Source organism: Empidonax traillii, unplaced genomic scaffold, assembly GCF_003031625.1.
Source record: "Empidonax traillii isolate 1590-97213 ecotype Southwest subspecies unplaced genomic scaffold, ASM303162v1 scaffold111:size2041728, whole genome shotgun sequence".
Classification (NCBI taxonomy): Eukaryota; Metazoa; Chordata; class Aves; order Passeriformes; family Tyrannidae; genus Empidonax; species Empidonax traillii.
In genome coordinates this window covers 1,588,545-1,655,909 of record NW_020955304.1, presented here as the reverse complement: position 1 = coordinate 1,655,909, position 67,365 = coordinate 1,588,545, and the positions used below count along the sequence as shown (strand labels likewise).

The following is a 67,365-nucleotide window of genomic DNA, read 5'->3' as shown; positions in this document are numbered from 1 at the left end:
CTGCTGGCTACAAGTTCCTGAGGCCTGTCTAGCATTGATGTACACGTTGTAGCCACACCGATGACATATTCTTGGAGGCTGAAATGGCAGGAGAATTGTTCCTGGAACAGACAGACAGTTTAAAGCAGCAAGTGAGCAGGCCCAGGTGTTGTGTATTTGTGTCAAGTGGTTGGACTGCTGGTAGAAATGCTCTTTCAAGTGTTAAAAAGAGAAGCTGCTCTTGAAGGAGGGAGCAGATGTTTTACCTGTTTGGGGTTTTTTTAAGCAGATGTTTTACCTGTTGTTTGTTTTTTTTTTTTTTTTTAAGGGTTCTATGATTTAACTAAGTAATTACAAGGCAGTAAATACCAGGCATGTAGTAGGTACATACTTTTATATCATAGAATCACAGAATGGTTTGGGTTGGAAGGGACATTAAAGCCCATCCAGTTCCACCCCCTGCCATGGGCAGGGACACCTTCCACCAGCCCAGGTTGATCCAAGCCCCGTCCAACCTGGCCTTGGACACTTCCAGGGCTGGGGCAGCCACAGCTTCTCTGGGCAACCTGTGCCAGGGCCTGCCCACCCTCACAGGGAACAATTTCCCCCCAATATCCCATCTAACCCTGCCCTCTGGCAGTTTGAAGCCATTCCACCTTGTGCTGTCACTACATATCCTTGTAGTCCATCTTTTTTGTAGGCTCCCTTCAAGTTACCTCTTGAACTGGTTGAAATGATCATCAAGTTATTTTTAGATGTCTGTCATTATGTGTTTTTAACCTGACAGCATCTCATCCTGCAGAGCTGAGCTGGGCAGGTCCTGGGCAATGCACCCGACTCACCTGCCCAGCTCAGGTGTGCAGCTCAGTGGAACTGGCAGAGCATCATCACAGTCACCTTCCCCCTGCACCTCGAGCAAAAAGAGCAGTCAGCACAAAATGCACTAAATCCAATATTTTCCTTCCGTTTTCCAGGTTCCATCTTTCTTTCTCACTTGTCCTGCTTTGTACCTCTTTGCTGACCACGTTTACTTGAAGAGCACAGCTGGGCTATAGATTGAGAATCTCAGTGGGTAGGTAAGTGCTGCTGATTATTTTATTTGAACCACTCCTGTGATTTGTCGAGTCCTAGAATCTTCCAAAATGAATTCAATACTGTTCTGAAAAAAATTATTTTCAAAGTCATTACTTTCTGAGCCTCTGAACTGGTGCCAGAGCTGGCTGTTAGGGGCAGCAATAGCAGAAGATCAGAAATACTGAGATGTTGAACAGAGCAGGAGCCTGTAAATGCAGGTCTGGAAAGGGAGGAGTAATACAGATAAATTCTTAGTTAGTTTTAATGTCATTTGTTTGTCTGATCTTATCTACCTGGGGCACTGAAAATGGATTGCAAATGCAAAAGTGCTGATCTGTTTCAAGGTTTAATATCAGGAACTCACCATAAATAATCCGAGCAGTACAGATGTACTGTGTCAGTACAGATGGCTGTGAGAGGTATTTAAAGCCATGGAGGATGTGAGATTTGGGATTTCTCCACATGCTGTCTCCTCCTTAGAAGAAAATGGTCAATTTACAGTGATAACTACACCAAGACTCTGTCCAGGAAAAGTAAATTTATGAACTGGCTACATAAAACTTCAGTTTCTCTCTGACAGGAAATGGCTCCAAGATTCACAGCAAAATCCTCTGCTGGTTTGGGAGCCTGAGTTTAAAATAAATAAATCCATTAACATCTGTAATTGCTTGCAGGAAAGGCTGACCCATGGAAGTGTGTAACCAGCATTCCTCAGCCTCTCCTGGCTGCAGCCAAGCTGTTTGAGAAAACAATTTTGTGTGTGTTTTCCCCGCTTTTTGAGTCTTTCTGTGCCCGGAGCTTCACCGGAGAAACTGAAGCACAGCTGCTGCCATTCCAAGTGAAACACTCCAGTCTAGGCTTGAAAGAAGGAGGTTTTGGGAGCAAAACAAACCCTCTGGTCAAATAGCCAGAACCATCATGGACTCAGGACTAGGAAGAAGAGGACAATCAAAATGTCCAAGAATAGAGCTCTAGTTTTAATGTTGCCTGGGAGTTGATGGCATTTCCATCTGGACATTGTCCCCAGTGCTGTTCCAAGTAATCCCTGCCTAGTGCTGCTGTTCTTGCTGTAGCTGAAAAGAATAAGACACTCATTTAAAAATACCATTTGTTTCGTCTGATTACCTTGTGTGTGTGACAGCAGTGTGTGAAACATGGTGAGTGCCATGGTTTACTGAGTACTTAAGGGAAGAATCCAGTATGGGCAGAAGAGCTAATCCCCAGTGAGCAGCTGAGGAGGTAAAAAGAGGAAAAGTTTGAGAAAATTGTTCTCTGACTTGTCCTTCTGATATTCCAGAAGCTCCATTTATTTACTTCTCAAAGTGAGGTTGGACTCTCCTCTCTGGAACTGCAGTGTCTCAAAGCAGAGTTTTACACTCCAGAATCACTGCCTGAGCCGAAAAAGGGTAGTTTTTTTTCCCCTCCTCTGCTGCTTTCACTGGTCTTGTGTTACATAAATATAAGTAGGAATGTCTCAAATCCCGAGGACAAAAGGAAAGCCTCAAATCCTGAGCTCCAGAACAAAAGCTTATCCTGTATCAGATATCTGCTTTAAAAGCTTTCCTCTCCTTTGCTGATGTGGCTTGGGCATGTTTGCAGTACAATCACAGGGGCAGCGTTTGGGGTTGATATGTGCTTTTTGTGATCTTACTGTTTCGTACAAATTCCCTTCATCTTCAAAGTTCTGTCCCACACTGCATCTGCACATACCATCCTGCATAACCACCTGGTTTTGTTTCTTTATTTAAGGGCTTTAATAAGTGTCTTTCTGAGGGTCTGCAGCAAATCACGGGGATCCTGTGCCCGCTCTGCACACACCAAGGTGCCCAACTCACATCTGGAGTGCTCTAAAGAACAGCTTGTGAGGGAAGGTGAAGTCTTTGGAGGGAGAACGTGCTCTACTCAATGGCTGTGAATTAAGTGTGGAAGAATGAACTGCCACAAGTGCCCACTCTGCCTGGTGACCTCGTTGGATTCTGGAGAAAGGACATCCCCCGAGGTGCTGGAAGGGCTGATGCAAACCTGAACTGATCCTGCCCTGCACTCCTCACAGTGTCCTTAGGCCACGGTGTCACTGGGAGCTGCCAACCAATGGATGAGCAGGACAGTGATTTTAAAGAGTTGTGGGCAAATATTTTGAGTGGGGCGAAGAAAAAGGCTGGGGATGCTGAAACGGCCAAGAGGGCTCAGAACAGGTCAAAGAGAACCACGGCCCGGAGCAAATTAAAGAGAGGCAGAGCTGCTGCTCAGAGCCAAACCCACCATCACTCACCAGCAGTGAAGGAGACACACCTGCCTCGAGATTCGGGTCCACAGGAACAAACACTGGTGCCCAGAGAAGAGGGTGATGATGCTGCAGCCTGTAGTGGTGAGACTGCACAAGGGGATGGAAGGAGAAGCCCTTTCCCTGCCAGCCAGCTGAGCACAGAGGCCACTGAGTGTAGCCAGAGGCCTCTGACAGGTGAGTGAACCAAAATAGCTCAGTTTGGACTGAAAAGACTCTCTGATTCAGTAGAGGTCTTGAGAAGTCCAGCTGGAGGAGACACACAGCAGCACTGAGGGAACAGGTTTGCACCTTGTCTTTCCACCTGTATTTACCTACTTATCTCGGGGTTTAGCCTAGCAGTGTGCTCTGTGCTGCAGGCAGATGTCCCTCAGTAAGGTGAAGCCTTGGTACAAAGTGATGTGTTGGGCAGTCATTATTCACTGGTTTTTACAGTGTCAGGATTGAGGTAAACACCCTAAAATCTTCTCAAATCAAGCTTAGAATATATTGAAGTGCTTTTTTTGCTCAGTGCATCGTGGTATGGTGAAATACACGGCCACTGGATGTTGTCAAGGGCAAAAATATGAATCAGTTGAGGGGCATTGGATTAATACATGAAGGATTGATCCTTCAGTAGTTATTAAACATGATGGCCAGAATGCAGTCACCACTGCAGGAAGTCCTTAAACTGATAAATTAGGTCAGGAACTGTGCGCTGGGAGCACTGGGGAGAGTGGGGCCATGGGACTGCCTTCCTTGTTCTCACCAGTAACCTTCAGGCAAGGTCTTCCTTAATATTCCTCCCTCTGAAAGGGATATAGAGGTATCCAAACTCCACTGTAGCACAGGAGCCTGATGATGTTACTGTGGTTATCAAGTATAAAGTCAGTAAATTGTTCACTTCTTCTCTAAGAATGGCTGTTGCAGAACCAGACCTGCCCCAGGCTGCTATCAGGGAAGGGCTTCCCAGCAGCTCTCAGCGTGTGTTTAAAACTGACTGGTAAAACTGGTGTTTTCTCCCCCTCCAGTAAATACCCCGAGTGGCTGTTCCCAGACTACACTGCCCTTCCTTCCTGCCACCCCGCCAGGAACCTGCTCCTCACCCCCCTCCAAGGCGCAGCTGCTGGCGGGGCCCAAGCTGCGGGTGGCGGAGCTGGTGGTGGAGAGAATGCAGCAGTTCAAGAGGGTGGCACCTGAGCAGCTGAAACTCAGCACAGATGGGAGCGTGCCAAGGGCTGCAGCCAGTGGGGATTTCCCTGATGGAAGCCAGGAGCAGAACCCTCCAGAGGATGGTGCGTTTCTCCTCTTAGCTCTGCTGCGTGTGGAATGAGTGCCTGGTGAGAGTGGTTTCATGAGGAGCAGCCTTGCATTCCTGGGCTTTGTTCCTTGCTGGCCTAGCAGCTTGGGGTGCAGCACTGAATAAATCACTCCAGATCCCTGAGAGGACTTTGTTGTTAAAGGACTGTCCATGCTTTTCTCCCCAGATCTACTTTAAGGCTGAATTAACCTCACGTAGATTCTGGAGGGATCTTCTTAGAAACAGGCTGAAATTCCAACAGGATCAGTGAATTTGGTCATCCTTCCCTTGGGACAGTGTTAGGCAGCTGTTAGGTAAATGTGGCTCCTAGGTAGCCCCATCTTTGGGCACTCTGCAAGGTGATATGTTCTATGCAGGTAAATTGAATTCACAGCAGTTTTACTCTGGGTAGCTCTTCATAGATCAAATCCTTCTTGCTTCTGTATGGACATGAAAGTCTGCTGTTTATACATTTGATGTGTAAGATTCCATGTTCCCCCCAGAACCTTAGCCCAAACTGCCCCTTCCTTGGCTCTGACCCTGCGAGCAAATCGCCCCTCCTGCCCCTGGGCCGGTGCAGTCCTGGAGTGTTTGAAGGGTGCAGGTTGTACCTTCCCTCGTGAGAGGTCAGGTGTGAAGATGAAAGGGAAAGATTGCAATTCATCTCTATGTGTAAACTAATGATCATGAGTATAATGGCTCCCCACCTTTCAGACAGGATTCTTGGCTTTCTCTCTTAGACCATCTCTCCCTCCTTTGCCAGATACCCACCAGCTCCCATCCGTGGAACATGACGGTGCTCTGGCTTTGGCTCTTCAGCAGGAAAGCAAAGAGGAAGCCCTGGCAAGCCTGGAGGATGCAGGGTTGTTTTTTTGCCAGATCTGCCAGAAAGATCTCTCAGCCATGAACTCGATGCGACGGGAGCAGCACGTCAACAGGTGAGACACCAGCATGAGGTGTCCTTTCCACGTGCAGTCCCCCCCACACTCCTCACTCAGCTCAACCATGAAAGAACACAGGAGCTGGGATTCTGTGTAGTGGCCTTGCCCTTTATGGCCTGAATTAACAAGTCCTTTTGATCTGAAAGCAGGGACTTGACTGTGTTGCCCTGCAGGGCTTCTGTATCAGCCAGGCCAGTGCTACTTCCATCAGCAGCGTGGCAGAGGAGCTGCCATTGTAAATGAACTTGGGGATCTTAAAGCTCTTTTCCAACCCTAATAATTCTATTAATGAGGACCCCCTAATGCAGATTTTGAGACCTACCAATTTCAGTAACAAAGTCATGTTTGCTCCATTTTGCTGAAATTTGTCTAAGGACATCTGGTATGTCACTGTGTATCTGAGCTGTTTGCTGAGGGAAAGGTGATCCTATTCAGAGAGGTGACTAAATTGAAATTACTGCCCTTAATTTTACATTTTTTTTTGATAGCAGTCTTCATCACAACAGGTGAAGCTGTAGATGGACAGGTGTACTGGCAAACCAGTAACCAGCAGTGCTAGTACCTCAGATGAGCGGTCTCTAAGCACAGCCCTGTGTGTGTCATTACCTAATCAGGGAATGACTTCTGTAACAGGTCCTGCAGACCCTGGATTTCACACCCTGAATGTCTTTGGAGAGGAGAGAAAAAGAACATGTACAATTTTTACACAGTTCTGACCTACAGAAATTATTAGATGTTGATCATGCAGCACCCTGGAGTGTGGTGTTAATTCAGCTGCTCCCTTCTCTGTTGAGGGGGGTTTGTAAGTTAGCTGGAATGTTAGAATGAGTGCAGAGAGGAATTAGGTGATGGACACACAGTGGAATGTGTTGCCCAGAGAGGTTGTGGACTCCTTATTCCTAGAGGTGTTCAAGAACAGGCTGGACAGGGCTTGGAGCAACCTGATCTAGTGGAAGGTGATCCTGCCCATGACAGGGGGTGGAACTGGATGATCTTTAAGGTCCCTTCTAACCCAAACCAGTCTGGGGATCTGTGATTCTGAGGTTATTACTTGCACTGGCCTTTAAGCAATATGTTTTTAATATGCCTGGGAGGCCATAATAATGTGACTGTTACATGTCATGTTCATCACAGAGGTGACTCTTGTTTCTTTAGGGGATGTTTCTGGCTGTTACACATGACTGTGCTTCCTTTAATATGGTTTAAATCTTAGTGTGGACAGCTTTAAAGTCTCCATAGGTAAGCTTTGCCATGGTCTCACAGGTGTCTGGATGAGATGGAGGCAGCACAGACGTCATCCTCCAGCAAACCAGTGGTCCCTGAATGTCCCATCTGTGGGAAGCAGTTCCAAACCCCACAGAGCAGAGTCAGTCACCTGAAACGCTGTGCTGTGGAGATGGATGTTCCTCCTAATCTGCTTCTTCAGGCAGTGCAGTTGCAGGTGTCCACGCTTGGTGATGCACCTCTCCAGTGTCCCAGGTAAGCTGGTAGAAATAAAAAGTGCTGGTTACTTCCTTTGGCCTGGGATGAACAGTAAATGCCAGGCTGACTCACATGCTGGGTGAGCCCTGAGCCCGAAGAAGCCCAAAGAAGGTCACCCAGCACCAAGTGAGGAGGATGTGGTGGTCAGCTGGGAGAAATCATCTTTCTTTCCCTCAGAGGAAGTCAGGTGGTGGATGACTTTAAAAGCCAGCAGGCAGGAGCAAAATGGGGAGTAAATGACCTTGCACTGGTTTGTCAGAATTATTTGTGCTCCGTGAGGCAATTACTCAGCAGAGCTGAACGGTGTGTTTGAGCTGATTGAGCCAACCACAGGGTACAAGTGTGCAGGCTCTCCTGAGATCTGCGGTGCCTCTGCCTCAGCTCCTTGGCTCGTGGCTGTCCTGGGAATGTGCTTTCACCCCGAGCCAGAGAGGAAGCAGACGTGATGTTTTGGAATGTGAATGTGTGTTTTGGTATGAGAGCTGCATCTGCTCACTGGGATCTGAGCAGAATCTTCAGAGTGCAGCAAGTGGGGCCTGCATAGAGGGGCTTGTAAGTGCCTTTTGCCTGTTCCCTGTGGAAGAAGAGGAGTGGGGAAGCATTTTCTAGGGATCTTGGTTTTGTCCTGCTTCAACTTGTTTATTCCCCTTTAGTACAAAGAACCATTCCAGGTAGAGATAGCAATGTTACATCAGTGCTGTGGCCTTGTGCTTGCCTTTCCAAAATAATACTTTCTGTAAATTACTCTTAAGTTGCGTGAATGACGAGAAATCCTTTGCTCTCTGCTAGGAAAGAAAGTACTGAATGGTTTTTATTATGCTTGATATGGGAATCTCTCTGAGCAAGCAGAGCAGCTGGTCTGGAGTGTTTCTTGTCTCTGATCCAGTCACATTAACTGGAGCTTCCTGCTGCATTCTTGGATTTCAGCAATCAGCCGAGCAGGGCAAAGCGAAAAGGCTCCTCCAACGAGGACTCAAAGAAAACACAGAAGAGGGCCAAAACGGAGCCAAAGGATGAAGACTTGCAGGTTGCCATGGCAATGTCACGCTCCCTGTTGGAGCAGGAAAAGCAGGAGCAAGCAAAATCGGTTACAAATGTGAAACCAGTGGCTGCTTTCCCAATCAAATGGAAGCCGGGATCAGGTATGTGTCACAGTGAGTTAGTGTCAGAGGCTGTGCTGTTGCAGGAGTAACTGGCACAGCCTGCTCTCCACCAAAACCTTCCTGTTGGGCAAGGGAGGGATGACAGCCCTGCTTCTGTTTTACTGAAGCTGTCAGAGCTTCCACAACGTGCAGCGTCCACACGCAGTCATCAATGGCAGCAGGGTGTCCGTGGGTTTCAGTGAAATCCCTGGGGAATTTTTTTCTATTCCTCCTGCTGCAACCTGGATTAATGCAGTTTTTTCAGCGTTCCCTCTTATCTCTGTGTCCCTTCTGCAGTGGACATGTGTGTACACTGCATTTTGTTGAGCGTGTGCCTCACTGTGTCAGCATGCAGAAGGGTTTAGCAAGGCAGAGAAATGGCAGGGGAGAGCACTGAAAGCTGCAGAGAGGGGAGATTTCATGACCCTGCTCAGGTCTCCTCCTGCCAACAAGTACTCCCAGTTGGATTTGGGGTTGGCTATTAATAAGACACAGGAGTTCCAAATGGAAGCTGCTCAGCATTTGTGTGAGCTGTGGTTTGATATCCATGAACAGAACACAGGAAAAGGAGTCCTTCATGGATTTGTTGGTGGTTTCCCCTCCCTTTTTTATGCAGGACTGCCATACAGGCAACATTCCATGGGTCTGGGAGGTGGACTGCATGGCTACCAAAGGCTTCCATAAGGATCAGATTTTGCAGAGATGTGAAAGCCTTCAACAGAGCAGTGTGAGGGGGGAGTGGGTCACTCTTCTCCACAGTTCATTTCTCCTGTAAGGCTGATGTGTGGCTTCAAACCTGCAGAAATCTTGCTGTGTTCAGCCTTTTGGTGATCCCTGAGTATGTTGTCTCCCCTGCCCTGCGTGTTCAGCTGTTTGTTTACTTGGGTTCCTCTTGTTTCTAAAGAGAAGAAGCGGCGTAGGAGAGGTCCGGCGGCCCCTCCGCCGCCGCTGCTGCTGCAGGACCCGGAGAAGGCCCGCAGGAGGATCCAGGAGCGGCTGGCTATGCTTCTTGCAGAAGAGGTGGAATTCCCTCCCACCCCCCAGCTTCCCATCAGCAAGATTTTGGAGGGTGATTCTGGGAAAGCAGCCTGGCTCTTGCCGTTGTCCAAAGCCAAGGAGTGCTTTTTATGGAAGATCAGCGCTCTGACAGGACCCTGTGACCCCGAATCCTTCTACACCGCTGCGCTGAGCCCTCCAATCGTGCCTTGGAAGCCCGTGCAGGTGGGATGCTCTGTTCTCCTTGCTTTGATATGTGTCTGCCCTAGTTCACTTGCCCTCTATCCCTGCTGTTTCCTCATTTGGAATTTAAACAAGTGATCCCTGCTCTGCACACTCACTGCTCGTGCCCTGTTCTCCCCTGGTTTTACAGGGTTTTGGGATCTTGAACTTTCGTTTCTCCCTTTTGGGGAGGAGACCAAGGCTCACTTTACCACACTATTCCTTGAGCTTCCAGAAAATAAAACTGATGGGAACAGAGAGTACTGAGTAAAGGGACGCCATCCTGCTCACTGTGCCACTAGTTTGTCCCTTTTTACAGCAGCCTGACTTTTATTTTCCTTCTTGGCCCTTTTCTCTGGTCAATTCTAGTGTGAGCTTTGCCTCTGTGTTGCACTAAGCGAGGATCTGGGTGAAAATATTGAACTGAAGACTGATATTTTCTAGCACAGAGAGGTGTGAGTGCCTGGAGTTGTAAAGCAAAGCAGTTGCACTGCAGGCTCTCCTTGTGCATCCCACTGCCTCTTGGTGCGTGGGAGCTTTGATCCAGCTTTCAGTTCCAGTGTTTCATTCTGGGTTCACCTGGATCTGCCCCTTTCAGTGCTCTGTATTTTTATAAAAAGTGCCCACAGAAACAGACAAAGCTCTTTTAATCTCTCCAAGAAGAAGGATATCACTTCCCTTCCTTCCTTCCTTCTTCCCTTGAATTATTTGGTGCTTCTGTTCAAAAACTACTGTGCATAAATAGGTGTTTTGTTTAATACTTCTTCCCTAGTCAAAGCCCAGTGTTTCTCTGGATTGTTGCAGGTTGGAGCTGGAGTGGGTGGAGGGACTTCATTCTATGAAGAGCTTTGACCTTCGTTCAAGCCAAAAACTGCCACAGAAGTTTAAAAATAAAAAGTAGGAAGGTCTTTAAAATCATGGCAAGAGTGTGTTTTCCCTCTGATTCTTTCCATTCACAGAAATGGCTAAACCATTTTTACTTAAAAATAAACAAACTCTTTTTATTGGGAAACAGAGTCCAAACCTGGAAAATATCTGCTCCACGGTGAAAGTTTGATTTAGTTACATGTAACTGCAAAAGCATTTCAGAACTCAGAACAGAAGCACCTGGAGAGCTCCAGCTGTGACTGTTGCAGGCACTCCAGCTGTAATGAAATATTTAGATGTTGGACTGGGAGCATTTCCTCCATCCTTTCTCTCTGCCTGGCAGTTGCCTGCAAAGAGAAACCAACCTCCTGGAGAAACCAACTTTTCTGTTGTAGTTTTCTTTCTCCTGTTCAGAGCTGTCTTATCTCTGGAGAGTCCTTCATAAAACTGCAGAGAGCTGTTCCTCAGAAGCCCCTGTACCTGGGGAATGCTCTGTGATCCTTCACAGATGTTTCAAAAGTAAGAAGTAGAGACCGTACTCCGAGCTCTGCAGATACATAAAACAAGACCTAATTTATTGGTGTCTCTTTTTTTTTTCCCTCCTCTCTCAATCAGAATGATAAGCCAGAGAACCTTGTGCCATCGGTGGGATCTCGTCAGCCAGAAGCATCCCAGCAGATTCAGCCTCCCCTCAGTTCTCAGGAACTCACTTGCACAGAAATTGGAGGCCAAACTTCTGAAGAATCCAAGCCAGGCCCCAAAGGAGATGGGCAGTTTTTATCTCCCAGCCAGAAGGATGGTCAGACTCTGCAGGACCTGGTAGAGTTGGCCAGGGAAGGGCTTACCCTTACTCAGTGGAACCTTGATGTTGGCCACGTCCAGGCAGCAGAGCAGCCAGGTGAGTTCTGACAGCCTTGTGAGCCCTGTCCTTGTTTCCCTCAGCCTCACAGAGCCAGACTGACACTGGGCTAAGTCAGAGAGCCATGACATCACCCACAGGCTGATGGTGTTGATCCAAGAGGTGTTTTTGTGGGGGCACGTTTTCCTACAATAAGCTTTAGTTGTAATCAACCTGACATTTCTGAAATGATTCATAAATTCCAGCATTTAAGAGAACTCCTGGACATCAGGTGCTAAATTTTATTTTTAAATTCCCTTAAAGATAACAAGTATTTTCTGCCAGGAGGGAGTCTGGATGTGTTCAACAGCTGGAACAAAATCCTCATCCCCTGCTTATCTTGGGCCTACAAGAGAACTGGAGAGGGACTTTGTGCAAGGGCATGCAGTGACAGGACAAGGAGAGCTGGCTTCAAACTGAAGGAGGGTGTATTTAGATTAGATACGGGGAAGAAATTCTTCCCAGTGAGGGTGGTGAGGCCCTGGCACGGGTTGCCCAGAGAAGCTGTGGCTGCCCCATCCCTGGAAATGTCCAAGGCCAGGCTGGAAAGGGCTTGGAGCAACCTGGGCTGGTGGAAGGTGTCCCTGCCCATGGCAGGGGGTGGAATGAGATGGGCTTTAAGATCCCTTCCAGCTCTGATTCCATGATTCTATCTGGACAGCCTTTCTGTTGTGTGCCCTGTCTTTTCAGGTCTTGAGACAATCGGATGAGAGATGCACAAGAGGGGTGATTTGATGTTGGACATGGATTATCCAAACCTGAAGTTTATCTGTACCTATACAGGATTGAAAAAAACATTCCAACATCTGGAATTCCTCTGTGGGCAGCTCTCTAGTGTCCCCAGTCACAGTTGCATGTGGTGCCCAGTACCCCTTGAAGTGGTGTGGCTGCTCAGCAGAATGTGTTGTGTGTCCTGTTCACCTGTGAAGGAGAACCATGGGTTCCTCAGCTCACCTGTCCAGATTTGCACTTGGATATAACGTTCCTCACTTCCCCTGTTAAACTGCAGCAAATGGTCCCTGGTCCTGTAATGTATATAAACAACAGCTGAATGGTGCTTGGGTACCCACAGCCTGGCACTGCCCAGAGCCAAACCCTCCGAAAAGGCACGAGGGAGAGGCTGAGCCTTCAACACAGCCAGGCTGCTTATAGCAGCTGTCACAGCAGGGATCCTGTTAGGAGTTCTTAGGTCACTCTGGCTCACAAAGAAGTTGTATGTGATTTGTGATGTGCATTTTCTTCCCTGAGGAGAAGAACTGAGTCCCAGTGATCCTCCACAGAGTGGCTTTGTGCCCCCATCCAAAGAGAAGAGCCTCCTCAGGAGCAGCAGTAAAAGAGTAAGGACAAGCCTTTTTTTTCCCCTCCTTTTTTATGTATTTGTTTATAACAATGAAAAGGAAGCTGTTGCATTGGTGCAACTGTTACAAGTGGGGAATATTTCCCAATCCTTTCTGTGGAAACCAAGAGGTGCTTAAGGTTCACAGTGACTGAGGACACCTGGGGGTGTTTTGCTGATGCCCACGAGCATCCTGTGGGTTTTTCAGGACCTGTCCTGCCTGACTAGTAATGATTTAGAATTCCAGGTAACAGGAGGCCAAGCTGTGCAGGTTGAAGAGTTACCTTATATCATTGACAGTGTTTAGGGGTAGGAACCAGCGATGCAGCTGCAGCACATTAGGCAGGACTCTGCTTTAATGCCCAGGTTATCCAAGAGAAAACTGACTGCAGCCCAGGAGAGACAGAGGTGAGGATTTTTTTTTTTATCAAGCCTGTAGTGTTCTGTAGAGCCCATCTCACCCCAGATGGATGCACCAGTGGATGTGTAATCCTTCAGGAATGTATTATCAGTTTTCTTCAACTGAAGTGTCTATAAAAGTCAAATAATTCACTTTCTTACGAAGGTAATCTACTTTATCTGTTGAAACTCACTGTCTTTGGTTTGATAATAAATAATCATGCTATGAAAGCTGGTCCATTTTGATGCTAGATAAATTTTGATGCCCTGACAACATACTTTCCTATTGTGCTTATAGGATTAAGATATTTCTAAAGGGAGACAATTCCTTGAGGTGGGAATCAGTATTGAACTTGAGCATCCCAGCTGCTTGGTACAGAAACTCTCAGTATGCTTTGAGAGTATTAAAAAAACATAATCCTTAGCAGGAGAAAAGTCTGGTTTTGTTTTCCGAGTCTGTTAATCCAGAGGCCTTCAGCAATACAGAAACCGTATTGCTAATACAGAAACTGTTCTGACATTCTTTAGTTGCACCCAGCAAAACCAGTATGACCCTTTTTTTCAGGTACAGTTTGATTCCATGATAGTTTTCCTGAGCAAATGAAGTGTTGCTGAAGAGCTGGATTGCCAGTGGGAGAGATTTGTGCTTTGTATGAGCACAGACAGAGTGTAAGCATGCAGAGCAGATGCACCCCTTGCACTGGTAACACATCCCCCTCATGTTGAAGACCCTTGGCCACATCGGTGGGGTCCAGTCTTGCCAACCTCCTCAGCAGGAGAGAATGCTCTGGTGTGTTCTCCCAGAGCAGCACATGCCCACTTGGAGCTATCTTTGGGCCTTGCACGGAGAATGGAGCAGCCAGGAGGTTTAATTTCCCCACCCTTGATCGATAATTTGAGCCTCAGCAGGAAAGCTGTTGTGGGCTCTGTGCCTGGAACGGCCCATCAGGGGCTGTGTTTGCTGCCTTCCTGAGAACCGCCTTGCAGGTGTCCCACCTGCCAAGAATAAGAAAAGCAAGAAACATCACATTAGTTTCCAGACTGAGTTTCCTGTCTCCCTGTCAGAGATCAGTCCACACCCCTGCCAGGACAGGCAGAGTCTTCCCCAGACCACCCACGGAGGCTGGAGGAGCTGCTCCCGTGTGTGCTGCTGATTACTGTTGGCTGGAGAAGGGAGGAAGGTTGGGTTTCCACAGTGCACTGCTAATGGAGAAACCTGCTAATAAAATAAAGAGCTGCGTTGTTCCAGGTGGAACCGCATCTGCTGCAGATTTTCCCTAAAGCTTGCGCTTCCTCAGCTCTGCAGTAGGTTTGAAAAGGACAAAATCAATGATTAGGGTGTTAAACCTCAAATGGTTTCTACAGTCAGCCAGCCTCTCAACCCAGCTGTGAGCTGAGGGTGTTTCACACTTCACTGAAACAGCGGCCACTTCCAGAGCTGCAACACTTGGAGGGATCTGAGTCTTTAGGTGTTTGCCTGGGGTTTGTACTGGGAGCAGCTCCAGAGCAGCTCCAGAGCGTTCATCCTGGCTGTCTTTGGCAGCATATCCCAGGCTCGGCCTTACCATCACCATAACCAGTCTGAGGTAGCTCAGTCAACCAGGCCTCCCCAAAATTCCAGCAAGGGGTTCTAGAATTATAGTAAAAGTTATGTTTCTTAAAGTGAGTGAAATTTTTGAAAGGTGTTTCAGGAGCATGCTCATAAGTTCCTTTGAACTGGATGCCTACCTTAGTTTTATTCCATGGGGGCCCTTTGGTGCAGAGCTGCACTTCTCAGCTGTCACTGCCAGAGAGGGAAAGGCTCATTTCCCCAGCCCTGAGTCATCCTCTTTCCTCTTACCCTAATTACAGTGAATTGAGTTCAAGTCTGTTGAAGTGGAAATTACAGTTTCCTAAAACTGTGGTGGGAGGCAGCAGATTAAGAGGCAGCTACAGGCTGTGGCTTAGACCACACCAGGAAATGGTGTGGTGAGGATCTGAGGGTGATAATGTGCTGTGATACAAGTACAGCAGAGTGTACAACACCTACTTGCCCTTCACAATGGACAGACTGGGAAAAAGTGGAGGAAAACAAAACCAGGAATGTCTCTTTGTCCCATGGAAGAACCTGAAGTTCATAAACCTGATGATTATCTTCAGGAGGCAGAGGTGGTGTGTTCAGGCCCAACAGTGCTGATAAACTCTTATTATTCCTTCTGTTCCTCCAGGGAAGTGTTTGGGAGCTGTAACCTAACATCTGTCTTTGTGTTCCTTCTGTGTCCTAGTCCTCTCTCAGGCTGCTGGCTGAAGATTTCGGAGCAATGGTCAACAACCCCCACCTGAGTGATGTGCAGTTCCAGGTGGACTCTGGGGAGGTCCTGTACGCCCACCTGTTCGTGCTGTACGCGCGGTGTCCGCAGGCTGCTCAGGCTGTAAGTGCTGCTGCCATCCCTTCAGGAATGTCACCCACGGCCCCTCGGTGCTCCAGGGCCAGCACAGAGCACTCCTGGGCACAATGGCCAGTGCCTCAGCACCAGCAGTGGTTCTTTAGCTCAGAAAACCACAACAAATCCTGACAAAGTGGCAAAAGATTGTGGTACTTGGTCTGTGAGGAGCCAAGGATCCTTTCTTTTGTTCCACCCTTGAGAAGCAGTGGAGGAGGCTTCCCAAGTGCTTTTTGCCCTTGAATTTTTGTACCTGTGCAATCTCAGACTGCCTCGTCCATCTTGGTGTGTCCTGCCTGGCACCCAGGCTGCGAAGTCTGAGCAGGGAGTTAGGAAGATTCTGGGAAGAACTTTAAAATAACCTACACAGAGGTTTTGTCACTCTTGCTGGGGAGGTATCTGCATTAGCTGTGCTTTTTGCAAGGCTAGTGAAGGAGTTCTTATGTTGCCAGAGTATTTTAGGTTGAATAGCTCCCAGCCTGCTCCTGTGCAGACAGGATAGGGAGCCTGACATTTGAGTTCTGCCCTTTCAGGAAGCTGCTTCCAGTCCATACAGCAGCTCCCTGGCAAAAGGAGCATTCCTTAAAGCTGCCCTTTGGAAAGTTCAGTTCTGTCCTCATTAGTGTTGGCCGAAGCTTCCCCCCAAGGTGACTCAGGCCATTTCTGAGGGCTCCATGAAAGTTCAGGGAGGGGAAGCAAGTTCGTATTCACCACCCAGAAGTCTTCATAGGAATTTTTTATGGGATCTTCACAGCTATCAGCAAATGTGTGTGTGCCCACAAAACAAAACTATGGGGTCAGCCATGTTCTCTTACTGTTTCCTGCAACTCTGGCTTCGACTTTTCCATACATCCCTGTTTTTGTGGGCAGGAATCATTTGTGTGGGTAAAGTTGTGGGATTTGCCCTGTGCTGTATTTTTGACACCTGCAGAGCAGCGTTTCACATTTATTTTCTGGATGGATGAGGGAGTGCTCCTCTTTGATGGAGATTTTGAATAACAAGGAGACTAATTAATCAGAGATAACTTTGGAGCTCGTTTTTTCTGTTGTGTGGGGTCCCCTAACTTTGGAGAGAGTTTCGGATAATGCAGTACGTGATTTGGCTGCCAAGGGAGTGAGACCTTACTGAGCTGGAGATGCATTTTGGCCAAAACCTGAGATGAGACTGGACCCACAAAGATAATGGTCCAGTCAGTGGAGTATTTTTTTGTGTGGTGTCTGTTTTCCTGTGAGAACTAGAGTTTGGGCAGTGCATCAAGGGCAGGTAAATTCAAAACAGGCCAGATGAAGCTCATCTGTAGAGAGGTGTAGATAACTCTGGAAATTCTGCTCTGGGAAGTAATTTGATTCCAAAACTAAGTGCAGAGCTCTAAGGCCACCTTTTATATGTGTGACTAAAATGAGTAATAAACTCCATCCAAGCTGACATCCATGGGGTCAGGAGGGATAAGGGGAGCTCTGAATAACTGCTCATCTTGGCTTCCCTCTGGGGCATCGGCTCCTCATCCCGGGGCAGGACAGGTGTGAACAGAAGCACCGAGCTGAGAGGAACAAGGCTGAACGTTGGTGTTGCTGTTCCTTTCGTGGCAAACAGACTCTGCTTTGCTGTGCCCCAGGTTCACAGCCAGGGGTTCGTGGTGGAGGAGGACGGGGCCGCGCCGACGCGCCGCGTGCTGCTGAGCGACGTGAGGGCCGAGGCCGTGGGGGCCTTCCTGCGCTACCTCTATGCTGCTGACACCCACGTCCCCACGGGGCTGCGGCCCCAGCTCGGCGCTCTGGCTGCCAGGTTTGTGTCACGAGCGTGTTTGGGATCCCCTCATGCTGTCAGCCTCACAGGCCCCAGGTTCACAGAATCACAGAATCTCCTGAGTTGGAAGGGACCCATCAGGATCATCCAGTCCAACTCCTGGCCCTGCACAAGACCATCCTCAAGAGTCCCACCTTTTGCCCCAGAGGATCATCCAAATGCTCCTGGAGCTCTGGCAGCCTTGGGGCCGTGCCCACTGCCCTGGGGAGCCTGTTCAGTGCCAACCACCCTCTGAGGGAAGAACCTTTTTTTAATATCCCGCTTAACCCTGCCCTGACACAACTTCACACCATTCCCTGGGGTCCTGTCTCTGGTCCCCACAGAGCAGAGCTCAGGGCCTGCCCTTCCTCTGCCCCTCACAAGGAAACTGTAACTGCAGTGTCTCCCCTCAGTCTCCTCTTCTCCAGGCTGAGTTTGATATTTTGCAGTTTTAGTGGCTTACAAATTCCACAGTCCTCTGCTACATCTTAAATGAAACTTACACCTAAGGACATCCTGCCCCCATCTTTTCCACAAGTCTCTCCTTAGGCTGTACCTTTGTGAGAGTTTCTGTGTTCAGTATATGCTCAGCAGACTTTGCCCAAGGCTTTTGTCTCAGGAGGTGCATTGGCAGCTGATGCTGACAATGATGAGCATATCTTCTATATGTGATTTTCACTTCATCTGAATAACACTGTCAGAATGCAATGGATGCTCAGAACTTTAATGTGTTGTGCCACTCACGCTCTCAGTCGCGGTCCAAGGCAGGCACGAAGTAAAGAGCTTGAAACAGAAGCAGTTGCTGAGATATGGGGGGAGAAATGGTTGGGTCTTGCCCAAATATATGTAGAGATGCCCTGTCACTCCAAAAAGCCATGGAATTTGCAGACATTTTCCAGCCCCAGCCATTCCACAGTGCCATTGCCAGTGGCAAAGGGATTTTTTTAGTGTAGTCGTGTAGCTGGTCAGTCTCAAACACAAAAAAGAAGAATGTGCCTGATGCTTTCATGTGAGTGACAGCTGGAAAAAGGGGGATTATGAATTTTAGGAGTATCCTGGAACTTGTACATCTTCAGAAACAAGCATCCTCTTGCAAATTCCTTACAAGGCTCACAGGAGTGATCAGGTAGGCAAATGGTGAAGAAATACCGGAGGAGGAAATACTAATGTTCCTATTGTATCCTTGCAGGTTTGGTGTCAGGGAACTGATGGCAGAGTGTGAAAAAAACACTGGAGACAGTCAAGTGTCTTCTGGAGTGGATTCAGAAGATGATCTTCTCTCTGTGAGGGATGACAAAGATTGTGAGGACAGAGCTGAGAACTTCCAAGATCTCTTGAACTCAGTGTGGGTGGGTGAAGATGAGGAAGAAGAAGCTATGCTGACCCCTGAATGCCAGAAGGAAGATGACAGTGGGGTGAGTGAACAGGAGCTGGAGGAGATCTATGAGTTCGCCGCAACGCAGAGAAAGATGGCTCAAGGTGAAGGAGAGGTGAGCGAGGGAACAGACTGCAGCATCTGCAGTGACACTGAGACATCTCAAGGTACAAACCAGCCACCTGAAGGGGAAGAGGTAAAGAGACCTGAATCTGCTTCAGTAAGCAACAGCTTCAAAGTTCCGAGGGATGGCAACGATGTGGAAAGATCTAAATGTGACTCGTCTGCACAAGAAGAGAAAATGCAGAATATAAACAGGTGCAAGAGCATGAGCCATCCACAGACCACTACTGTGCCTCGCCACAGTGAACCTCAAAACTGGGATGGAGCATCCCATGGTGCTAATGAAGGGGAGGCTGTCAGTGGATGTGGAGGTGTGGAGGATTCCAAGTCGTCTGGGGTCTCACATGACGAGGCAGGTCACTGTGAGGGACAGTGTCCTGGTTTCCAGGGTGCTGCTGATATAAATGACAGTTATGAGCGCTTGTTTTCTGCCTCTCAGGGGGATCACTGGGAGCCTTCCCCGATGAAAGGAGTTATCAAAGAATCAGGAAAGTCCCCTAATGAAAAACACGTTGATCTTGGTGATTCACTTCTGTTCAGCAAGTCACAGAAAGGCCACTCGCCACGTAGGAATGGTTTTTGTGGGAGTCCAGCTCCCAAACCTTATGTGCCCCTTTTTCCTGCAGTTGGCTCTTCACCTGCATCTCCAAAATCAGAGGGAAAGTTTGCCAGAGAGCATGTGTCAACACCAAAGCAAAACAAAAAGGAAAAATCACTTCCGTGTGATGAAATACACTCCCAGAAAGCCAAGGAGCTGGATGCTGCACTGAGAAATGAGAATGTAGTTACTCCAGCAGAGCTTCCCCACAGTGATTTAAACAAGCACACACATGTCCCAGTGTTGTCATCACCAGGCAGGACTCAGGATGCTGCAGCTCAGGGGAACAAGGAGGGTGATGTTATTGTTTTATCTTCTGATGATGAAATGGAGTTACAACAAGACAAGAAGTCACCAGAGTCCAGCCCTGCTCTGAAGCAAATGGAAATCCCTGGGCAGCTGAAGTGTACAGACACAGAACAGGGTCCTGAGCTACCAAAACCTGAACAGAACTCATCGGTCCCTGAAACAGAGCAGAGATCAGCCCAGGTCTCATGTGGCAATACAGACACAGTGCATGTAAGTAAAGATGTAAAGGTGGCCCCTGAATTACCTCTCAGCAGACAAACAGGTGCTTGTATGGAGAGCAAAAGGAGCCCAAAGCCGAGCCCTGAGAAGAGGCTCAGTCATGAAATGTCCTCAGGCACAGACAGCTCCTGGCTCGTGCCAGGAACACCAGTTCAGAGCAACAGCAGAAGCTTCTCAACGCAGACTCACGTCACAAGTATTAATTCTTTAAAGAGTCCAAGATCTAAACTCAGCACAAAGAAGTTAGCAGCAGGTAATAGTAACAATACTGGAAATTTTAAAAAAGTCCATGAAACAGCACTGCCAGATAAAGATTTGCCTATGGAGAACTCAGCCACTGAAAGGAGCCTGCCCAGCAGCCCAGCAGCAGCATCCCTTTCCAAGAGCTCCCCACCAATTTCTCCAGTGGATCCAGTTCTCCTTTCCCCTGGCCACACCAGCACAAAAAGCAAATGTGCCGATATCTCGGGTTCATCCAAACCTCCGTGCCATGAGCAGCTCCTGGAAGATAAACCAAACATCAGCGTGGTTGAGTGCGTGGACAGTGACAGGGAAGTAAGTTTGCCTTCTCTGGGCAGCAGTGTTCTGCTTTGTGAGGAGCCCCCAGTTCCCACTGATGACTGCTGGCACGTTGAGTACCTGTCACCTGTCAGAGGTGACAGCCAGGACTCCGGCCAGGTCAGCTGTGCCAGGATCAGCACGATCAGCAGCCCCAGCCCTGGCTCTTGGCAGGACCAGTGGGAGAGCCCAGTCCACACCCCGGGAATTAAGGGCAGCACCCCTCTCCAAGGAACTCCTGCTGGCAGAACAACTTTGCTGTGCCCTGAGAAGAGCCCTATTGAGGCATGTTCATCGTTGGGCAGCAGACCCAGTTACCTCAACTCCAAAATCTGGGATGACTGGAATGGAGAAGAGAAGGAAGACGAGTTTCCAGAGATTCTTCCTCTGTCTCAGAGGTTGGCAACTGCAGCTGGTGCCTGTCAGATAGATCCTGTCAGGACTCCTGGTAAGAACTTGTATTCATACTAGATTTATTGGACTAGTTACAATTGTGTTTAAGTGCTTATCTCACCTGTGGGTCACTTGATATATTAAAAGGGTCTTTGGGCTTTCTGATTTGAAGCAACTGGCAGGGCCAGGCACAGAGAAGGTGCAGTCACTTGCTGTGGGAGAGAGCCTGAATAAATGTGGGATTCCTGGAGTGTAGCCACTTGTGTTTTGTTCACACCAGTCCTTTATAGTGGCAGGACTCCTGACAGCAGCTTGTGGGTACCTGGAGGGACAAAACCAACCAAAACAGAGCAAAACAGCCTTCAGCCTGCATGCCAGTGGGTATTTGCTTCCTGTAGAAGCGGCTGCTCTGTGCTTTTCACACATCCATGCAGCAAAGCAAAGCTCTTGCATCCTGCAAGAGCACTCCATGGATGCACTGCTGCCTCCTGCTGCCTGCTCCTTGCTGGATCTGGGCCCTTGTGAGAGACCTCTGCATGCCCAGCACACGTCCTTGCATGGTTTTTTCCATGTTAAACCAGTAATTGATGTCACAGTATCTAATGAAATATATTATTAATTACGCCTTTCTAAGTGATTAGTTTAAGGGGTGTTTAGAACACGATGTGTGGGACTGACTGTGCTTCATGGTATCAGTAAACTGGTGTCATTAAATCAGCATCTAACTCTGCACCCCGGTAGCTTGATTTGCTCAATTTTTTCTGCATCAAGTCTCTGTTATGAAATTTCTCTCCTGGGAGAAGAGCCACTGCTCAGAATTCAGTAAACATGGCTTTTAACTGCTGTGTAAACATTCCCTGCTCTAACAAAGCCCTGAATGGGCTTCATTTTCAGATGTGACATATGTCCCAATTTAAGCTGCTTTCTGATGTAAAGTCAATAAAAACCAGTTTAGAGAAAAAAAAAGTGTTGACTGTTCAGTCCAATATGAAGCTGAGTAATAACTAAAACAGCTTAGAAGAAAGTAGTTGCTACTAAACAATTACTCTGTAATATTAGCTTTCTTCCACTTAGAGGGGAGGTTACCAACCATTTTAAGTTCTTTTTCTACTAATTCTGATCATGATAATTTCATTCTGCTGCAGAACCTTCCTGTCAGGAGCACAACGGGTCTCCCAGCACTCCAGTGACCCCCATGCCAGCTTATTCCATCATGGAGACCCCGCAGCTGAAGAAGGAGTTGAGAAGGTAGGTGTTACCTCCCCCAGTGCAGCTCTTCAGAGCAGGAACTTGCTGGCAGGTGGGGTGGAAGAAGGTGAACCGTGGTGAAGCTCCAGCCAGCGCTTTTTGAGGTGACATCACACTTTTCCAGCCGCGCTTCCCAGCCTGAGCCTCGTCCTGAGCTGTGACAGTGGAAGTTGCAGCGTTATTGTAACCCAAACTCCCACCCTTCTCTTTCAGGTTCGGAGTTCGTGCTCTCCCAAAACGCCAGATGGTTTTGAAGCTGAAGGAGATATTCCAGTACACTCACCGGGACGAGGACTCCGACTTTGAGGATGAAATCCCCTATTCCCAGCCTCTCCCACAGAAGTCCCCGGCCCGACGGCTGAGGCAGCCGAAGGCAGGCCGGGCTGGAGGCGGGAAGGGCGCCGGCACCTCCAGGGCTGTGGGCAAGAGGAAGCAGGAGGTCACGGCTTCCTCAGGGCTCCCTCTGGATAAGGCTGATGATGGATCCTGTGGGAAGGGCTGTGCAGCACCCAAGGAGAGAACTGAAGTGACGCCTCACCCAGAAGGAGCCAAAGAGCAGGAAAAGCCATCTGTGTTTTCAGGGCCTCTGGCAGCTGATGAGGAGGAACCAATGCTCTCGGCATCTCAGGAGTCGGCAGCGTCTTCAGGGGATGGAAGCGACATCTCCTTCGGATCACAGAGGTGAGGCCACAAAATCCCAACCAAAACACTCGGTGATGCAGGACAGAGATGAGGTAGGAATGAGCAGAAAGAGAGATGAGTGTCTGTGTGGCTACAACAGCCCTGCCGCCTCCTTGGGTGTGTCATTTGGAGCTCAGCACCCTATTCCAAAAGGAATAAGCTTTGGATTTTCAGTCTAATTCCCACTGAGCTATTCTCAGAACATAAAAGGGATTGTGGCTATGTGTGGGCAAGACCCATAACTGGCATGTCTGGTCTGCAAGTTGGTGACAAGGAGCACTCCATGTTTCATGAGAACCTGCAGCTGGAGGTGGGAGAGGATGGCACAGCACCCTGGGCAGAGCCTGATGCAGTAAAGGTCAGGAGCCTGGAATGCCAGACAGCTCCGGGCTGGATCAACAGGGCCAGTGCTGTCACAGCTGGGATGGGGAAGTTTACAGACCCCCTGCCATGTTCTGCCTCTCTCATTTTGTGGGTGCAGTAGGGGAGAGTCTGTGATCCTGGAGAGAGAAGTCCCAGGGGTTCACCATCAGGGTTCTTGGGGAACTCTGGTCCTGTCCTCAATGGCCTGTTCTTTCCTTGACCTCTGGTCTATTTGATCTTGCTTTTAGTTCTTTTGTGAATGGGTTTGAAGCCTGTGCTTTTGCATCTGAGGAGGAGGAAGAGGAGTTTCCAGCATCTCAAGCAGCAGCTCGGGAAGAAGAAAAGCTGGAGGCAGTGAGGTGCTACATCCGCTCAAACACAGCCCTGTACAACAGGATTCTCTTCTATGAGCCACTCGAGCTGGCAGATCTGCACGCAGAGCTCAAACAGAACGGCATCAGAATTTCCAAGGCAAAGCTGCTGGACTTCTTGGATTCTCAGTGTATCACATGTACCATGGCCGGAGCCCGGAAAGAGCAGGCACGGAAAAGAAAAGAGAACAGAAAACAGAGAAGGCGACGCCGAGCAAAGGCCACTCCTCCACCCTGACAGTCCTGGGCGTGGAGGCCTCGCTGCTGAGCTGGAAACTCCCTTCCCAGGTGGAGCTCCAGTGGTGGGTGCTGGGTGGGAGCACAGCTCCTCCTCGTGCCCTGCTCCCAGAGCACATCCCAGAGAGCAGGACTGAGCCCTCTGCTCCCACCGCACAAACCCCTCCATCGCTGGCCTGCCTTCAGCACACAGCTCCCCTGGAGCCTCTTCTTCCCCCTGCCTCTGATTTTATTCTTGTGCCTTTCCTTTCCATTTTTCCAATAGGTTGTAGGTCCCCAACTTTTCTTCATGTTGGTGCTTCCCTCAGTGACACTTGCCATGACCTTTTCCCTGGCTTTGGGCTGGGAAATGCATCCCATTTGGGCTGGGAAATGCATCCCATTTCACCTTCCGGTATTCAATCCACTATGGAAAGCGGTGCTTGTTTGGACCAGGGACTTCCACCTTCCTTTCTTCAGCACACTTTGCCCTGCTGATTGTGAAGGCAGGGAGTGCTGTAGAAATACACACAAGGCCTTCCTTCTGCCCTCGGTTCGCTTTGCAGTCTTTATAAACTTCCTAAATCTGTGTTTCTAGAACAGTGCCAGAGCAGTGGAGGTGTCCTTTTTTGATCTCTTTGGGATGGCTCCCAAAAGCACCCCTGACACCCAGTGTCATGGGAAAGCCCTTTAGATTGGAAAATTCAGTGGGCTGTGTCCATTTCCAGTTTGGATCTTTGTTAATATCCCTTCTGCTGCATCTCCTGAATGCCCTTTGACCTTGTTGGTGTGGCCTGAGTGCGTCCCTGGCAGAGATGTCTTGAATGCAAGATTGCAGTGCCCACTGGATCTCTTCAGCACTTCTCACACCCTGAAATAAAACTGCTTTTCTGATCAGCCCCATTTCCAAACTGGACTGATCCCGCTTGGAAATTGTCTGGGACTCTTGGGGAGGTCTTGGACCCTAAATTGTCTTATTCTGTGTATCATTTCACATCTTCTGCCTTCTTTCTGTTGTGGCACTTCGGAGTGTGCAAAGAGTCACTGAACAAAATGGGCACAACGCTTCACAAAAAGAAGCCAGATTTCTACAGGTATTTATAGACTTGGAATGTAAAATTTTTATTTTTTATTTTTTATAAAGTATATCTTCAATTTTGATTTCTGTTCTATACAATAAACAATCTATAAGGTCATAATTCTAAACTCTAAGTAAAAACCTAGAGCAGATTTAAGGGGGGGGCTCTAAACAGCACTGTTGGGTCTGGTTGAGGGCAGGGGTATCCACAGTCTGCACCAGGACTGGCTGAAATCTGGAGCAGAGAGCTGGAGGAAAAGGAGTTGCCAGGGCCACCCAGCAGCAAGGACAGGTGGAAACTCAAGGATTTTGTGATCAATTCTTTTATTACATGTTACCTTCATTGAATGCAGCATCACAGTTCAGTGGATATAAGTTATAATCACTCAAATCATATCATGTCATAAAGCACTGTTAAGCAGGAAGAAAAGCTTTATTTTCATACCACATCTGTGCTATCAGTGTTTGGAGGTGACCCCTTTGCTGAGACTTACCTCGATTCCTCCTTACAGCTGAACTTGACAAAATGTAATTTTGGTAGATGATGAGAAAAGGATTTGAAATCTTTTGCAGCCTTCAAGACCACAAGGATACATGAGACCTACACTGCAAATTATCTGAAAGCAATTATTCGGTCTCCTGCTTCATCAATCCATGAGCAACGCAGGCCTGCCTGATCTAAGGCTGGTGTTGCCATCTGCCAGTGCTAATGTGTTGCCAAATAATTCAATTTATAGATATTTCTGTGGTTTTTTACCTTACTAATGCAGGCTCATTTGCCTTGAAAGATAAATTGTCATAATTTTTTATTTCCAGCTCTATAGTAACAGTTACCAAAAATAGTTTAATACCTCGTTGTTTTTTAACAATTCCAATGCTGCAAAAAAACCCCAAACTTTTAGTTGTTAAGTCAAAGAAAGGAGCAGATATGTTATTGGCATTGCACAAAGCCTCTGTCTTATCAAGATGTACCATGTGAGCTTATCTAAATTTGCTGTGATAAACAAATAACCAGTGGGATTGATTTGGAATTGATTAGGGATATTCCATGTTGGTTTGTGTATTGTCACATTTCCTGCCTGGAAAAAAAATGACGTTAATAGGTTTATTCTGCAAAGCTGTGCTGCAGATTTCTGTGCAATAATTCTAAGAGAGTTTTCTTACACAGGCAGAGTTCTGTGTGTTCCCTCACCCTGTTTAATGGCATTCCCTGAGTGGTTGTTACACAGCACGTGGCTGAGACCCTCGAGGTTTTAACTAAAAAATACACAAAATAACTACAAAATATGTTCTGTACAGCACAGAACGGTGACTCCTGTGCCTTCCCCTTCTACTGGGCTAACAGAGTCACACTTAAGGGTGCCAGTGTTTACATATGGAAGGGATAAATGCGAGAGCAATCCTCCCTGCAGTTCTGCAGGGAGACTGGAGCTGTTCAAATGGGAGAGCATTTCGAATGTGCTGGATTGTTTTTTTATTATGCCAGCATAAAATTTCTTCCAGAGGCATTGCATGTCAGCTGGTTAATGAAACACAAAGTGCCTGGGAGTGGTGACACATCCCTGTGATGGACCCTGAGAGGCTGTGGACTCCCTGCCCCTGGAAGTGTCCAAGGCCAGGCTGGATGGAGTTTGGAGCAACCTGCACTAGTGGAAGGTATGGGATGGGATGGTCTTTAAGGTCCCTTCCAACTCCAACCGTGTGTGATTGCTAAGAATTTAAACTCGTGCCTAAGCTCAGACCAATCCCGCTGCTTCTTTCCCAACGCTCGGGACCTGGGCAGCCCCAGCCCCTGACAGTGCCCAGGTTGGGTCCCCAACTCCTGGAAGGGCACCGAGCCCACCTACAGATTTCTAGAGCTCTTCTCGGGTGTTCTCTGGATACTTTCCTCTCCTTAGAAAGCGCTGTTTCGATCGCGTCTTATTCACTGGGCCTCTGGCGCAAAGGGTCTGTCTTGCCCCCGGGGTGGGCACTCGCTTCCCACCTGAAGCGCTGTTGAGGCACCCCAAGGGAAACCCTCCACCTGCAGGGACATCCTCCGGCAGCCGCGGCGGCTCACCCAGCACACGGGAGGGGCCCCGCGGCTGCGGCGAGGGCTCGGGGCGGAGCGGGCAGCGGGTACCGGGCCCTCAGGCTACACGGCACTGTCGGCATCGCCGCCGCCATTTTGGGTCGCCCTCAGCGGCGCGGCCGCCGCCATTGGCCACCAGTGGCCGTCACGTGACGGCGCCTCAGCGACCGCGGAGCCGCCGAGCGGGACCGAGAGCGAGTGAGGGGCTGGGACGGCACCTCGGGACGAGACCCCCGGGGCTGGGACGGCACCCCGGGACGGGACCCCCCGGGGCTGGAACGGGACCCCGGGACGGGACCCCCGGGAACGGAACGGGACCCCCGGGGCTGGGACGGGACCGCTGGGGACGAGACGCGGGCACCGGCGGGGCTGGAACGGGTGGCTTTTAGCGGGGTCCGTGCCCAGCCGCCCCCCACGGCCGGGCAGCCCCCACAGCGGCTCCCGCGGGTCCGTAGCGGTGCAGGGGGCGCGGTGCACCCCGGGGTCCCCACCTGGCCTGTCTGACCCACCCCGTGTCTCCCGCACAGAGCAGGACCCCCAGAGTGGAGCTGGAGATGATCTCCCACGTGGACCGTAAGGAGATGATCTCCCACCTCTGCGCCTTCCAAGTGAAGACCGAGATGGTTCTGAGCGACACCTGTGCAGGTGAGGGGATAGTACAGTCATAGAATCATTGAAGTTGGGAAAAGCTGTCTAAGATCATCGAGTCCCACCATTAACCCAGCACTGCCAAGTCACCTGTGAACCTGGCGGTGAGAAAAACTTCTCCAGGATCCCCAAACCACACCAGAATGCACAGGATTGGTTGTACCAGGACGGAACACGGTCCTCCCAGCACTGCTACTGTTCCTGGCAGAGGCTGGGGCTGGATCCCAGAGAAGGCAGACAGGCAGTGCTGTGTCCATGGATGCTTTTCCAGGCCCTGGCAGTCTGTGGCTTCAGAAAGTCACACCATGTCTCCCTATCTCAAAGCCCTGTCTGTAATTTCTCGCTATCTGAAGTTGTGTATGGTGTAGCATCTGTGGCAGCTCCCAGCCAGTACAGACTCTGTACAGGAGTGCAGAACCTTCATGTCATTCTCTGTGTCTGCCTCAGCTCTGCTGGAATTTCTCTGAAAGGGGGGATCCATTCCCTCCTTGCACACACTCAGAATGTGGGTTTTGATTGTTTTTCCCAGTCAATCATTAGCATTTGATGAGCTGTTTTGTCTGCCTGGGAGCTGCAGTTTTCATCCATCTGCTCTAACTCCATAGTGCTATTCCTGAATAATACCAAGAACATTGTGGGCTCATTCTGGTGTAAGTGCAAGGTATAGATGCTGTTCACCTGTGCAGTTCTCTGTGTTTACCTGCAGTGAATGTCCCCTATCACCTGGCTGCTCATAAGGCTCTGACACAGTCTATAGTCAGCCTTTGTGTCCTACCCCTGAATAACAGAATCATCATCCACCTTCTCTTCCCTTCCTTCCCACCTTGTGAGGGTCATCCATCCCATGGCAGCTTAGTTTCCTTACCAGTTTTGGTGAAGGATGAATGTCTTCGGGAACACCTTTGCACTCCAGATCTCCCTTTTGCTGAAATTGGTGACATCTCTGAAGAGCTCCAAGTGGCTTCTCCTGAGAAAGAGAGATCCAAGGGTACATTTAAGGTGATATTTAGGTTCTCAATGTTTACACTCACTCTGCTTACCCGGAGCTTTTCTTGTAGCTCAGCTCTGGCAATCTTGGCCATATCAGAGTATAACCCAAATTGGCCTGGGCTGATGAGAAGCCACACTCTTCCCTTTTCCTTATTCATTTTGCCAGTTCAGCCCTCCTAATGCTTCCAGTATGAATTCCTCTTGTGAGGTCCTGTCTTCATGATTTTGATCTAACCCTTTACAGACAACAGCCCTTTACAGAACAACTTCCCAAGCTCCACTGTCTGCTCAGTAAGTCAGACCTACAGGTCAGGAGTTTCATGCTGGGCTGACAGAAATGTCCTTATCCTGCCTTGGGATATCCCTCTTCTCTTCTACAGGCCTGGATAGAGTGGCCGCAGACAGATGGAAGTGGATAGCAAAATTCCAGTTTCTATTCCTCTCCAGGAATGATTTTAAGGCAAAGTATTTGAGGGAAAAGTAGCATCAATGCCACACCAAACTGCCACAAAAGGCATCTCAGGAGCTCAGAGTGAAATCATGTTGTTATGATTTCTTACACTGACTAGAAAGAGGTAGATCAAATATGTACTTGTATCATCTGGGTTGTAATTCTGTGGATTCCACAGGGGTTTTCAGAGATCCAGGAGGAGCCACTTGAGTCTCTCCATGGGCAGATCTGGAGCTCTGTGTGTTTGCAGCTTCAGCCCTCAGCCTGTGCCATGTTTTGGGTCTGTATGTAGTCAACAGCAGGTCTGTACATGATCTGGAATCTCTTCGTTGACTGACCTGTCCTAACCCTGGATGTGATGCCTCTCCTCAGAGATGCACGCTGCCATTTCTACATCCCATGTTTCTTTCTGTGAACACTCTTAAGGAATCCACTGTAGAGTTTGTAGGGAAATATCAAAACTTTTTATACTTAATCGGGTGAATTTTTGGAATTTGGCCCCTTTTGATTTCCCCTGTCCAGTGTTTCCTGTTCTGCCTGTGAGTTTTCTCTGGATTCTCCTTTTATTGCAGCTGAATATGGGATTGTGAGCAAGAAAGAGGAGAATGCCCACCAAGGCATCCCTGGGCCAGCAGAGTCCCGGGCTTTACTCTCAGGACTCTCCAAGGAGAACGATTCCCAGAGTCCAGCACAGGACCCAGTCGTCCCACACAGGTCAGAAAGAGTTCAGAGGCCTCTGGGGAAGAGGCAAAGCCGAGTGATGCTGCGTGGGAAGAGTCTCAGGAGGCCGCCAGACATCACCCAGCAGAGAAATCCATCTGTGGGGAGACTGAGGGTATGTGGGGACTGCGGGAAGGGCTTCCGGGTGAGCTCCAACCTCATCCAGCACCGGAGGATCCACGCTGGAGAGAAACCCTTTGGCTGTGCCGAGTGCGGGGGCAGGTTCCGGCAGCGCTCGCACCTCATCCAGCACCAGAGAACCCACACGGGGGAGAGGCCCTACGAGTGCTCCGACTGCGGGAAGGCCTTCAGCGTGAGCTCCAAGCTGCTCCGCCACCAGGTGACGCACACCGGGGAGAAGCCCTACAGGTGTTCCGAGTGCGGGAAGAGCTTCTCCGCCAACTCCCAGCTCGCGCAGCACCGCCGGGTGCACACCGGGGAGAGGCCCTACGAGTGCGGCAGCTGCGGGAGGAGCTTCAGCGTGAGCTCGGCGCTGGCGCGGCACCGGCGCGTCCACAGCGGGGAGAAGCCCTACGGCTGCTCCGAGTGCGGGAAGAGCTTCAGCCAGAGCTCCGAGCTCATGAAGCACCAGCGGGTCCACACCGGGGAGAAGCCGTACGGGTGCTCCGAGTGCGGCAAGACTTTCACCGTGAGCTCCGCCCTCGCCCAGCACCGGCGGTTCCACGCGGGCGAGCGCCCGTACGGGTGCTCCGAGTGCGGGAAGAGCTTCACGGTGAGCTCGCACCTCATCCAGCACCGCCGCTTCCACACCGGGGAGCGCCCCTTCGGGTGCGCGGAATGCGGGAAGAGCTTCCTGTGGAGGTCGGCGCTGCTGCGGCACCGGCGGGTGCACACCGGGGAGCGCCCGTACGCCTGTGCCGACTGCGGGGACAGCTTTCGGCAGAGCGCCCACCTCACCCAGCACCGCCGCACGCACACCGGGGAGCGCCCCTTCGCCTGCGCCGACTGCGGCAGGGGCTTCGCCGTCAGCTCCGCGCTGCTGCGGCACCGCCGCACCCACCGGGCCGGGCGGCCCTCGGGCAGCGGGGCTGATCGCTGCGAGCCCGGCGTCTCTGCTTCACTGACAGCCCTGCTTCTAGAGGGGGAAGGCAGCTTATTTTAGGGGAACGAGCCCTAAAGGAGAAAGAGAGAAGAGAGGCAGGGCGAGCAGCTGGAAGTTTCGGGAGGAGCGCGGGCTCAGCAGAGGAAGGCGCTGGTGGTCGCAGGGGAAGCTCTTGGGAGAGAGAAGCGGTTTGAAAAGGCTGGAATATGCCTGGTGTATTTCAGAGAGTGGTAAATGACTCTCCTCTGTGCCCAGGCGTTATGGACCACTAACAATGAACCAAACGGACCATCTCAAACACTCTTGGTTCCCGTGCTCAGAGACGCCGGGCTCCCCCTTCAGCCCACGGGCTGGGGCTGCAGCACAGAGAAGCCCCAGGCCTGGTGTGCTCAGCCGCCTTGAGCGGGCTGTCCGCGTGTGCCGCCGGCCCTGCAGGGGCTGCGGGCAGGGGCCGCGCCGGGTGTCGTTGCTGCTGCTGCCGCCGCCGCCAATAAAGCCGGGGGTACCCAAGCGCCACCATGGTTTCTTCTCCGCCGCCCATCCTGCCCTCTGCGCGTACGCGGCCCCGCGCGCTAACTCCCCCCTCGGGGGCGGGGCCAGAGCCGCCGCGTGACTTCCCGGGCACTCCCACCAATCGGCGGCGCCGGCGCGTGCCTTGCGCGTGTGCTGATTGGCCGCGCCGTGACCCCCCCCTCGTTAATAAATCCGGGCCGGCCGTGCGGGCCCTTTGTCTGGCGCCGCGGGCGGAGGGCGGCGGTGGTTGCGGTGAGTCTCCATGGCAACGGGGGGGGGCCGGGCCCCGCACCCTGCGGCGGCCGGGGGGGCACACTGGGATGATAGACCCACCCGCGCCGCCTCGGGGCCGTGTCCGCGCGTTTCTCTCCGCCGGACCGGGCCCGCAGGTGTCAGCCCTCCCGGATCTCTGCCCTGTGTCCCCGCTCCGGGACGCGGCGGCCTCAGAGCCCCGCGGTGACTCCGCGCGGCGGCTCGGGGAGGGTGCCCGGCGCTTCGGGTAGGGCGCCGTGCGACGGGGGCGCTTGGCTCTCCTTGACCCTGCGGAGCTCAGAGGAGAGCCTGGAGGGCGACGGCCTCTGAGGCCTCGCGCTGTCCCTGCCTTTCCGTTGTTGGGTGAAACAACTGTCCTATTCAAGGCTCAGCCCTTACACCCAGCAGTGCATTACACCCTGAGTGCCTGTCACCTGCCCCTCTCGGCGCATCCCAGGCACAGCTGTCAGCGTGCTGGGACGGGCAGGGCGAACACTGGCTCTCCCCAGAGCAAGAGCTCTTTGATAGAGTCGTGTGTGTCTGTCACCCCCTGTTCTTTCTTATCCCAGATCCCGCCCTGACTGACTTGTCCCTTGGCTGTTCTCATAGCCAAGGTGAGAAAATAGGTTTCTGATGTGCTGCCTGACACAAAGGCCCCCACCAAAGGACAGCGCTGTGAAGGTCTGTGAGCTCGCCAGGAGCTTCCCTCGGTTGGGTTGCTTAGGTGATGGGCCACAGCTCTGGGGGGCAGAAGTAGCATTTGTGTGGGCACTTCTAGAAGTGTCTTAGACTTGAATTATTGCCTAAATTTTGGCTGTGTCCAGATGAGGCCTTAAACCTACCTGGGATCAGCTAATGTAGTAATTTATTCTGTGAGGCTCCATTTCCAGCAGCAGCCAGTGCCAAAATCCTCCCTAGAAGGAGGAGGAGACACAAATCTCTCCTGCTGGGATTGCCAGGTAACCTCCGAGATGATTCCAGCCCCTAGAGTGGAGTTCTGGGGTCTGTCTCCAGCACAGCGATGCTCAGGTAGGTCCAGCCCCACTCTGAGCTCTGTGTGTGGGGAAATGCCTTGACACTGCATAAAAGTCAAACAGCAGAGATGAACTCTGGACTGCCTGGGTGTTCTTGAGTTATTGAACTTTTCCCAGGGTGCCCAAGCAACCTGGGGCAGCCAGTCCTGCTTCTCTGCAGCAGTGGTGTCTGCTTCCTTCAAAAGGCACAGGATTATTGGGATTAAGTGTCTTCCTACCCTAGAAGAGCAACTGTGCATCTGGGGTGTGAGGCTTGCTGGGGAGATGTGCGTGGGGGCAAAGTAATGGCTGGCTGGATGAGGTGGGATGTTTTTTCAGGGGGTTTGGAAATGTTTGGAATGCTAAGGTGTCCTGTACCAGACCTCCTCCCCACTCTCTAGCCCTGCTATCCCAACTCATGGACTTGATTTGAGTTGGGTTTCTCCCAGGCTGCTGTCCGGGCACTGTGATATGTGTTTACCCTGAACGTCAGCCAGGTCCTGCATGGGCAGAGCTCCTGCAGCAAATGGAATGACATTCCAGCCTCTGCAGAGGAGGTGGGCAGCTGCCTGAGCCTCCTCCCTGGCATGTGGGACACATCCTCCTTTCCAGAGGAGCAGAGCACCCTGAGAAACCAGGACTGTGACCAGGCACTGGAGTTGCCAGTTTTTGAGTAAAAGCAACAATGTGTAGTGATAAGAGACAATGATTCCGACTTTCCTTCCTCCCAGTTCTTGTGCAGTAGCCCAGCAGTGGGAAGGATGGGGCTGGTTTGTGCTGCCGTGTCTCTTGACTTCATGGCTCATGGGGGAGGTGTCTGTACTAGAAACTGTATCGGAAAAATCTGAGCTTCCCTGTTTCCTGCACGTGTTCTGCCCTTGCCTCGGGCTACAGGGACTGCTGTCATCACTGGCTGCCCCATTGCCATGGAGAGGAACGTGTCACACTGAGCCTGTGCTGCAGGGTTGCAGATACAAGTCCCAGAGTGCATCAAAGACCTTAAATGCCTGTCTGTGAGCTGAACCCTGCTCCCATCAGCAGACAGGGCCTCTGGGACAGCCATTCACCGCTCTCATTAGCTGTGCTGCTGCAACACTGGTAACAGGGCTGGGTAAAGGCTTCTGGAACCCCACCAGGTCCCCCTGTGTGATGTGGGGAGTAGAATTCCCTCTGCTGAACACGAGTGTGCTCGAGGCGTGGGAGGGGAGGCTCTGGGGAGTGAGTGAAGGTGTCTTGTACAACGATGATCTCGGGGCCACTGCGGCCTTGAGCCATTGCTGCTGTTAACCGTGGTTTTGTGAGCCTGGTGTGGTGTGTTCCTGTAGGCTGGATTTGATGTCAGCCTGCAGGCCTCTCCCAAGGGATGAGTGGTGCTGAACTGCTCTGTAGCTCTGCTCTCACCTGCTGCTTTGTGCCAGGGGCTGTTGCAGACGTGTAGAGACAGCACACCCTACTTCCAGGCCTCTGGCTTTGTGGGACTGTCACATAAACTGGAACTCGTTTGTCTAGTTTCATTTTGGAATCTGCATCCCTTGAGAAGATCTGGCCTGCCCATAAGCTGAGCAGGACAGATGATCTGCATTGGCAGAGGTGAGTGGGCCGTGCCCCCTGTGCCGTGACAGGCTCCTGGCTGAGCTCAGGTGGATTATTTTCCTCTGCTTCGGTTTCCTTTCCCCACAGTGGGCATCTCCCAATGTTTGAAGGTGGAGCTGTGTGATGAGTACTGTGTGCTGAGCTGGTGTGAGCACGTTTGCTGACTGGGGAGTGATCCCATGGACAGTAGGGTACCTGAAGGTGGTTTCCTCACCTATCTGAGCCCATGTGCTGGTGTTCCCACCTACCCTGCCCACTGTATAAATGAGGTGCCTGGATTTCTGTGCTCAGCCAGTGTAAGTTATTCCAGCCTGGTATGGGCTCTCCAGGCTGGTTTTGTGTCGAGCCTGGGGGTTTCCTCCTTGCTTACCCCACAACTGCATGTGGAGGGGGGAGTAGTCACGAGGTGTGATGTGCTGATCCAACGAGCGAGCTGTTGTTCCTGCTTCTGGGTAGGTCTTGTACATCCTGGTACATCCAAGGAGATTCTGTTTCCTTTTGCAAAACAGGAGCTGCTTGTGGGGTTTGAAGTAAACCCTGCCAGGCAGGAGAGGAGGCAGTGGGAGCAGGAGCAGTGAAATCCTGCTGCCCTTGCTTTGGAAGTTCCTGTATTCTGTCGCAGGGAATGTTCTTGTTTCCCCTGTGAGCTGCCTGACTTCAGAGCTCAGCTGGCCTAATTCCCCGCTGCTTTCTTCCAGGGAAGCTTTGCACTGCTGTGGAAATGGAGCTTGTTCTTCTTCCTGAGTGAAGGGGAGGTGCTTCCCTTTCCTGTGACTGCTCTGAGCAGCTCATTGGGTGAAACATTTGGTGGCACCAGGGGAAAGCTGCTCGCTCTCGATTTCAGTGCAGGTTCCCAGCTCAGAGCTCTCATCTCCAGCCAGGAGCCACCCTGAAGTGGTGGAGGGAAACCAACTGCAGGCTGCTCGCTGTGTTGTAGGTCCCTGAGGTTTGATACTTAGTGAGCTGGGTGTCAGTGTGGGGGTTCTCCTGGGGTGGCTGAACTGAACAAACAAATGTGCTTCCTTGGGAGCGCCTGCTGTGTGGTGGAAAACGGCCCAGAGGCTCCTTGCTAGACAATGTTTCACACCCATCCCTTTGCTAAGGCAGCTGCCCCCCAAAAACCCCTCCCTGATTTTGCCTTTCAGACTGATCCCCAGCACTGACCAGCAATGCCATCGGCCGTGGAGGGCCCGGAGGGGGGAGAAGACGGGGATGTCTCACGCTACGAGGAAACAGAAGACAACAATGTCAGGTGAGTCCTGTCCTGCACTGTGGCACAGACACAGCCCTGGGCAAGGCAGGAGACCTGCCAGGTCAAGGACTGATCCTTCTCCTCATCTGAAAGAAGTGAGAGACACCAGTAGATGACTAATCAACTTCGTGTGCAGTAAAATCTGTTTAATCAAGCTACTAGAAGGGATGGGAAGGAGCAATCTGGCAGGGCTGGCAATGCAGTTGTTTTTTTTTAGTTGCTGCTATCAAACTGACATTTCACAAACACTTTGACCATTTGGTGGCTGTGCTTCTGCCTTCCTGGCCAAGGGAGCCAGTTTTCCATGGCTTGCTGGGCAGGCTCATGTGATAGCAGCTTCTTGTTTTGAAAGGTGACTCTAGAGGTGAACTCTACTCTGGAGAGCTGCCTTTCTTGCTTTGCAGAATACTCACAGGTCCAGGCAAGAACATCTTTTAGGAGATTAGTTCCAAAACCAAATTCACAAACGTGCTCTAAAACCCAAGGATTCAGACCTGGAAAATGGGAAGAGAGAATAGGGCGCTTCCCAGAAGACCTAGATAGGCTGGTCGACTTCTTTGACTTGACAGGCTCAGCTTCATGAGAAGTTAATGTTTCCTGGCACTCCTGGCACACTCAGTGGGGTCTGGGGTGTCCAAAGTCTCTCTTCCAGCTCACGGGAACGTGCTACCTGTAGCAAACTAGTGATAAAACCATAAGGTGCACTTTGGCATGGTTTGAGTGGGTGTAGTGTTGATACTGGACCAACCTCCAGGTAAGTGCAGTGGCTGTAACTACAGATCATAGATTTTAATGAGGTGGTTTTTTTTTCTTTGGAAAGACACGATGTGGAAACCTGCAAAGCCAGTGTAATTCAGGAGAAATGTACTTCTTAAGGGTATTCTCACCCTGCTTCCTCCTGCTGGTGCCAGTTCAACCTGGGGAGTGGCCTGAGGGTCCCACCTTGTGCCTTCTCCAAGCTGGGCCTTAGGGATTGAAGGGGATCCCTCCAAACCCAGCAGGGACAAGCTCATAGCTGTGTGTGGACAGGGGGTAAAAGGAGCTCTCCCTATTCCCTGCAGCCCCACAGACCTGTCGGAGCTGCTGAAGGAGGGCACCAAGGAATCCCACGACCGTGCCGAGAACACCCAGTTTGTCAAGGACTTCCTGAAAGGACGGATCAGGAAGGAGCTCTTCAAGGTGGGTGTTGCTCCGCTCCCGGTCTCTTTGATGGGATACAGTCCTGGAGGCAGAGCCCCACAGCCCTGGGGCGTGTCGTGGGTGTAGATGGAGCAGAGCCTCTGCTTCTTCAAGCAGTACCTGCCCAGTATGAGCTCTCCAGGCTGGTTTTGTGTTGGCCCCGGGGGTTTCCTCCTTGTTTACCCCAATTCCAAGCAGGGGGGAGCAGTCCTGAGGTGTGATGTGCTGATCCAGGGACTGGCCCCTCAGGTGAGCTGTGCTTTGTCCCTAGCTGGCCACTGTGGCACTGCACTTCACCTACTCTGCCCTGGAGGAGGAGATGGATCGTAACAAGGACAACCCCGTCTTCGCCCCTCTCTATTTCCCCACGGAGCTTCACCGGAGGGAAGCCCTGGCCAAAGACCTTAAATATTTCTATGGAGAAGACTGGAAAGAGAAGATCCAGTGTTCAGAGGCGACTCAGCAATATGTGGACAGAATCCATCACGTGGGACAGCACGAGCCAGAGCTGCTGGTGGCTCACGCTTACACCCGCTACATGGGGGACCTCTCAGGTGGCCAGGTGCTGAAGAAGGTGGCCCAGAGGGCCCTGAAGTTGCCCAGTACTGAGGAAGGGATCCAATTCTACGTGTTTGAGAACGTTTCCAATGCCCAGCAGTTCAAGCAGCTTTACAGAGCAAGGATGAATGCTCTGGACTTGGACAAGAACACCAAGGAAAGGATCGTGGAAGAGGCCAACAGAGCCTTCAGATTTAACATGCAGGTACTCTAAATAGCTTCTCCATTATCTCTGGAGCTGGTGTTGGGCAGGAGTTCCTCCCATGCTCCCAACACCACAGCTGGGCCTTTGATTGGGGCAAAATTAATAGGACTTTCTGTGGGCTGTGTGGCTCTGAAGCAGTGTGGGGAGCAGAGCTCCTACTCAGAGAGCCTCAAACAGTTTGAGTGTGTTGCACCACCCTGGTGACAATCATCTCCTGTCTCAGGGCTGTCATGTTGCCCTATGGCCAGAAATGACTGGAGCCTCTTGCTCCTCCCATAGCATTTGCCTTTCATCAGACCTGCCTGAGCTGCCACTTACCCCAGGGGGATGAACACAGATTTAGCTACTGGATGGGAGCTTTGATCTGTGCTTGTAGCTGGTTGGTGTGGTTTAGACTGGTCAGGAATGTGTTGGGATGTGGTTGGCTCCTTCATCAGGATCCTTATGGAATCCTGTGGCAGCAGAGCTACTGCAGGAGCAGGAATCCTCACACTCCCACCTGCAGCAGGATGGGGGGTGAGGAGCAGGGTGGTCCTGCCTTCTCCTGGCTCCGACTGGATGCTTTTGGGATGGGCTGTTCCTTCCTGGAGCTGTAACACGTCCCAGGTGCCACCACAGGTTTGCAGTGAGGTGCTCCCAAAGGAGTCTGGGGGGGAGGGAGGCAGGAGTGGTGCTTGCCTGTTCTCCAGATGGTGCCAGGGCTCTGGATGAGCTGTGCCTGCCTCACGTGCTCACTGTGGCCACTTGCAGGTGTTTGATGAGCTGGACAAGATCGGCAGGTCGCTGCCAGAAGAAGCCCAGGACGGAGGGTTCCCGGTGCACGACGGAAAAGGAGACATCCGCAAATGCCCCTACTACGCAGACAAACTGGGTAGGTGGGGGCAGGCAGGGCTGCCACGCGCGTGGCACGAGCCTGGCCAGCACTAACAGTGCTTTCTGTGTCCTGGCAGGCGCAGCAGGGCCCGGCTGCCCCTTCCACACCGCGGTGGGTCTGGCCAGGCAGCCCCTCGTGCAGCTGGTGCTGGCGGCCTGCGTGGCAGTGGCAGCAGGAGCTGCAGCCTGGTACATCCTGTGACTGGCACGGTGTGGGGGCCAGGAGAGACACGTGCCCTGTCTGTTTTCAGACCCTTCCCTTGCTGGTGGTGAGTTGGCTGCAGAGCTGGAGTGAGGAAATAAACAGGAATCCTGTGGGACTGTCCAAGCCTCCATGCACACCGCTGTAATATGATGTCTTTAGCTGACTAGTGCCCAGGACTGGTCGGTGTGAGGGGGTGAGGATTCCACTGCAGCACTGCCCTGCCCTGCCCAGGCTGGGGCAGCTTTTAAGGCTAAAGATGTCCTGTCCTGTCCTGGCAAAGGCTTCACGTGCTTGGCTTTTCATCTTCATTCCTGGAACAGTGTCTGGAGGGGGTTTCCTGCCCTGGGCTGCATCCCCAGAATGTGTCATCAGCCTCTTCAGCAGCGAGGCTTTCCCACCCTGAGAAGCTGAGGCTGTGCTGTGGGGCTGTTACCTCAGAGGAGTGTCCTGTTGGCTGTGCTGTCCCAGGGCCCCACTCTGACTCCTGTTGAAGGGAGCACCCTGGGGATGGGGGCAGGACCGTATGGAGGTGACAGATGTGTATGGTGCAACTTTGGGGTTGAGGGTTGGTTGTTGGTTATTTTTCCTGAAGCCTTGACTGAAATAAAAAGTTGCAATGCTATAGCTGGGGAAAGCCAGAAGCACGTCACTGGGAGAACAGGGAAGCTGGGGAGGGGATTAAGAGGGAGAAGGGAACACTTGTACTTGTCTCTGACTCAGGCAGTCCCTGAGAAACTCCTGTCCCTGCACCCCACTGTCCCTGCTGCCTCCTCTGGGGCTTCCCCCAGTTCCTGGGGGGGTGACAGAAGCTGCTCCTCTTCCTCCTCATCCTCAGCTCCCCTGCAGGCACATCTGGCTCTGGATTTTGAGCGAGAAGAAAAGAGGTACACGAGTTCAGGGTCTGTTATTTATTTACATAAAAACACTGACTAGTGCCACAGTTCCACCCCTGGGCAAACAGCAGCTGCCTGTGCAGGCTGGGCTGTGTTTGCAGACCTGGGTCCCAAAAGACCTGCCCCTACTCTGCTCGGGGGGCTGCAGGGGCAGGGCAGGAGCAGCCTCCAGAGGTTGAGCACGGCTCCCAGGTCCTCTTGCCCGTGCCTGGGAGGGTGCTGCTGGCAGCTCCTGTCGCTGCCTGCTCGCCCCCTTCCTTCTGCCCCACCGAAGTGAGCTAAAAATACCCCCTACACCCACATGCAAGGAGGACCCCGCAGGGCCGTGCGGGGTGGGGCCCGCAGACCCCGCCGGGCTCGGGGTGGGGCTCCGGAGCTGCGGCCTGGTAACAAACTCCTCTACTCTACGTGCCGGGCGGGCAGCGACATGCCGGGGGTGGTTTGGCTATCGGGGCTGTCCCTGCCCCAGAGCCGGCAGGGCTGGGAGGGGACACATGCAGCTGGAGCGGCCACGGGGACAGGACGGAGGTGCTGATCAAGGGTGCAGTGCTGCTGCCGGTCCCTTCTCCACGCTCAAAGGCAGCTCTGCCTCTGCATGGGAAGGGGCTTTGCCAACGGGCTGGAGGGGCTCGTGAACCACCCCGAAACCCGGTGTGTGGCACGACCCTCTGAGCCCCTTCCTAGAAGTGCCACAAGGGCTGTGCTGTGTCCCCTGAGTGTGCCGTGGGCTGCTCAGGTCCCCCCCCCTTCCCTCCTGGGCTCCCTGTGGCTGCAGCACATCCCAGCAGCCAGGCACCCCTTGTGCTGTGGGACTGGGGTGAGCCCCTCCGGCACTGGGGTTCCTCCAGGGGAGAGGGGCCTCGCTCACAGCCCGGAGCATAATGGGGTGCAGAGCGATGCCCCCACTCCTGCAGGGTACCCCCCACAGCATCTGGGGCCTGGGCTCACCTCCCCTGGGCGCCAGCATCGCCAGTCCAACTGTTGCAGTGAGGACCAGAGCTCGGGGCAGGTGGGAGCGGGAGGGAGCCGGGGTTACACACACACACCGCCGGCGGGGAAGCGAAGGAGGGGTGCACACGCGGACACTCGGACGGCAGCGGGAAGGGGCTGGTGTCATTCCAGTGGCTCCCGGGGCGCTGTTAGCACATGCGCTTGTACGTGTAGATATAGGCCTTGCAGTTGGGACACGTGTGGGTCACATCCTTGAAGTCATCGAACAGGCAGGGGATCAGGCAGCAGCACAGATCACACCTGGAGCACAGGAAGAGAAGAGGCAGAGAGTGGTGAGCTCAGGCAGCCCCCCCTCAGGACATTCTGGGGGCCAGGGCAAGAGATGAGCATGTGTAGGGGCTGTCACCCCCAGAACCTCTCTGCTGCCCCAGTTCCACCTCCATGTCAAGACCCCAGCCCTGCCCAGCAGCTCAGCCAAACCCCCAGCACTGGGGCTACCAGGACCAGGGCTGAGTGCCCACCGTGAGGCCCTGGCTTCCCCTGCAGCACCTACCCCACAAAGCAGCAGAAGAAACCAAGGAGGAAGCTCATGAGCCCAATCTCGTAGGAGATCTTGGTGGTGATGGCTTGCTGGCAGTGGGGACACACCGTCTGCACGGGGGCACCCTGGAAGATCTCTCCCTGCAGCACCGTCACTGTGGTGGCAGCTCCTGGCGGGACGAGCACTGTGGCCGTGTGGCCACCCGGAGAGGGGTAGTGGCCTGGGGCAGGGTAGTAGCCCATGGGGGGGTGAGGGCCTGGGGGTGGGTAGAATCCTGCTGTGAATGAGAAACATGCACAGGTGAGCATCTTTATATGTAGCAGGAGAGGCAGATCCTCGCTGGGGAGGTCCCCATCCTGCAGCCACATCACCACCGGAGTACAGACGGGGCCAACCCTGCTGCAGGCACTGTGGCCCCCACCCCATCCCCAGCAGCCTCGCTGCAAGCCCCAAATGGCAGCTCCAGCCCCTCCTTGTGTCCCCCCCACTCCCCAGGGCACGTCCTGCCACCCATCCCCACCTTCTGCATCCCCCAGCCCCTCACAGGACTCACCTGGTGGCACGTAGGGCCCGGAGCCATCGGTGGGCATGTGGGGGGGCACAAACCCCGGCTGTGAGGGCGGCTCATATGGGGGGGGCCCGAACTCGGGAGGGGGGATGGGAACCCCCTGGGGCTGTCCCAGCACTGGGGTGACACCCTCTGAAAGCAAACACAGAGTCAGCAGAGCTGATGGGGAGATGGTGGCTTGGCTGTGTGGTCAGAGGGTTGGTCCCAGCAGGGAAGGGGGGCACATGAGGTGGGGGGGCACTGCCTTAAGCCTCATCCTCTGGGCCACATGAAGCCCAAATTCACCCCACCTCACCCACAGCAGCGAGCAGAGCCACGCTTTGAGCTGGAAGTGCTTCCTGCTCTCCTTGCTGCCCCTGTGACCTCTCCTGCCTTCTCCGGGGACAGACGGATCCGGGCACTGCACCACCCTCCCCAGCACACTGTGCATGGCAGGGCAGGGCTGCCAGGAAAAGCCACGGCCAGGGCACTCCAGGGAATCCACACTTGCTTGGCTCCTGTCTGTGGGACAAGGTCACCACAACAGCCCCGGTACCTGGAGCAGAGGGGGGGCCGTTCTTCTCCTCTATCAGCGGTGCCGAGGGGCCCCCCGGGTAGGGTGGCGGCGGGTCGTTGGACATGGCTCAAGGTGGCCCTGCAGGGACAGAAGCCTTTAGAAAACACCAGCCTTTGGTGCCACAGGCACCAGCCCAGAGCTGCACAGCACTTGGGGAAGGAAGTGACAACAGAAGGGGACAGGGGTGCAGCCCCAAAGCTGGACAGGCATAAACAGCAGCTCATCGGGGCAGCTCTGGGCTGGGTGGCCACAGTCCAAGGCAGTGCTGGGCTGGAACCTGCCCTGTCAAGTGCCTTGGCTGCAGTATTGGGGTACCAAAGGTGGGGCCAACGCTGCCCACAGCCCCCCAACTCCACCCACAGTGACACACAATGCTGTGCCCTGAGGGTGGCAGGACCCCCGAGCCTGAAGTGCAAACACCAAGGCAGAAGCTGCAAACTCACAGAGCAGCTCTAAGTAAATCTGTGAATAAATCCAGCGAGCTAAGGTAAGACCAGCTTCAACAGCTGGAGCCACTGTTTTACACGGGGTACTATTTACCTGTGCTCTCCCTCGCAGCAAGAGCTCAGAGGCCTCGACAGAGCTGAGAGAAGCAAGTCCTCGGAGCAGCGCGGTTTGGGAGTCGGCTTCTGCCACCAAATCTGTGCAAAAGGAGAGAAGGAGTTACAGAGATGGAGTCACGGCTGCAATGCTGCCCTGGCCACCACACCAAACCCCCTCCTGTCCCCAGTGCAGGTGTGGGGAGAGCAGGTACCTCCCCACGTGCCCCCTCGATGGCAGGTACGAGGCTCCGTGTCCTCAGCACGTGGCAAAGCCCCACCAACACACTCTGAGGTCCAAGGAAGAGCAACCACATCAAGAAACCCGATTTCCCTGTTTTCTCTGGCTCAATTATAACGTGACTAAATCGGGAAATACAAACGAGAGGCTGCTCCCTCGGTGCTCGGGATGGCTGCCATCAGGATAGGACAGGGTGACACTGCTGTCAGCGCCCAGGAGCAGAGCTGGGAGCTCCCCTTGTGGGCTGAGCAGCTCCCTGAGCCCTCCATCCTTCACCCCAACAGGCCAGGAGCAAACGTGACCCCGCTTGTCCTGTTTGCTGGCACCAGTGCCACGCGCTGGGCAGCCCGCCCGGAGCACGCCAACCTCCCTGGCACGGCACGGCACGGCACAGCACGGCACCACCTCCACGGGCACCAGGCCAGGCAGCCAGTGCTGCCCCAGCCCTGCATTGCAGGTGTGCCCAGACAGGAGCCCCTGGGGCACAGCCACCTCCACCTGCAGCTCCCGGGTCGAGAGGAGCCGAGGCCTCAGCAAGCAGGGAAGGGAGATCCATCCCTCCCTCACCTGCCTGGCTTTGCTTTATTCCACTCCTTTTTCCTGCTTCACGTTCCCTGTCCCCCAGCAGCCTCCTGCAAGGCAGCAGGAAATCCATCAGGTCACCAGTCCATGGAGCACCATCACCTGTTGCTGCTCACGGAGCAGCACTCTGATCCTGCAGGAGCCGAGCAAATTCCTGACGACCACAGGGGCTGCCCTGGATGTCCACATTTACTGACTAATATTTCTCCCCAGAGGTCTGAAACTGCGTGTTGCAGCCAGGCAGCTTCAAAGTGTAACACCAGGGCAGCTGGGGGTCATCTTCCATCCTGCTCCTCTCTCCAGTTTCTTCCTCAGGAACCCGGGGAAGGAGAGCTGCCACGGCACAGGGCGCTTCCCAGCGCACTGCAGAGACTGACTTCTCCTTCAGTGACCTACAAAGCTGCAAACTGGGCCGTGCTCCTTTTAGCTCACTGGGGATGGGAAGATGAGAAGGACTTAAGTCTTCTGAAAGTAGCCAAACACCCCACCCTGCACACCCAGACCTTCCTGTCCCTGAGCCTGCAGGGGTCCTGGATGAGCCCAGCCCAGCTGCAGAATCCCAGAGGCCTCACCTGGGCATACGAGCCTGCCGAGGAGCTTTCCTTGCCCCCACAGGCCAGCTGAGCCCACACCTTTTCTAAGGTAACAGATCTCCTCCCATTCCCACTCAGATGCTGCTTTCCCATAGTGTGACATCTTTCGACACTCCCCAGCCTCAGTCCTCCCATCAAAGAGCTGGAAAGAAAACACAGGAGAGGAGGAGACCCACCCACATGCTCCACCAGCCGCTCTGAAAACACCCGGACCAAGCCAGCCATTAACCCTGCCACCCTGACCAGCAGGGAATGCCATCCACAAGGGCAACGGCCTATGGATCTCAGAGCCACACGTGCACTGGGATGAAGGAAGCTGTGGGATGCAGGGCTGTTCTGCTCGTTCTTGGCAGGCTCAGCGGCTCCTAATGCAATATTCTGCTTATTAAAAGAGATCTGTAGAGAGCAAGATGTTGGCTGTGTGCCCTTCCCAGGAGGAAAAGAAAAGCCTTTTACTTTTAAGCCTCTTAGGAGCTGTTTCTCCGTGCTTTCTTTCATCTTAATGCGAGCAGCACAAACCCAGCCCGTTCCCGATGGAGAGCTCCGTGGGAAAGCTCCTGGAGGGCACACGGCTTCCCCCAGGGCATCCCTCACCACCCTGGCACGGGCAGCCCTGCAGCAGTCCAAGATTACCAGCCTTAAGTTCACGATCTGATGAAATCACCGACCTCTAGAGCAGGTCCTTCAGAGCAAGGACACACTGCGAGATCCTGAAACTCAAAAGGAGTTGGTCACCAGTAGGAGGATGGAGAGTGGAGATGCTGTTTCCAGCTAAAAATACAGATGAGCTCTTCTCAGCTGCAAGAGCAGCTTTTACTGGCTCCTCTACTGCAAACTAACTACAGAGGATCAATCCACCATGGAATTATTGGAAACACTGCCCCTGCTAAATGCAGAAGACACACAAAGGGCCCCCACAGGCTGCAGATTTGCTAAAGAACATGAAAGGATTCCCATTATCCTGCTGGGGCACAGCACTGACAGACACAGCCAGGACAGCACAGCTCCATCAAGGCCCCAGAGCAGAAAGGGCTTGTCCCAGCTGGCTGTGGCCTCGAACTCTGTATCCTCCCCTGGCTCTGGGCCCCCTAATCAACCCAGGGTCTCATTCCAGGCAGCTTTTGGGTGAGGAGAAGAACAAATCTCTAGATCCCCCCAGACTGGGGCACCACTCCCAGCCCCAAGAGGTGTGTCTGAGGTTTCTCTACGCAGTGAGCACAGTCAAAGAGCCGGTGAGGAAACACGAGGCTTTCTAATCAGCTTCTTCCTGTGCACAGCAACTCTGGATCTCATTAATGAAGGATTACAGAGTCCTGGAATGCTTTGGGTTGGAGGGGACCTTAAAGATCATCTTGTTCCACCCCCTGCCATGGGCAGGGACACCTTCCACCAGCCCAGGTTGCTCCAAGCCCCAAGCTGGCCTTGGACACTTCCAGGGATCCAGGGGCAGCCACAGCTTCTCTGGGCAACCTGTGCCAGGGCCTCCCCACCCTCCCAGGGAACAGTTTCTTCCCAGTATCCCATCTAACCCTGCCCTCTGGAAGTGGGAAGTCATTCCCTGTGTCCTGTCGATCCAGGGCACTGATCCCAAAGCTCCTAGTTCCCATTATTGACACATCCAAAACTGGTGACAAAGCTCTCCCAGCTGCTTCCAGCAGTGATGAGAGGAGCTGGTGTGTCAGGGTCCAGTGTCCCCTGCTGGCTGCACTTCCCTCTGTTACATCACTGTGGAAACAGTTTGGGATTCAAACATGACAAGAGGAAAGGTCTGTACATCCGACTTGGTCTCCAGACAGGTATGATGGGCACTCCTTCCCAAAACCAACCGGTGTGCAGTGGGACCAGGGAACGCTGTGCCACCAGAACAGGTCCTAGCACCATAAAACAGACAATGCCAGAAAGAGGACACCCACAGATCATTCCTGCACTGCTTGGAGACCCAAAGATTTGGTCTGGTAACACCATTCTTCCCAGGCAGCAGCTGTTTGTGCTTCAGGCTGCCGAAATCTCCCCGGGGGAGACAGTCCTGCCAAGGACAGAGCAGATGCTGGCAGGTCTAACTCACGTGCGAGCCCTGATGGTGCAGCTCTGAGTCAGCCTCACAGCTGAGATCCCCTCCCACGAGCAGAGACACTCAGTGCTGTCCCTGCTCCTCCTGCACTCGGTAACTCAGGCCCACAGTGATGTGGCTGTGTTTTCCCTACGGGAGCAGCGTCTCCAGCCACCAAGACAAGAAGCAGTGTTTGTTCATCCTCGACCAAGTTCAGTGACGTTGACACTTCAAAAGCTGCTGCTGCTGCACATTTTTGGAGCTCTTCCTCCGCAAAAAAAAAAAAAAAAAAAAAAAAAAAAAAAAAAAAAAAAAAAAAAAAAAAAAAAAAAAAAAAAAAAAAAAAAAAAAAAAAAAAAAAAAAAAAAAAAAAAAAAAAAAAAAAAAAAAAAAAAAAAAAAAAAAAAAAAAAATTCTGATATTTAGAAAAGGAAAAAAAAACACACTAAAATTCAATGAATAAAGGATATGAGCACTTCTAGCTTCATGGCACATCAAGCAGGCACGGATTCCAGCTTCCAGGTTTTTGTAAATACAGCTTTAAAAAGCCAAGAGTTCTGAAGATGATGGGCTCCCTCACTGAGCCCAGCCTCCTTCCTTTAGAAATAGGAACAGCATTGTGGCCAACACTATCCCAGCTTTCCTGGCCCCAGGAAAAGCTACCTGTGTGCCACAGGCTACCAGCTCCAGAAATCGGGAAATACTGAGACTAGGAGAGGTGTGCAGCTATGAGCACAAAAGGCAGAGCACAAAAGGCAAAATTTCATTTGATGAAAGCCAGTTATCCTTCAAAGTGGGTTTAGAGGCAGAAGAGAGAGAACCCTGATCCCAGCAATCGCAACCTCCTTCCTCCACAACGGCGTTTCTGAGCAGCACCTCCACAGCCAGCCTGGAGCTGTGTGTTCCCTGTGTTCCCTGTGCCCAGAGCACAGCGGGATGTTCCCTTTTCCATGCCCCATTCCCTGTGTTCCCTGTGCCCAGAGCACAGCGGGATGTTCCCTTTTCCATGCCCCATTCCCTGTGTTCCCTGTGCCCAGAGCACAGCGGGATGTTCCCTTTTCCATGCCCCATTCCCTGTGTTCCCTGTGCCCAGAGCACCCCGGGACGTTCCCTCTCCCTGCGCGTGCCAGTTCCCACACAGCTCCCCGGGACGTGGCTCGGCTCCCGCTGCTCCTGAACGCACCACACACAACCCCACCGGACAGCTCTTACCTCCAAGAGAACAGCAACAACCCCTGCTGAACAAGCAGTGTATCAGTGGTTACTTCTGCCTGGGTTTTATGTGGAACAGCAAAAAAGATGTTCTCCCTGTCAGGGAGCCAAACTTCCGCCTCAGCCCTGCCTCTTCCCATGCGCATTTGCTGCCTCCAGCCTGCACCCGAGCCAGGAGGGAAGGAATGAACAGCACTCAGAGCTTCAGCCTCCTTCAGAAAGAGGGTGCTCTGGCAATCCCTGACCATGTCCCTGCTCCTTTACCCCACCATTAACCCTGGCAGCACCTCCTCAGCTGCTCATCCTGGTCCTGGGCCCGGCAGCAGGAGGGCACACGCCTGCAACGCCCCACAAGGCGCGATGGAAACCCGAGCGAAGGACTGAAAGGGAAGGTCTGTTCTTTTCCTGAGCAACTCAGCTGTGTTTTCCCAAGTCCAAGTCACTGCCAGGGAGTGCAAACCCACCATGCAGGAACAGCCAGGCTGCTCCCAGACTTCTCCCACACTTCTGCACTGAGGTTTCAGCTGTGGAAAACTGCTGCTTCCAGGAGGCTCAGGCTGTTCCTTTGGAGCGGGGATGGAGAGCTCAGCTGGCAAGGCAGGACAGCAGCAGTCCTTTAAAACAAAGGGCTGCTGGAGGAGAAGGTTATTCACCAGTCAATCCAGGTATGTCAGACAACCAAAGCTCCCTGCTCTGCTCTCCAGTAGTAGTGAACCTCTGGAGGAACCGTGGCCATGTTTGACCTTCTGTGTGGCACTATCACCCAGCAGGCAAATCACCTCAGAGCAGCAGCCTCGCTGGAAGGCAGGTGCTGTATCCAAAGCAAGACTTCTCAGGGCATTAAATCCAAAGCACAATCAGATAATCTCCACGGCACAGCACCGGCTCAGCCGCCCTCGGCCAGAGATTCAAATTACTGCTTCATGCAGCTCCTCTGCATCAACATCAGGAAAACCAGAACCCAAATCCCTCCTGTTTAAGACAAGGAGGGTTCAGCTGCAACACCCACAAAGGGTTACGTGCGGGAGGAGGGTCTGCAGGACCTGCTGCTGCCTCTGGGATTCTCTCCAGGGCTGTTCCCCTCCGGATGGGCTGACCAAGCGCTGCTGGCATCTCCACAGTGGGGCTGCAGAAACAGCCCTGCCAGGACCTGAATGTTCACCTGAACATTTAAAGAAAAACCAGCCAAAATGGAAAGAACAACTGGGGTAGTTCTTTCTCTCTGTTGTGGGCTCCCAAGCCATGTGGGAGACACCACGTGCCAGCAGAGACATCCCAAAGGAGCCAAGATATGCCACCAGGGAGCCTGTGATCAGCGAGGAGAGGCCACAGAATCACAGAATTGTAGAATTGTCAAGGTTGGAAGAGACCTTTAAGATGATCCAGTCCAATCATCCAGCCAGCACTACCACTGTATCCCTTAAACCACCAAACCATGACCCCAATCCTCAAAACTTACACATGCAGGGGCACTGGGGAAGGCTCAGCTGTGCACAGAACCCCCTGCACCACCAGGGCAGCTGGACTCGGCTCCCAAAGGTGGTTTCCTGACCACAGAACAAGCTGGGAGTGTTCTCCTGGCCCTGGAGAACACACTGTCCCACTCAGGAGTTCTGACTGCTCAGACCCTTCCAGCTGCCAGTGACCTGCCTGCACGGGAGGAGACAGGCTGCAATATGCCAGGTGTTCTCATGGATGTGATTGAAAACAACATTAAAGCCTCTGCATCCTAGAAATCTGCTCCAGAGAGGTGAGAAAAGGAGGGGGATACAAGCCAAAGCCCTGGGGAACCAGAGAGTTTTTTTCCATGAGACTTTCCCTGGAGTTCACAAAGAATCCAAGCTAACACTTGATAACATCCATGGGAAAGCACCCAGCGATATCAGCAGCTGTTGCCTCCAGTCCTTAATTTTCCCCCTGAGAGGACACATCCTGCATTACATCACCCCTTTGATATCTGGTTAATAATGGTAATAACACAACCTGCCAGAATACAGAGCAACTAAAACCAAGATCCACTCCAACACTGCTGTCTTAACGTATCACCAAACTTTTATGTGGCACAAGAGTGGCTCTTCATTTAAAGAGGCAAACAAAAATACCCCAGCTCAAGGAGCTTAAGGCAAGCAGGAGGCTGGGAAGAAGCTCTGCAGTTCCTTGCATTAAGGACAGTCACAGGTCTGAGCTCACCTCTGATGGCACCCTGTAACAGAGGCTTAAGGATGAGTTGGGAAGGAAGCAAAGGCAGAATGACCTCCCTGCCAGTCCCTCCCACTCCCAGCACTCGGGGTTTTGAAGGTTGGCCAACCTGGAGTTTCTCCATGGACCACCCCAAATCCTTCCCAGCCTTCCAGCTCATGGCAGTGGCAAGTTCTGCTCTTCAGTTACCTACACAAAAAAGCATCTCCTGCCGTCAGAGTCTGCTGCCTCCCCTTCCAGGAGCACCTCCCAGCTCTGCACAGAGAAGGTGAACACACAGTGATTACCCACTACATCCTACAGCTCAGGATTTTAGAGATTTCCTTCCCAAAACTAAACTAAAAATATTTTATTTCTTTATGCACTCATTTTTGCATTTTTGCCTCCTTCTATAGAATTTTTTTTTTTTTTAGAGAAAGTCAAATAACACAGCTACATCATTGCTGAATCAAACTGAGTAGATGTGTGACTTCCATTAAATAACAGTGAGCTCCAAGGGAGGAGGAAATTAGAGTCAGAGAGGATCAGCACTTTTGCATTTCAGCTTCAGAATTAATCAGAGCCCAAGAGCCTATTCAGAATTCCCTTGCAGATTTTGCAGCACAATGAAATAATTTTGAATACATTGCTGGTGATTCCAGACCCATTTTCCTTTCAAGTGCTGAACAGAACATATGTCTTGGAACTGATGCTTTCTTATTCAAGGAGAGCACCAGCTCACTGTAGGACTAACTCCTGTCTCCACCAACATTAGCACTTCCCATCCTCACAGATCCTCCTACCTTGGCACCAGAGAATCTGCTGACATTCAGAATTAACAGGTACAGTGTCACCTTGCACTTTTTTTCCGAGGGCTGCTGTGAAATGCTCTGTGTCACTCCATTTCATGTAAAGCCCTGGCTCAGTCTTTGCAACTTTTGGGTTTGGAGTAAAGCAGGAGCGTGTGTGGAAGGTCTGGGATCTCTCCTGAGTCCTACTGCCAACAAGGAGGACCCATGCACGTCCAGAGACACGTGCACTGGAGGAACTTCTCCTGCTGAGGCCACTTGTGTTACCACACTCACCTTTCTGCTCCCACAGAACTTTGCATTTCCAGACTGGGACCACTCTCAGGGTGGCCCAGGGCCACCAGCATGGGACTGGCTTGTCCTGTGGCACTTTGACAGGAGGATGGTGCCCTGCTCCCAAGCCCAGCCCATTTGGGCTTCTCAAACACAGATGACAATGTCCCAGCTCACAGAGGGGAAAACCCCTGGATTAATCAGTAGGCACTGAGTGTGCCCAGTGCTGGGCACTCCTGAGTCACACACAGCTCCTGCCATTCCCAGTTCTCCCTCCAGTTCCCATCAGACTTGGCCAGTCCACACTGACTTCCCAGTCCAGGAAAGTCATTTTCCCTCCAAGGCATTTCATGGCTGTGGTTTCAGTTTGCAGCACCAGTTCCTGCCAAATGCTCCGTAGCCCCTTTCCCAGAACTCCCACGTAATGACCTGCTCCGTATCTGCCCCTCAGGCCCCCCAAAAGAGCTTGATTTGCCACCACTGCTCGCTCAGAGGCAGCACAGCCACCCTGCCAGGGGGACAGTGGGGACAAGTAACGCAACATCTCTCATCTGAAATGTGAGCAGGTCTGACCAGAACATTGACCAGGAACACAGCCAGACTTGCAGCTGGTCACACAGAGCTGTACTCCTTCTGAAAACAAGGGGGAAGGAGGAGAGGTGTTGTCCTCGTGCCTCTCCAGGCACCATCCCAGTTCTGGCGTGCGAGGGACATCCCCCAGATAGGAGGCATTCCCATTCCAGGACATGGACAAAGCCAGGAGACCTCTCACTCAAAATCTACCACAGCAGCTGGACTCAAAGCACCCCCCACACACATCAACACAGCTCCTCAAGCCCCTGCTCTACGCTTTTCCAAACCCCTTCTCCATGAGGCAACACCTCTCTGCTTTGCTGTTCCTGGTCAGAGGGTTGGGAACAGCCCCGAGGCCGGATCGATGTTCTCACAGCAGGGGATGGGACTGGGATTCAAGCCCATAATACCAAGATGCCCTCAGGGCAGGTAAATAGCTCAGCTGCTTCAGGGGATTCAGGGCTGAAATCCTCTCCTGAGCCCGAGGAAGAGGAGGACGGAGCAGCTGCCACAGTTACGACACTGAGCAAGCTGGGAACTATTTTCTCTCTCACTGGAACAGCCCAGCAGGCAGCTCCAAACTGAGCTCCCACCCTCCCAAATCACGGCAAGGAGGGAGTCTGAAAAGCAAAATAACACCACCTGTGTGTGGCTAAATAACACCATGGACTTTGGGGGGGACTCCATTCCCAAAACACAAATATGGTCCAGGTGACATCCCAGTGGAAGAGCTGACATTTAACAGCACTGGAAATGGGGCCCAGTTCCAGCTTCACTTTCATGCTCAAAGACCACGTTAAGATTTTGGAGGAGCTGAATGGTCCCAGGAAAGCAGGCAGGAAGGGCAAACTAGGCCTTCAGCACAGACCCAGCTCCTGGGAGCACCTCCTGATATAGCACAAAGCAGAATTAAGTTAATTAGAAGGCACAGTGATCACACCTCTAAGAAAAGGGCAGCACACACACCCCAGCAGCAGCTACTTATCCAGTGGGCAGTTAAAAATACAAGCACAAAGGAGTCAGCAGCGCATGGAAGTGCCATCCCCACTGCCCCTCTCCACTCCCTGTTCCAGTTCTCCAGCATAAAGCTCCAACACTCCCCTTCTGCCATGTGTTGGGTGACTGGGACCCTCGAGGACCTCAAAAGCATCCCAGGTTGGAGTCACTGCAGCAGGGGTACAGCCTTGGCTCTAGTCCATGATTTCCTCCCAAAACGAAGCTGCTGAAAATCCCAGGGGTTCTCTTCCCTCTCTTAAAAGGGTAGCCTGCTTCTGACTTGGAGAAATGATCAATAAAATCCCACAGGCTGCTTTTCATTCATCCCCAGCCAGAAATCTGATCTCCTGTGACCAGCACAGCCCTGAAACACAGCTACCACATCTCTCATTTATCTCCTGCGGGTACCAGCACGTGCGGGTTTTACAGCTGCGGAGAGCGGGGCTGCCTGCATCACAGCGACTAATTTATTCTCAGAAAGGCTAATTTAATCTGGCAGTGAATGTTCTCAAAGCCTCCTCACACAGAAAAGCTTTTTATCTTGGTTGGCTTAACAACAATACAGCATATCCAAAAACGTGGAGGGATGCTAAGGAAGAACACTACCCTTGTGTTTCGAGTCCTCCAGTCTGAGAAATTTCTCTTGGTAACCGCAGGCTCTGAGAAAACAGAGTGCCTCTGGGTTTTTTAAAAAAGCCAACCGTATTTTCCAGACAAAATATACAACAGTCTACTTCCCCTTCTCATACAACTGTGTCTCGACAGAAAGAGCTGTGCTCTTAATAAAACTAAAACTCAGCAAAGATTGTTTAGTATTAGATTAACTACACTGATGAGCTATGTTCATTTCCAACTGCGTATCAAGAGCAGCCACCAGCACACCTGGCCTGGGGTGTGCTACCTGCCATGGCAGGTGACTTTCCCCAGCCCACATCAGAGAGGAATAAACTTCAAAAGAAATCCAAAAGCTGTTTGTTAAAAAGCTGCCCCACGAAGCGTTTCAGAGCACCCTCCAGATTCCCAGCCTCTGTGATCTGTGGGAGGGCAATAAATGAGCAATCAGAGAGGGGTTTTTTCATTATTTTTAAATTCTAGGTGATATTTTCCCCTCACTTGTGACAGACACAGTCGGGCTGAGCCATCTGATCCGTAGTGCTGCCTCAGCCCCTCATGGAGTCTCCACATCAGCTGTGACGTACGAACACGGCATCTGGTGCTGGTCCTCACCTGGATCTACCCCTGGCAAGGCCCTCACCTGGATCTGCTCCCTCCACAGGAGAGCCAAGCACAGCCCCTGGGAGTCAGAGGGGCTAAAAAAAGCAGATTTAAACCTTACAACAGACAGAGTCATACCAGTCTAACCCTCCACACTCAGGATTGTCACCACCACGCTGCTGGGAGAGAAAAGCTGGTGGTGTGCAAGGATCACAGCCTGAATCATGCCTGAAAGGGCTCCTTTGCTGCAAGGGCAAGAACGTGCCTCAGATGACATCCAACAATTTAGGACAATTCAGCAATGTGGGAACAAGGCAAAAATCAGGGGGAAACAGAGGATTAGCACAGGCCACAGGAGAAATAAAGAACAAAACAACACAACGCTCCCCTTGTTCCAATCTGTCAGGAATTGCTGTCCCAAGAATAGCCTATTCAGAAACCAGGAAACTCAGAGAGCAGCAGGGAAGGGCTGAGTCATGGCCATTTGGAAAAAAAAAAAAAAAAAAAAAAAAAAAAAAAAAAAAAAAAAAAAAAAAAAAAAAAAAAAAAAAAAAAAAAAAGGCAGCAAACCAACCCACAACAAAACAACCCAAAAGGCAAGGAGAGAAAACATGGGACAGCAGCTGTTCTGGGTCTTGGAGATATGAGTAAGTCAACCCAGAACCTATTAGCCAATCTTTATTCTCAAAAGCTCTGCAAACACGTGGTGCTGCCATAAAAAGCAGTTGACCCTCCCCCCCTGTTCCTGGGAAGCAAATTTAGCTCTGGTTGTATCGGGAAAAGTTGCCGGTCCTTCCCGGCACCAGCCCCTCGATGCAACACCCCCTTGGCTGTGCACGCCTGCCAGGACACAAACTGCTCCCTCTTTAGGCCCTGCTTTTTGTTCCTCTACAACATCAGCATCCAAATGGCACAAAGGCTTACAGGCTGGGTAAGTGCTTTCCCAAAAGGAAGGCACAGTCAGTCTGAGGGATGTCATTAGCAGAGGGTGAGGAGCCCTGGAAGGGCAAAAGATCAAACATGACTTGGAGAGGTTTCCTGTGACTCTGTGAACGGCCCAGCAGAAGCCAAGTGCTCCCAACTCCCATCCAGCCTCAGCACTGCCCACGTGGCCCCCAGCAAGGCCAGGCTGCACTCAGGTTTTGCTCAAGTCTTCCCACACGACAGTCTCTGCTCCACGACCTAAATGAAATCAATTTTACAACAATTCTCCCCAGGACACTAATCTTGTTCACTCACCCATCATCTGAAAGATTATACCTGCTCTCCAGCTGTGGGGCTCTGGGAGGAAGCACAAGGGATTTCTGAGCAACCAGGGGCTTATTTTTAATACAATTCCTTGATGATCCCTCACGAATTAGGGAGGGGTGTGTGTATCTTTTCGATCAAACAACTGCGCTTCAAAACATGTTTGGAAAAACAATTGTTTTGGGACGTCACTGCTGACAAAAACTTCTTGGCCTCCAGGCTGAGGTCTGTGGTGAGGCAGGAACTGTGTCTGCACACACAGCCCGACAGCAAGAGAGAGCAAGTCTCTGTGCTTTTCCTTTTAATAAAGTCCTCTCAATCTGAGAGTGGGCTGCATTTCTGGGTTTTTTTTTTTCAAGGAACAAGTTAAAAGCATGAGGGAAGCTCAGAGAGCCCAACCCACCCCTCTGAGCAGTAAAAGTTCTCTCTCCCTGCAGCCCACACAGATCCCTGGTCCCAGGCAGGAGAGGGGGATTCATCCTGCTGAGAAAGCAGCTCCCACAGATCTCACCTCTTCCCAGCCCTGGGAATGGCTGGAATAACTACAACACAGACCCAACCTTGACATTAACTCCCAAAATGAGAGTTCAAGCAAACTGTCCCAAAGCAAAGAGGCTCTTATAGTTCAAATTGTGAGTAAAATTCCTCTTCTCTGTGACCACGCAACGCAAGGAGTAAATAAGGATGAAACACAGCTCCAGTATGTGCTGTGCACGTGTCCCTCCATCCTCTACCCAGATTGATGACCAGCACAGGGCTGCTCTCAAACAGCCCTTTTCCACCACCACAGACACACGAATTTTAAACTGCAGCCAGGAGGCAGCTCAGAATGAACGGGCCCAAAGCAAAACTGTAACAGCAGCCCAGAGCTTCCCTGAGCGTTTCACGCCAGAAATAAAAACTGTGCTCCCCCTGCCTGAGAGACTTCACTCTGGGAGAAAATAGGATCGTGGTTTCCTACAGCACCTGTTCTAATTGTGTTCCCTTTGATCAGAGAAGGAGATGGGCCCTGTGCAGAGCATGCAAAGATCTTTCAGTACTCATGAAAGTGGCACTGCTCCTCCCCAGCTGTGAGACTGATACCGAGTGCTGGTTGGGAACAGCAGGAAAACAGCCAGGTGAGGATCACAGCCCAAGGCAGAAATTGCTCATCACATGCTTTTCGAAGGAGAAAAGGCACGTGCACGTCTGTGTTTGCACACTTATGTGCTCAGGTGCTCTGAAACCTTCAGGAGAGTCAACTGGCTCCAGGCTGGAGTCCTCTGCCTGCATAACAGCTGCAAAAACAGGTCCTTGAAAGCAAAACCAATCAAAAACGTTATATATTTTGCAGAACAACTGAAATTCCCACCACAAACCATCACTGTTCCTGTATCAGGGAGAAGGGAAGGTTAAAATCTTTCCTTTTAGAACATTCCTATTAAGAGCCACAAGGCATATCAACATCTATCTGTTGTTTCCCAGCTGTCCTGTCCTCCCCATTTCCAGGTGCTTTGCACAGATCAGTTTGGAAGAACACCTTCTGAGAAGCTGGCACACCTGTCTGGAGGCTCGAAGGTGTATTCAGTCCTGCTGCCTTCGTTATTTCAGTCTCCATATTCTGCAGACACTGGTTGCCTCCCTGGCTCACCTGGCAGCCATCAGCCTTCCCCTTTGCTCGGTGCCAAGCTGAGTAAATGTGACCCTGCACACAGGAAAACTGTCACATGGTACATTCAGCACATGCACAGAGCCCTGGTAATGCCAGGAAAAGTGAAGCCCAGCCCCACTGCAGACCAAAAAAACCCCACTTTTAACCCAGGATAGCCTCTCCTAATTAAAACAACTGTAAGAAACCAAATGTAGGGTTTTACAATGCACCAGAGACATTTGCAGAACACTGAATTTCATACTTCTCTTTACTCAGAAGCAAAAATAGCCTTGGATGAGAGCAAATGCTAAGAAGTCTGTGTATCTCCTTCCAAAACCACTCATTCTCTTAATGAAAGATCTCCACATCAACCACATCCTTTAAACACATGTAGTTATCTGCTAAATTCACATCTGAAGAGGGGAAAAAAGATACTCTTTCACATAATAAAGTTACTTCCATCTCTTTTTTTGTTACATTAGTAGGAGTGGCGATGGCAACATTTCTGCGGGTGACAACACCGTGCCAAGAACCCAACCCCCCCGAAACACAGACAGCGTGGGTGTTGTGTACTGTCTGGCCCCTGGCTGAGCACCCCTACACTGCAGGAGTGCATTATCTGTGCTCCCAGAGCGTGTTTGCCACTTGTGCCTCACCCAGAAGGAAAGCAGTGACCACTGTGTTGCTCCTCACGCACAGAAGTGGCTGATTAGGAAACCATCTTCAAAAACGTGCTCATAAACCAAGTGTCTGACAGAGCCACCCTCCCTCCTTCCATGACAGCAGCTGAGACAGAGCCCCAGGCAGAACAGAAACACGAGGACCTGAGTTTCAGAACCAAATCTGAGGTGCAGCATCTGTTGAGGGAACACAAGAAGCTCACCACGGTCTTCCATCTTCTTACAAAGGGTTCTGAAAGAGAAGCTCCCTCACTGTTACCCGTCCCCATCACACCTGTGGCAAGATCTTTCGGTACTCAGCCTATGAACACGCACACCCCTTCTCCCAGCACCTCCCTGAGCAGCCACTGCAGCCCCACCAGCCCTGAAACAGCAGCTGGGCAGGACTGACCACGCGTGCTCCTCGTGGCATCACTCAGGGGACATTGGGGGATGCTGCTCCATCACCTGCCCTTGTTGCAGCCATAAAGTCACTGCCTCCCCACCTCCAAGCAGGAATTAGCTCCTCACGTAACACCTCAGGAGAATGCAGCAGGGACATCACTAAATGCTTCCGGGGATTTCCTGGGGCACACAGAGGTTGTGACAGCACTGAGACAGAGAAGCCTTTGGGAAAGAGAAGTTTTCAGCTTGTGCTTTCCACACCGACATGAGTTTGTTTAGTTCCTAAACATGAATGAATGACATACTGTGATTATATACTCCACTATGTAATACTCACTCTAGTTTCCCCTGCTGCTTACTCCGGTCACACTCTGAAAGCAGCAGGGCCTCTGCCAAAATCAAAGCCCCATTTCAAGCCCGCTGGGTGAAGGGAACAAACAGGAGGCTCTTGTGCATATCCCCAAAGTGTTTCTCAGAGAGTTTTACATATATTCCAAATCTACTATAATTATAATTTGAAATACTGCTACTTAAAATTGTTGTGTCTGACCTTGGCTCCACCACCTGATATTTTAGGTTCAGCCTGGAACATGACAACTGCCAGTCCCCCCACCAGTTCTCACTGGTGCAAGGAGACCATCTCTGAACAGCTTTTCCAGCGACGCCTCAGGCCAAGGGACACACACACCTACGCTTGCAGTGACCTGGAGAAGGTTAACCTTGAGTGTGGCTCGTGTGGATGATCAAGGGGACCATCCCAGCCTGCCTATTCCCACTTCCCTGCACAGCCCTAGAGCTCTCCCCAGGATCCCAACTCCATTCCTCTGTTTAGCAGCAACCAGAACCCCCTGTGCTTTTTCCTAAAGCAACTGAATGCTGCCTCTCCAGTCCCCTTGGGAGGCAGAACCAGGATCTCATCATTTTAATGGTCAAAGACCTCCCAGCTTCCCACTAACATTAATTCCTTGGTATTTGCTGCTGTGCCGTGCTGCCAATGTGCTGATGGACAACACCATCCTCACCATCATCATTTCTCCTCCTGCTTGTCAGGCTTCTTTCGGCTCCTCTAAAATGGGCTCACCGTTCCTCAGGAATCACTGGACAGGCAGTTCCAGCCTGAGCTCGTCTCTCCCGAGCAGGGATGACTGCAAAGGCACACACTGGTCCCCAGGCCTGGCTCCTGCTCTCCCGGGATCCCATTTTCTCCTCTCACAGCCGTGCCCCTGTCCCCCTGGCGAGCTCATGACCTCGGTCGGGCACCGGCGCTCGCCTTACGCCGCGGAGTCTTTTCCCGAGTACACGACCTCGCTTTCCGTCCGATTAAATTTCAGCCCTCCAGCCCTCCCGTCCCAACCCTCCCCGGCCCCGCCGAGGGCGCCGAGCTGAAGATCTGTGAGATTTCAGCAGCGCCCTGCGGCACTCGGTCAGCGTTAAAGGCCCGTCCGAAGCCGGGGCCGCCTCCTCCTCCTCTCCCGGCCCGTGTCCCCATCCAGCCGTGCCTCTTCCCCGCGAACGCTCCAGACACGGCCCAGTACCGAGCCCTGCTCCCTCCTCGCAGAGTTAACCCGGGATTCACTCCCAGCCCTTGCCTTCCCAGCGGCGCCCGTGTCCCCCGCGGTGCTCAGTGTCCCTCCATGGCTCAGCGTCCTCCCCGCCACTCGGTGTGTCCCCCTTGTCCTCGCTGTGTCCCCCCCCGCTGCCGTGCGGCCGCCGTGGCCTGGCCGGGCCCGGGGGGTCCCCGGGCCGCCCTCCCGCCGCCCCCCGGCCCCGCCGCCCCCCGGGCCCCGAGCGGGGCCTCTCCCACAGGCACCTACCGGCCTTCGGCTCCCGGCGGCGGCTCCGGCACCTGCCGGCGGCGGGCGGGGCGGGGCGGGCGGCGGGGCGGGCCCGGGCCGCGCTGGGCCGGCCGGGGGACGGGCAGGGCCTGCAGCCCCCGCCGGCCGCGCCAGGCAGGGCCCGGGTCGGGCCCGCTCCCCGGGGAGCTGCGGGGAGTCACTGCTTGGGTTAAAGCATGGACCTTAAAGATCATCTTGTTCCATCCCCTGCCACGGGCAGGGACACCTTCCACCAGCCCAGGTTGCTCCAAGCCCCGTCCAACCTGGCCTGGGACACTTCCAGGGATCCAGGGGCAGCCACAGCTTCTCTGGGCAACCTGTGCCAGGGCCTGCCCACCCTCACAGGGAGGAATTTTTTTCATATATCTTAACCTAAATTTCCCCCTTCAGCTCAAAGCCGTTCCCCCTTGTCCTGTCACTCCAGACCCAAAGCCCCTCTCCAGCTCTCTTGGAGCCCCTTTAGGCACTGGAAAGGCTCTGAGGTCTCCCCAGAGAGACCTTCTCCAGGCTGAACAGCCCTGTCTTGCACATATCCCCTGCCTTTCAAGGTGTCTCAGCTCATGCCCTGAACTGCCCCACACGATGCCCTGCTCTGGTGCCATCCCAGCCCTCACAGGGTCCTGCCCACGCACTGACCTGCCCTGTTGTGTTGTGCCCTACACAGTGTCCCACCTGTCCCCTGTGGTGCCACACCGTGTCCTGCCCTACACAGTGATATGTCCATGCCATGGCACCTGCTACTCGAGGACCTGAGAGCCTGGGGAAGCACAGAGGCACCTTTCTGGCTCCACGGGCCCCAGCTTCAGGCTGGGGAATAATTAAAGAGCAATATTTTAATACCAGCCACGGGTGGTTTCAGTCACTTCTCACCTGCCCCTGGGGCTCCAGCTCCGAGATTTAGGTCTGCTGAGTCCCATCCTGCCCTGGCAGCTGTGCCTGGGGGCTGGGGTCACCCTGTGCTGGAGCACACAGCCCCCAGTTCCCCAGCAGGGACAGCTGCATCCCTGGCAGGCTCCTCTTCTCCTCCCTTCCCTGTGCACAGCATGGCTGAGCTGCAGGTGACAGTGGTGCTGCCTCTCAGGCAGCCTGTCCCCATGGGACAGGATCCTGTAGGAGACATTGCCACAGCACAAGTTCAAGTTTAGACTCTGCGTAGGAAATGGTGTAGGTAACACCAGAAATACCTGCCTCGCTCGCACACTGCAGTGCAAGGGTGAGTTGTGGTGGCCTTGTGCCCCGCTGTCTTCTCCACAGGCAGCACAGGACTGGCCAACAGCAAACCCAGCATCTCTTCACCCCTTGGCAGACCTGACAGCCCCAGGCCAGTCTCATCTCACATGTTGTGACCTTGGCCTTGAGCACGACCACAGAGCAAAGGGAAAAGGAGACAGCTCTTTCGGGACATTTGCCCCCTTTGCACATCTTTCACTTCACCTTGGGGGAGCTCAACGGGCATGGCCATGGGCTTGGCAGATGTGGCTGATGCTGTGGCAGCCCTGTGGCTCCCAGAGAAACGTCCTCAAGCTCCAATCTTCTCTGCAACTGCTTAGCTTCCCTTCTTTCCATGTCCCCATGCCCGTGGGGACCCAGCATCACCCATCAAACCCATACTCCTCAGGTCACAGACATGCTGCAGAAGATCACCACCACCATCTGCTCCCTGAATACCACTGCTGAAGGCTTCCAGCTGCAGCTCCTGAAGGATAATTTCCAGGAGGTGCATGCACAGAGCTGGGACAGTTACTGTAGGGCTCCTTGCAGAGTGGTTGGGCTCCCTAGGGACCTGCATGGATGGCAAGGGTGCATGGAGCAATAAAAATGAGGAACTTTGGCAAATCCTTATGGAAAATGCACTGAAGCCTCTCAGGGGCTGCCCTGGCTGCAGTGACCTGCCTGGGTGAGCAATTGACCTCACAAGGTTCTTCTGGCAGGGTCCATGTCACCCTCCCAGCTACTGGAGCCGACATCCATCCCTGGGTATCCCACTGTCCCAGTTACCCCACTGCTCTTGTTGCTCCTGCAGTGCCAGGAGGATTTTGCCCTCTAGATTTTGAGGTCCTGGAAGACCCACAGGGCTGGAAATGGCGCTGTGGTGGCAAGGTTTGGAGTCTCCCTACCCATCACAGGGGCTGCTCAGGCTCTCCCCTCCTGGACCAGGGTGAAAGGGTTGATTTCTCTCCCAGTCACAGGTGTAGGTGCATCAGGAGCTGCATTGGAACCCTTTCTGTGGGATACCCACTGGTAAGGTGCTGCAGGCTGCTGGGTGCCAGGCTCCTTTGCTGGCAATGCCCTGGGATGGCTGGGGCTCTTCTCTCTCCCCAGAACCTCAGGGGCTGTTTAGTTTCTGAAACCCTCTGGTTGGAAGCTTGGTCCTGAGGCCTCACAGCTACTGGCCCACAAAGCCCCAGGCAGGCTAGGCTGGCTGCTGAAGCAGCACGAGGCCACAGGGACCTGTGTCAGCCACCATGAGCACTGACACCTCTGTCACTCCAAGCTGCCAGGCTGTGCCACCAGACCTTTGCCAGGTGGATGGCAGGGCCACACTCAGCCAGCCCATCCAGGTCCCCAAGCCACTGCAGCCCCCTTGTCCCTCTGCCCCATGCCCTGGCATGGCTGTGCCCAGGGCCCGTCAGCAGTGCCAGGGGGTCTCCACAGCTGTAAAGCCTCCTGGGTTTGGGACAGTTGTGTGCTGGGTGCCTGCAGGAATGAGCACTGTCTGGAGAAAGCTTTGGTGTGTGTTTTTAGCTGACTCAGAGACCTTGGAGAATGTGGCTGCCTGTCTGGAAAAGGTGCCCATCCCATGCCCAAGTGCCTGGGGGCTGCAACCCCCTGTCCCACTTGCTGGAGACACACTGGGGCATCTCTCAGGATGTCCTCACTAGCCACTCTCTGGGGCCACCCATAAGCTCACCTCCCTGCCTTGCCTGGGTTCTGCAGCCTCCCTGTTTCACCCAGGGCTATGTTTCCTCCCCAGGGGCTGGGTTTGGGCAGGGAGGTGCTGGGCCAGCTGCAGGAGCAGTGCACGAGTGCAGGAAGCTGTGGGGTGACACCGAGGACACCCAGGTGAGCACAGCCCGAGGCTCAGCTCAGGAGCCACTTGTGCCCTGGCTGGTGCCTGAACCAGGCTCAGCACAGGCTTGCCCAGACTTGGCACATCCCCACTCCAAAGCAGCTCAGCGTGCCAGGCTTTTGGGGCCGGGCCATGCCATGCCGACAGAGCTGGGGATGAACAATGGTGGGCGGCTCCAAGGAGGCAAAGGGGAGGGCTGGGGGAACACGTGGAGCCTGCGTGGGATGGTGGAGCACTCAACCAGGAAAAAGGTGCTGCTGGAGCAGGGCTTGGGTGTTGTGAACAAGCAAAGGCACACGGGGTGGTGGCAGGGATGGCTGATTCCCTGTGCTAAGTGTCTCTACTTCTCACACTGAAGCAATCAAGGCCCTCCAGCCCTTCCTGGCACATCCTCAAACACAACAGCAACTACATTTTCCCATTCTCATGGCAATGTCTGTTGTGGGTGTGCCCCGGGCCACCAGCCCTGCTGGGTGGGCTCAGCCTGCTTGTAAGCACTCCTTGAACAAGGGGGGGCTCCCAGGGATGTCATGGAAGGGCTGTTTGTCCTTCTGCATTGCAGGTGATGCCATATGGACAAGGACAGGCTCCTCAGGGGCTGGTGGCAAACTGCACAGGTGTCTTGGGTGGCCACAGGGCTGTAAAATGTCGTAGGGGGCCGGGAGGGGCAGGTGCACCAGGGCTGTCCTGCCAGGCCTCAGGGACTGGTGGAGTTGGAGTCACATTGCCCTGGCAGCCACTCACCATCGTGGGCTAACAGTAGGGACCACAGAGATACTCTCTCCTGTGTTGCCTCTCCTGTGCCATCCCTGGGGACTCAGCAACCAGAGTCTGACACGTTTGGGCTATGCCATGTCCCCGTGAGCTCTCTCTGATCAGTTTCTGGTCTAGCACTTGATTTTCCAATCCTATGGCTCCTGGTGGCCCTGGATGGTCACAAGCAGTTTCCCCTCCCCAGCACCCAGGTCTCCATGTGGCTTCACCTGTGTTTGACAGGTAGTTGTCTGCTTCTCTGTGTCCCCTGGCTGGGCTCTGTGCACACCCCCTGCCTCCACAGACCATCCCCATTCCCAGTAGGGCTCCACTCTGGCCTTGATGTGCTCAGGCCACCACAGCTGGGACACAAGGTGCACAGCCCTGGCTCGTTCCAGATGCCACCAGCTTGGCCCATTCTGTTCAGGAGGGCAGGACTGAAAGTGGCAGCTCCAGCACAACTCCATGCAGGGAAGCTCACAAGGGCCAGCCCCAGCTCCAGCCCTCGCTCCTAAGCTCTGCCAAGGCTGTCCCAAGAGGCAGCCGGGGTAAAACCATCGCTCCTACACTGTTTATTTTAGCAACACAAATAAGAGATTCAAATTAATTATTGACTGGTGAGCGCAGAGATGCAAAGGCACAGCCTTGCTGGGAGAAGGCCCCGCAGGGACAGCGACCTCCGAGGGACCTGGCGAAGAGGGGAGAGGTCACAGCAAGGCACCAGGACCTGTGGGTGTCACACAGAGAGCCCAGGGCTCAGCACAGCCCTGCCATCAGCCTGGGGTGGGTCTCTGCAGTCAGAGCTGGGCTGGTTCCTGCTGGGGCTGAGCCCTGGATGCGCTTGGCCAAAGGCAGTTGGCGTCACCATGCTGCTGGAACGGGGTGTTTGGAGCAGCTGGAGGTGCAGCCAGCCCCACCTTGGACACACAAGAGCCACTGGGAGATGGGATCTGAAACACTCGGGGCCAGGGCAGCCTTGCCCTGCTGCGAACGAAGCAAAGACACCGGGTTCAAAGCAGAAGAGCGTGTATTGCAAGCGGCTGCGGCGCATCCGGAGAGACTTCCAGCCGCCGGGAGAAAGAACAGAGGGGTTAAAAACGATCCCAGTCTCTAGGGTTACACTGTGTCATGCAAAAGAGCCCTGGGGAGAACCCCATCCCAGGGGGTGAAGGGGAGGGTGTGCTGGCCCAGATCCCCTGCTCCCCATCAGGGGCTGGGCGAGGGGCCAGATGCCTCTCCAGGAGCCGGTGCTCCCTAGCCCTGCTCACCAGTGAGGATGGTGTGTGCAGGGTGGAGGCTGTGGTAGAGCAGGAGCAGCCCTTGCTCTCTCCACCACTTACAAAAAACAAGCCTCGTGGGGTGTCTGCCCCCACCCAGTCGAGCGGGGGTAAGGAATGGGGGGAAACACTCAGGCACAACCCACTCTGCCTTAGTGGGGTGGCCCAGGGGACCCCGAAGAAGGGACCTCCTCTGTAAATGTCACTGGCATGCAAACTCCGGTGTCCCAAGAGAGGAGGGGGCGCTCCCTCCCGGAGAGTCTGGCAGCAGTGGGGTCCCAGGCGGAGGCTGGCACCGGTCCCACGCAGCCTCCCGCTGTCTCTGGGGAGCTCCGTTCAGCTCGAGAACAAGTAAAAACTACTTCAAACCAAACCCATGCAAGGCAGCTATTTCTCTCGTGTGTCTCGGCGGCTGCCAGACGCCCTGGCAGCAGAGTTCCTCTCCTCTTTGGGGAGGAAGGGGGGGAGGAAAAAAAAAAAAAAAAAGAAAAGAAAAATATTTATATGCAGGGGTCCCTCCCCACCGCGTTCGCTCTCGGCCGCGGCCTCATCTCTCTGCCTCCATGGTCACGTTGGCCTTCTGTTCCGTGGTGGCCTGCTGGGAGACGGCGGCGGGCCAGCCCGCGGGCTGCGCCGGCGCGGCCGGAGTCCACGTGCTCTGCTGCTGGCCAGGGGGAGAAGCCGTGGGCCAGGCGGGGTTGAAGGCCCCGTGCTGGGGCAGCGGCGGGGCCGGGGGCGGCGGGGAGGTCGCCATGGAGGCCACGGGGCTACTGCTGTTGAAGCTCTCGGAAGCCTTGAGGCGGGAGAACATGGTGAGGGCGTCGGGGAAGTTGGGCGGCGTGGCCGGCGTGTTGGCAGGAGTGCACATCTGCGGGAAGGAGACACGGGGTCAGGCGGGGGGGGGATCTTTATCTCTGCCTCCCACCTGGGCACAGAGACCCCTGTGCCCCCCCTGCTGCGGCACCGGCAGCCCCCAGACCCGCGCTCTGCTGACCATGCTGTTATTTAAGCGTCTGAACTCTGATGCTGTGGTGAGAGCTCTTGTCAGAGGTCCAGACAGAGACTCCCCCGTGCCCACTCCTGTACCCACCCAACTCAGGGACCCCCTCTGCTTCACAACCCACTGGTGCCACCCTGGGCCTGCAGCTTTCTGACTTGGTAGGCACCAGGCTCAGGCCCAGCTCCCACCCCACAGGGTGCTCTGGCCCTGCTGGGTGCTTGCTCTGCACGCCCCAAATCCCCAATTGTCCCGGAGAGTCAAACGAGGCCACAGCAGCCAGTAAATCCCTAAGACACATCTGCCCAAGCAGCTTACAGGCTGGCGGGGCACAAGAGCTGAGGGACTGAGACTGGGGACAGCTGGAAGAGCGCAGAGGTAGGCAGCACCCACGCTCTCCTGTGTTTACACACTTCCAGAGGCACGCTCCGGTGAGGCTCCAGGGATTTGCACGCTCCAGGGAGCACACAAGGACTCGTGTGTGTGGCTGCTGCTCAGTGGGAAACACCACGTATCCGTGTGTGTGTGTTTACACAGGTCAGTGCTTCAGGCTCCTCCACGCTCTCTCCACCATGCTGAGGCTGGTATGGACCACTGGCCATGCCCAAAACATCCTCCATCAGCCCATCCCTCTTGGAGGTGCAGCCCCAACCCCTCTGCAGGGCTCTGAGGGCGCTCCCAGCCCTGCTGGCCCACTATGCAGCACCGGCTGCTCTCCAGGAAAACCTCCCTTGGCAGGCAGCTCTGGCAGTGCCCACTCAGACTTCCCTGCCTGCACTCCTGGGGCTGGGAAGCAGCGAGCTGGACATGAGCACCAGGCTGAAGCGCCCGCCAGCTGGTGCTGCGCCCTGGGGAGCTGTGAAAACACTTACCATCTGATGGTGGTGGCTGTAGGGGATGTTTGTTTCTTGGAAAAAAGCACTGAGAGCAGTCTGAAAGCAAGAAGAAAAGAGGGAAGACGATGTTACTACCAGCAGGCAAACTGGGTACCCACCCATACAGCAGCAGGGCTTTGACAGACCCCAAAGATGATCCAAAAAACAGGCCCTGGGGGGCTGACCATGCCCACAGCCCCTGCCTGCACAGGAGGGTGCTGGGCAGAGCTGCTCCCTGTCCCCAGGCAGGGACCCACGCCTGCCATCTGCTCGCACCAGGGCAGGTGACAGCCACGTGTATTTGGGACCACCATCCTCACTGAGGAGCAGCTACTGCTGGGGCAGACCCTGGCAGGCATTTCACAACTCACAGCCGTGCTCTGCCACCACCGTGTGCAGGGAGAGGAGGGAAACCAAACCCAACCTCAGCAGGAACCAGTTAGATGTGTGTCCTTAACGGAACATGATCGTGGTCACTGTATTCCCACCAGGACATGCCCAGGGATGCAGCAAGTGCCCACCCCACACACCAGAGCATTTCCGATTCGGTCGCAGGCATGGTGATCACTGACATTGTCCTGGTTGGCTTCCAGTTAAAACCAGTAACAGTCTGGTAAATATGTCACATGCCACAGGCACGTGAGAGGACAAGGAGGGCTGCAGGGATGGAAGGAACAGCACGGCCAGGAGGGCACACACCCAGCCCAGGTCTGGGAGGAGCAGAGGCATCAGGAGCTTTGGGGGGTGCACAGGACTGAACTGATACAGGAACGGTGGGAGAAGTTCTTCACTCAGAGGGTGGGCAGGCCCTGGCACGGGTTGCCTATGGAAGCTGTGGCTGCCCCATCCCTGGAAGTATTCAAGGCCAGGATGGGGTTTGGAACAACACAGTCTAATGGAAGGTGTCCCTGCCCACAGCAGGGGGTTAGAACAAGATAATCTTCAAGGTCCTTTCCAACCCAAACTATTCTGTGATTCCATGTTAGTGAAGCTGACTCCTCTTCTGTGCCAGGCTTTAACCGAGTCAGGGCTAGAAAACAATGTTTTGATTCAGTTGCAGATCAGACTTGATGGAGAACTGGTTTGGATTCAGTTCTGGTTGGAGGAAAAGCCCCCATATGTCCCATTCAGCCCTCTCCCCATGGCCTGCAGCTCTGTAAGGCAGGGTTGAGGAGCAGGGCTGGGGCTGGGTGCTGCCACACCATCCCAGACTTTGCTCCCTTCCTACAAGCCAGAGACTGAGGTTACCCCAAGCTTCTGGGGAAAAAAAAAAAAGGGCAAAAAAACCTGGAAAAAGGAGAGGGAAGTTGTACCAAACCCTACCCAACTGCAGCAGCCACAATCCTACCACCACACATGCTCCCCGTCCTGGTGCCCACATGCTCCTGTGTCATTCCCAGGGCTGGGATAAATGACAGCGAGTCAGCTCAGCTCACTGATCCAATGGAAAACTAATTCTGCCCCAAAACACCCAGGCTGGCAGGCCCTGGGAAGGCAAAGGGTTTTATGGTTTCCTGGCTACAACAGCAGAAAACTATTGGCACAACCAGGTGGCAGCCAGAGCAGTATCTGCAAACAATGATCCAGACCTGGGTGGGGGAAGCAATTCCTGCTGCACAG

General features: G+C 53.0%; 5 protein-coding genes across 13 annotated transcripts in view; 3 read left to right on the top strand and 2 right to left on the bottom strand.

Annotated features, from left to right (window-relative positions):
- Nucleotides 1–23,727, top strand: part of SLX4 (SLX4 structure-specific endonuclease subunit) — a 27,637-nt gene extending 3,910 nt beyond the window's left edge. Inside the window, exons 1-16 of one of the 6 annotated variants that reach the window (XM_027882759.1) lie at nucleotides 818–834; nucleotides 954–1,055; nucleotides 2,803–3,514; nucleotides 4,348–4,611; nucleotides 5,380–5,554; nucleotides 6,821–7,036; nucleotides 7,967–8,181; nucleotides 9,086–9,402; nucleotides 10,882–11,164; nucleotides 12,413–12,501; nucleotides 15,164–15,310; nucleotides 16,939–17,108; nucleotides 18,298–20,738; nucleotides 21,829–21,931; nucleotides 22,145–22,612; nucleotides 23,224–23,584. In XM_027882759.1, coding sequence (XP_027738560.1) covers nucleotides 3,145–3,514; nucleotides 4,348–4,611; nucleotides 5,380–5,554; nucleotides 6,821–7,036; nucleotides 7,967–8,181; nucleotides 9,086–9,402; nucleotides 10,882–11,164; nucleotides 12,413–12,501; nucleotides 15,164–15,310; nucleotides 16,939–17,108; nucleotides 18,298–20,738; nucleotides 21,829–21,931; nucleotides 22,145–22,612; nucleotides 23,224–23,584 — 5,619 coding nt within the window. In that variant the 5' untranslated portion in view covers nucleotides 818–834; nucleotides 954–1,055; nucleotides 2,803–3,144. Of the gene's footprint in view, nucleotides 1–817; nucleotides 835–953; nucleotides 1,056–2,802; nucleotides 3,515–4,347; nucleotides 4,612–5,379; nucleotides 5,555–6,820; nucleotides 7,037–7,966; nucleotides 8,182–9,085; nucleotides 9,403–10,881; nucleotides 11,165–12,412; nucleotides 12,502–15,163; nucleotides 15,311–16,938; nucleotides 17,109–18,297; nucleotides 20,739–21,828; nucleotides 21,932–22,144; nucleotides 22,613–23,223 lie in introns of those variants that run through there. The other 5 variants (XM_027882762.1, XM_027882758.1, XM_027882763.1 and 2 more) reach the window with 5 other exon arrangements.
- A 2,807-nt stretch (nucleotides 23,728–26,534) lies between these two features.
- LOC114057018 (zinc finger protein 501-like) lies at nucleotides 26,535–30,967 on the top strand. Its single transcript, XM_027882768.1, has 3 exons — nucleotides 26,535–26,942; nucleotides 27,243–27,356; nucleotides 29,373–30,967. Exons 2-3 carry the CDS (start codon nucleotides 27,266–27,268, stop codon nucleotides 30,641–30,643), a joined length of 1,362 nt encoding a protein of 453 aa, XP_027738569.1. The 5' UTR covers nucleotides 26,535–26,942; nucleotides 27,243–27,265; the 3' UTR covers nucleotides 30,644–30,967.
- A 282-nt stretch (nucleotides 30,968–31,249) lies between these two features.
- Nucleotides 31,250–38,850, top strand: HMOX2 (heme oxygenase 2). 2 transcript variants are annotated; one of them, XM_027882764.1, is made up of 6 exons: nucleotides 31,250–31,348; nucleotides 35,100–35,206; nucleotides 36,268–36,385; nucleotides 36,657–37,148; nucleotides 37,899–38,019; nucleotides 38,099–38,850. In XM_027882764.1, the coding sequence occupies exons 2-6, from the start codon at nucleotides 35,124–35,126 to the stop codon at nucleotides 38,221–38,223; spliced, it is 939 nt and encodes a 312-aa protein (XP_027738565.1). In that variant the 5' UTR covers nucleotides 31,250–31,348; nucleotides 35,100–35,123; the 3' UTR covers nucleotides 38,224–38,850. The 2 variants fall into 2 exon arrangements, with proteins under 2 accessions (XP_027738565.1, XP_027738566.1); XM_027882765.1 differs by lacking the exon at nucleotides 31,250–31,348 and adding an exon at nucleotides 34,087–34,101.
- Nucleotides 38,851–39,119: 269 nt separating this feature from the next.
- CDIP1 (cell death inducing p53 target 1) lies at nucleotides 39,120–42,375 on the bottom strand. Of its 2 annotated transcripts, none has more exons than XM_027882766.1 (5): nucleotides 42,276–42,375; nucleotides 41,715–41,813; nucleotides 41,165–41,311; nucleotides 40,624–40,888; nucleotides 39,120–40,370 (listed from the first exon to the last, which is right to left on the bottom strand). In XM_027882766.1, exons 2-5 carry the CDS (start codon nucleotides 41,797–41,799, stop codon nucleotides 40,259–40,261), a joined length of 609 nt encoding a protein of 202 aa, XP_027738567.1. In that variant the 5' UTR covers nucleotides 41,800–41,813; nucleotides 42,276–42,375; the 3' UTR covers nucleotides 39,120–40,258. The 2 variants fall into 2 exon arrangements, with proteins under 2 accessions (XP_027738567.1, XP_027738568.1); XM_027882767.1 differs by having other exon boundaries at nucleotides 40,624–40,885.
- A 21,230-nt stretch (nucleotides 42,376–63,605) lies between these two features.
- Nucleotides 63,606–67,365, bottom strand: part of UBALD1 (UBA like domain containing 1) — a 7,918-nt gene continuing 4,158 nt past the window's right edge. For both annotated transcript variants that reach the window (XM_027882822.1, XM_027882823.1), the window contains exons 2-3: nucleotides 65,743–65,802; nucleotides 63,606–64,741 (exon numbers count right to left, since the gene is read on the bottom strand). In XM_027882822.1, coding sequence (XP_027738623.1) covers nucleotides 64,421–64,741; nucleotides 65,743–65,802 — 381 coding nt within the window. In that variant the 3' untranslated portion in view covers nucleotides 63,606–64,420. The remainder of the gene's footprint in view (nucleotides 64,742–65,742; nucleotides 65,803–67,365) is intronic.

Bases quoted from the DNA above. Each gene is read 5' to 3' on its own strand.
- LOC114057018 (XM_027882768.1), top strand. From the start codon at position 27,266: ATGATCTCCCACGTGGACCGTAAGGAGATGATCTCCCACCTCTGCGCC. The intron at 27,357-29,372 runs GTGAGGGGATAG...CTTTTATTGCAG, and splicing joins TCTGAGCGACACCTGTGCAG to CTGAATATGGGATTGTGAGC.
- HMOX2 (XM_027882764.1), top strand. From the start codon at position 35,124: ATGCCATCGGCCGTGGAGGGCCCGGAGGGGGGAGAAGACGGGGATGTC. The intron at 36,386-36,656 runs GTGGGTGTTGCT...CTTTGTCCCTAG, and splicing joins TCAGGAAGGAGCTCTTCAAG to CTGGCCACTGTGGCACTGCA. The intron at 38,020-38,098 runs GTAGGTGGGGGC...GTGTCCTGGCAG, and splicing joins CTACTACGCAGACAAACTGG to GCGCAGCAGGGCCCGGCTGC.
- CDIP1 (XM_027882766.1), bottom strand. From the start codon at position 41,799: ATGTCCAACGACCCGCCGCCACCCTACCCGGGGGGCCCCTCGGCACCG. The intron at 40,889-41,164 runs GTGAGTCCTGTG...TCTCATTCACAG, and splicing joins CGGGCCCTACGTGCCACCAG to CAGGATTCTACCCACCCCCA. The intron at 40,371-40,623 runs GTAGGTGCTGCA...CCTGTGCTCCAG, and splicing joins TTCTTCTGCTGCTTTGTGGG to GTGTGATCTGTGCTGCTGCC.